This window comes from Beta vulgaris, chromosome 2 (assembly GCF_026745355.1).
Source record: "Beta vulgaris subsp. vulgaris cultivar EL10 chromosome 2, EL10.2, whole genome shotgun sequence".
Lineage (NCBI taxonomy): Eukaryota > Viridiplantae > Streptophyta > Magnoliopsida > Caryophyllales > Amaranthaceae > Beta > Beta vulgaris.
This window is the reverse complement of record NC_079203.1, coordinates 14,231,872-14,292,674: the sequence shown is the minus strand read 5'-3', so window position 1 is coordinate 14,292,674 and position 60,803 is coordinate 14,231,872. Positions and strand designations below refer to the sequence as shown.

Sequence of the window (60,803 nt, the reverse complement as noted above, 5' to 3'; positions counted from 1 at the left end):
GGTGTCTGATTAAGCTAACACCATAGGATTCCAGGGAAGAAGAAAGGAATTCTCGAAGTAATTTAGCTCTTATATTGTATTAACAGACAGGAGGATTAAGGAGAGTCTAGAGAGAAGGAGAGATTTTCATTCATTTCATGTATCCCTTAAATGAGATATCAGTGCACTATATATAGACTTCTTTACATTCCATGGAAATGTAGATAATGAAAAATAAAGATTTAACTAATTACTAGTGGAAAATAACAGATGGTTAGTTATGCCAGAAGAATAAGACAAAAACGTTGCCACCTCACTAGTTAGTTATTCATACAGGTGCACTGTATTCAGTCTCTCTCTCTTTAGCCGTTATTCCCTCCTCCTGGGCACATTCCAGCTCATTCACTCCACTTATTAAGGCCAGGCCCGTATCAATGCCCTTCCCATGAGAAGATCCTTGACCCCAAGGATCAAACGAAGGATAAACCTTCTCAATTTCAGCGGCCACTTCCCAAGTAGCATCTTCTTCAGCAGTGTTCTCCCAATGGATAAGCCATTGAACCTGTGCCTGGTTATGTACCTTGACCTGACGTTTGTTCAAGACAGTAAGTGGAAATTTTTGTGGTGGAGGGGAATGAAAGAGGTCAAGGGTTAAAGGTGGGGTAGTGGGTAGAGAAGTGAAAGGGGGGCCATGGTATTTTTTGAGGAGTGAGACATGGAAGGTGGGGTGAATCTTGGAATGTGGTGGTAATTATAGGGTATAGGCAACTTTGCTTACCTTTTTAAGAACTTCATAGGGACCAAAATACCTAGATGACAACTTATGATTGTTCCTGGCAGCTAAGGATTGCTGTCTGTAAGCTTGCAGCTTGAGATAAACCAAGTCGCCTACTGTAAATTCCCTTTCACTCCTGTGCTTGTTGGCCATTTGAGTCATTCTGTTCTGAGCCTTAGCCAGTTTTTCCTTTAAAAAGCTTAAGGTAGCCTCCCTCTGTTGCAAACTCCTATCCACAGCCTCCACTATACAAGAACCAGGGAGGTAGGGTCTGCTCATAGGGGTGGTTGGCCATATAATACTTCATAGGGAGTTGTGTGAGTAGATGAATGGAATGAAGTGTGTTGTATAATATGAGCATTATAAGAGGGGGGGTGAATTATAGTGAGAGAATGAGCTCTACTTTTTGCGGAATTAAAAGTAAACTTGGGAACAAACAATGGGAACACGAGAGATTTTACGAGGAAAAACTTCCTAGGCCTAGTAGGAAGAAACAACCTCGACCACAAGGGATTTTAAACAACTTTCCACTATAATAGGCCAAAACAACTCTGATTACAACCTATTACTTTTCTCTCGATTCTCAACTTAAGTCACTCAACACAAGTTCCCAACGACAGTTCCCAACAATTGACGTTTTCTCTCAAACTTCACTCGAAGTTCCTTTCTCTTTCTCTTTCTCTTTCTCTTTCTCTTTCTCTTGCTTCACTCAAAGCTTTCTCACACTTACAAGAGTTCACTCAAACCCTTTTTCTCAAAAATACACTTTATAAAATAATGGAAGAGTAATAAACTCGATTAATGTAAGTATGAATTCTCTTAAGGAAAAGGCACCGACACTTTAGATAACTTAGGACAAATTAACTAAGTCAGACACAATTTTGCTCAAATGAATTAGGCGCCTATTTATAGACAATTAAGACAAGACATGTTGATATGGAAATAGTAATAATTATATGGAATTCTAGTTCTGTTAGGATTCTATGTAATTTAGGGTTTTAAATTTCTGGTTATTTTAATTAAGTGTTTAAAATGATAAAGGAATCCTATTATATTTAGGAGTCTAATTCCTTATCATTGAGTCAAAGTATTTCCTAATTATATTCTATTTAGGCGTGTGAAATAGGTTAGCTAAAGATAGGATAATTATTTATCTTGATCCTTAAGATAAAGATAAATAAGTTTAGTTGTTTTTCTAATTCAATTAGGTTTAGGAAAATCTTGTATTATATAAAGGATTTTCGAGCATAATAATAATTTAGAGTTGTTTGAGTTTTTTGAGTTTCAGGAGAGAATCCAAAAACCCTTGTTTTACAAGTGAATCAAAACCCCTAGTTGAACCGTGAGCTGAAATACACCTGGGTTCATCATATCTTATTACTAAATACATAAAAACTACAAAAAAATACAAACTTGCTTTCGATCAAATCCACTAAACTACCTAAACGAGCCTAGCTAAGTGAAATCTTCAACAAGATTCACATCAATTGGTGTGGCTGCTGCTTTCCACCCCCTCTCCGTCACTGCTCGTCCTACGCACACCTCACCTCGCCTACTGCTTCGCCCAAGCCTTTCCCCAACATCACGCCTACCCTTCGCCCAGCCTCGCATTGTTCCCCGCTCAGCGCGCCTCATTAGCGCACAGCCTCGCCCACCCTCGCCCACCCTCGACTACGACTACGGTCTCGCCTAATATGCCGGACGACTCAGCATCCTTGCACGCTACCGTTCAGGCTACTAGTGAACAAGTGCAACTACTTGTGGCCCAGATGTCTGCCATGGCCACGCGACTCCAAGACGTTGAACGCGACAATAATTTTGCTCGACCCCCACCCCATCAGCCTCGACGTGAAGATGAGTTACGTTTGGCTGACCTCCCAAGCTTTGATGGTGACCTTGATCCCGAGGCATACTTGGAGTTGGAAAATAGATTAGATCGATTCTTTGATCATAAAAATTTGAGTGATGGATCTAGATTTTCTTATGCTATCCTCAAGCTCACTAAATATGCTTCCTTGTGGTATGAATCTACCCGCACACGACGTGCTCGTGAAGAGAAACCCCCTCTTGATTGTTGGTCATCTCTAAAGGTCAAGATGCGAAAACGATTCGTGCCCCGCACATACCGGCAAGAGCTCTTTGTGCGCCTCAATTCCTTGCGCCAAGCTAACCTCACTGTCGAGCAATATATTAAGGAGTATGAGAGACTGCATATGGCGTGTGATATAAAGGAGGAGGATGAACAAAAAATTGCGCGCTTTCTACTTGGTTTACATCGTTCAATCGCAAATATGGTGGAACTACAAACCTATGTCACGTTTGATGACGTGTGTATTCTGGCATCCAAAGTAGAACGCCAACAAACCAAGCGCCCACCTTGGTTTGCGCCCCCTATTCCCTCGTCGGATGCCACGCCCAGCCCTTCTTCGCATGTATCGGCATCCACTGACTCGTCGAATCCTCAAGCCAAACCTGCTGCACCATCCTCGGCCGTATCTCCCTCAAGTGCTAAGGATGATCCCCCTCCGATTCGAGCCAAGAAACCTCAGTGCTTTCGTTGCTAAGGCCTCGGCCACATTGCCCGCAATTGCCCTAACACCACCCTAACCACCCGCGAGGAGCTCATCCTTTATTTGGCTGAAGAACCACAACCTCCGTCTCCTTCCATGGATGATGATGACTTTTGGACGAATCAACCTATCTGTGCCCCGGAACAAGAGCATCCTTCCTTGCTAATTCGTCGCTCTTTATTATCTTCTCACGATGATGATTCTGTGGATGCGCAACGTAACAATTTATTCCATTCAAACTGCATAATCAAGGGTAAAGTTTGTTCTTTTATCATTGATAGTGGTTCATGTACTAATGTTTGTGATTCGTCTATGGCTGAAACTTTAAATCTGCAAATGCGCAAGCATCCACATCCTTATAAACTAAGTTGGTTGAATGATGATGGCATTTGGGTACGTAAACAAGCTTTAGTTGGTTTTCGTGTTGGTGAATACATGGATCAACTTTGGTGTGATGCTTTACCTATGACTGCATGTTCATTATTACTTGGAAGACCATGGCAAAGTGATAGACATGTGATGCATAATGGTAAAACTAATGCTTATTCAGTTTTAATGGGGGATAAAAGAATGGTTTTGCAATCATTACCACCTAATAGGCGCCCCAAGGAGAAGAAAAGGAAAGCCCAGACCAAGCTCATGTATGCATAAGTTCATGTCATCATGAAGTTTTAAAAACTGCACAAAACAAAAAGGAAGGGAGACAACAACTTCTACAAATGCGCCAAGGTTCTAAGATGGATTTAGGAGACAAAGTATGGTTGTCACTTTCTGCTCAAAAGCTTCATGTGAATCATAAAGATGGAGAACCTATGGATGAAGGACCATTTGAGATTGTGGAAAAAGTTGGCTATGAGACATTCAAAGTGCTCATAGGAAATGGAATATGTGCAACATTTCCATCTTGTGATTTGGTTCCATGCTTCCCAGACTAAAACTTGTGGACAAGTTTTTTTCTAGAGGGGGAGTTTGATATGGAAATAGTAATAATTATATGGAATTCTAGTTCTGTTAGGATTCTATGTAATTTAGGGTTTTAAATTTCTGTTATTTTAATTAAGTGTTTAAAATGATAAAGGAATCCTATTATATTTAGGAGTCTAATTCCTTATCATTGAGTCAAAGTATTTCCTAATTATATTCTATTTAGGCGTGTGAAATAGGTTAGCTAAAGATAGGATAATTATTTATCTTGATCCTTAAGATAAAGATAAATAAGTTTAGTTGTTTTTCTAATTCAATTAGGTTTAGGAAAATCTTGTATTATATAAAGGATTTTCGAGCATAATAATAATTTAGAGTTGTTTGAGTTATTTTGAGTTTCAGGAGAGAATCCAAAAACCCTTGTTTTACAAGTGAATCAAAACCCCTAGTTGAACCGTGAGCTGAAATACACCTGGGTTCATCATATCTTGTTACTAAATACATAAAAACTACAAAAAAATACAAACTTGCTTTCGATCAAATCCACTAAACTACCTAAACGAGCCTAGCTAAGTGAAATCTTCAACAAGATTCACATCACATGTTCTCCACTAATTTAGACCATTATCACATGTTCTCCATGATGTTTAATTAATTAATCGAATTAAATTAATTATTCCATGTCATGTAAAGCATCCACTAATCCACTACTTCACTTCATAGAAGCAGTAACATATTACGTGGTTTTTGCAAAACTTGGAGAATAATTAAACTTATTTAATTTTAATTAAATACTTGGAGGATAATTAACTCAAGCCACTAAATCCACTAACTACATAAAACATGTAGCAGTAAACCTTAGGCGTGAAATCTAGATTTTAGGAAATAAATAAATAAAATACTTCAGCTAGTTTTTAGGAAAAATATCTTTTTCAAAATCTTCTATAAAACCGGAAAACAGTTTTTATAATTCAAAAATCCGAAACATTTTGAAAACCGGAAATAAAATTTTTTTCGAAAACTAAATCTTTTAAATAAAATATAAAAGATAAAATATATATTTTAAAAAGATAATATTTGAAAATCAGTTAATTTAAAATCAGAAAATCTTTTTGAAAACTTTTCCTAACAAACTTAAACTAACTTCCTAAAATAATGGATCTTAGTCAAATTATCCCTAAAAACTCTAACAACTATATTGGACACACAATTATCTTAGGCGCACAATATTAGTCACTTAGAAGTTCCTAAATTAGTTTTAAGTCTTGTTCCCTAATTATTAAGTCTTGTTCCTTAGCCTTGTTCCTATAGTGCCAGGTCTGTTCCTTTCATGGGAACAGAACCAAGTTCCTTTGAGAATTCACCACGAACTTAATAAAGCTTTTACTCTACCTTAACAAGAAGATTAATAAATACCCTAATGTATTCTAATCTTCATTCCATGCTTGATTCTTCATCTCTCGAACATCTTTACTTCGATCTTGATTAATTCTCCGCTTTAATCTTCAATCAAGTATTCTCTTAACTCGAGCATGAATTACCTTGCAACACCATAAATAAAATACACTATGTCTTTTGTGGTTAGGTCATCTTCAAAACTCAAGGGTCAACAATTTCCCCCTTTTTGAAGATGGCAACAAAAGGCATATACTAAAAATAATATGAGCACTATAAGAGGGGGGGTGAATTATAGTAAGAGAATAAGCTCTACTTTTTGCGGAATTAAAAGTAAACTTGGGAACAAACAATGGGAACACGAGATATTTTACGAGGAAAAACTTCCTAGGCCTAGTAGGAAGAAACAACCTCGACCACAAGGGATTTTAAACAACTTTCCACTATAATAGGCCAAAACAACTCTGATTACAACCTATTACTTTTCTCTCGATTCTCAACTTAAGTCACTCAACTCAAGTTCCCAACGACAGTTCCCAACAACTGACGTTTTCTCTCAAACTTCACTCGAAGTTCCTTTCTCTTTCTCTTTCTCTTTCTTCACTCAAAGCTTTCTCACACTTACAAGAGTTCACTCAAACCCTTTTTCTCAAAAATACACTTTATAAAATAATGGAAGAGTAATAAAATCGATTAATGTAAGTATGAATTCTCTTAAGGAAAAGGCACTGACACTTTAGATAACTTAGACAAATTAACTAAGTCAGACACAATTTTCTCAATGAATTAGGCGCCTATTTATAGACAATTAAGACAAGACATGTTCTCCACTAATTACACCATTATCACATGTTCTCCATGATGTTTAATTAATTAATTAAATTAAATTAATTATTCCATGTCATGTAAAGCATCCACTAATCCACTACTTCACTTCATAGAAGCAGTAACAATATTACGTGGTTTTTGCAAAACTTGGAGAATAATTAAACTTATTTAATTTAATTAAATACTTGGAGGATAATTATCTTAAGCCACTAAATCCACTAACTACCTAAATTATGTAGCAGTAAACCTTAGGCGTGTAAACTAGATTTTAGGAAATAAATAATAAAACTTTAGCTAGTTTTTAGGAAAAATATCTTTTTCAAAATCTTATAAAACGGAAAACAGTTTTTATATTCAAAAATCCGAAACATTTTGAAAACCGGATAAAATTTTTTCGAAAACTAAATCTTTTAAATAAAATATAAAAGATAAAAATATATTTTAAAAAGATAATATTTGAAAACAGTTAATTTAAAATCAGAAAATCTTTTAAAATCTTTTCCTAACAAACTTAAACTAACTTCCTAAAATATGGATCTTAGTCAAATTATCCCTAAAAACTCTAACAACTATATTGGGCACACAATTATCTTAGGCGCACAATATTAGTCACTTAGAAGTTCCTAAATTAGTTTTAAGTCTTGTTCCCTAATTATTAAGTCTTGTTCCTTAGCCTTGTTCCTATAGTGCCAGGTCTGTTCCTTTCATGGGAACAGAACCAAGTTCCTTTGAGAATTCACCACGAACTTAATAAAGCTTTTAAACCTCTAACAAGAAGATTAATAAATACCCTAATGTATTCTAATCTTCATTCCATGCTTGATTCTTCATCTCTCGAACATCTTTACTTCGATCTTGATTAATTCTCCGCTTTAATCTTCAATCAAGTATTCTCTTAGCTCGAGCATGAATTACCTCGCAACACCATAAATAAAATACACTATGTCTTTTGTGGTTTGGTCATCTTCAAAACTCAAGGGTCAACAATGTGTTATACCAATATTCAGCAAAAGGAATCCACTTAGCCCAGTTAGTTAGCTTTGCAGAGCTCATACACCTTAGGTAGGTTTCAAGGCATCTATTTAGGACTTCAGATTGACCATCAGTCTGAGGGTGATATGAAGTGGATAGGTAGTGTTGCACACCCAGTACTTCCATGAGAGCTTTCCAAAAACTGCTGAGAAAGACTTTATCTCTGTCAAAGATAATGCTCTTAGGTAAACCATGTAATTTATACACATGGTCCATATAAGCTTAAGCTACCTGTAAGGCAGTCTAGGGGTGTGACAAGGTAAGGAAGTGGGCATATTTACTGAGTCTGTCAATAATAAACATTATGACATCTTTGCCTTGAGATTTGGGAAGGCCTTCCACAAAATCCATAGTAACCTCTTCCCACACAGCTGTAGGGATCGGTAGTGGTTGTAAGATACCTGGGTAAGCTGCATTGTCATACTTGCAAGTTTGACATATACTGCATTGTTTGATAAAATCTGTAACATCAGTCTTAAGACCAGACCAGAAAAATAGGGTCTTGACTCGTTGTATGGTAGTCTCAATTCCTGAATGCCCCCCCTTGAGGTGTGGAATGCATCCATGCCAAGATTTTCTGCCTGACATTGCTGTTGTTTCCAATGACCAGCTTCCCTTTCCTTCTCAATTGATTATTTTGCCAGGAGTAGAGAGGGTGGGACTGGGGATTGTGAACTAAGTCAGTTATCAACTTCTGCATATTATGATCTTGTTCCCAAGTCAATTGTATTTCCTCAAATAAGATAGAATGGACAGCAGACACAACCATGAGAGAAAGACCAACATGATCAATCCTAGAAAGAGCATCAGCTGCCTTGTTTTCTTTTCCCTGCTTGTACTCCACTGTATAATCATAACCAGCCAACTTAGACAACCATTTTTGCTGAAATGGTGTTGACAACTTGTGAGAAAGATGATATTTCAAGCTTTGTTGGTCAGTTTTAATGATGAAAGGCCTCATCATTAAATATTGTTGCCACTTTTGTACTACAAGGACAATAGCTAACAGTTCTCTTTCATAGGCAGAAAGAAGTAGATTCTTCCCAGAAAGAGGCTTGCTAATGTATGAGATAGGATGATTGTCCTGCATTAGCAGAACACCCAGTCCATCTCCTGATGCATCAGTTTCTATCACAAAGGTTTTTGTGAAATCAGGTAAAGCCAGTACTGGAGGTGAGGTCATGATTGCTTTGAGGGCATTGAAGGCCCATTGAGCTTCAGGGCCCCATCTGAAAGCATCTTTCTGCAAGAGTTGGGTTAGAGGTCTGCAAATCTTGCCATAGTTCTGTATGAACCTTCTGTAGTAGCCAGTCAGGCCCAAAAATCCTCTTAGTTGTTTGAGGTTCTTGGGTGGTGGCAATTGCATGATTGCCTGGATTTTTTCAGGTTCAGTGGCTACTCCTTCCTGGGATATGATATGGCCCAAGTAACTGATTTGAGTGTGAGCAAAAGAGCATTTTTTTAAGTTAGCTACTAGAGCATTATCTTTCATAACCTGCAAGACACACTCTAAGTGAGTAAGGTGACTATGCCAACTGGGGCTATAAATCAGCATGTCATCAAAAAATACTAAAATGAACTTCCTGAGGAAGGGTTTGAATATGTGGTTCATCAAAGCCTGGAAGGTGGCAGGGGCATTAGTTAGCCCAAAGGGCATCACTAGGTACTCAAAATGCCCTAGGTGAGTTTTAAAAGCTGTTTTTGCCACATCAGCCTTGCTCATCCTGATTTGATGGTATCCTGATTTCAGGTCTATCTTTGAAAAGAACCTGGTGCCTCCTAGCTTATACAATAACTCCTCAATCAATGGTATGGAAAATTTATCCTTAATGGTGGCCTGGTTCAGCTTCCTGTAATCTACACACATGCGCCACCGGCCATCTTTTTTTTGACAAGGACAACAGGTGATGCAAATGGGTTGTTGCTGTTTTGAATAACTCCCTGCTCCAGTAATTCTTCTGTCAGCTCTTCTATGGCATCCTTCTGAGACAGAGGATACCTGTATGGCCTTAAATTAATTGCATCTGTGCCTTCCTTCAGTGGAATTCTGTGATCAAACCCTGCTCTCTCAGGTGGAAGTGTAATAGGTTCTGCAAACACTTCCTGGAATTTTGACAAGATCTGTGCAATCTCAGGTTGCAACACTATCTTACCTTCTACTTCAGACTCATTGAACTCAGGAAGGACTGGCACTACTTGGAGCATAAATAACTCCCCTTCAGTGCTAATCATCTTGTTCAAACTACTTCCAGGGATCATTTTCAGCTTCTTGGGAGTAGCTCCCCTCAACCTAATTTTTCTTCCTTGGTACTTAAACTCCATGGACATATCATTAAAGTTCCATAGGATAGGTCCAAGTTTGGAAAACCACTACACTCCTAGTACCATGTCACTACCACTCAAGGGTAGTAACATCACATCAGCCATGAATTCTGCCCCATGCATCCTCCAAGGAAATGATCGAATCATTGAATCACATTTGATCCTTCCTCCATCTGCTACCTTAACCCATATGGGTGAGATTTGCTCCACCTGACATTTCAGTTTGAGAGCTTTGTGAAGATCTAAGAAATTATGGGTACTTCCACTATCTAAAAGTATGTGTAGGCCCCTCTTGTTATGTTGTCCTACTACTCTCATAGTCTGGAACCTGACTATTCCTTCCATAGCTTGCAATGAAATATGTGCAAACTGTGATTCCTCCTCCTCAGCTTCTATTTCCCTAGTTTCTTCCTCACTTCCTTCCTCCACTTCCACATGATACAGTTGTGGCCTCCTTCCCTTACACCTGTGTCCCAACTCAAACTTCTCATCACACCAAAAACATAGCCCCTTGGCTCTTTTGTCATTGAATTCTGCTGTAGTTAAGGTCATGCGGTTTGGATTAGAGTTTGTGATAGGCTTTGAGTAGGTGTTGGTTGTGTTTGGCTTCTAGTATGAGGGTTTGTTTTGGTAGGTTAAAAGTTTAGTGGTGTTGGGGGTGGGTAACAGGGGGTTTTTTGTGTTTGGTTTTGGGTTTTTTTTGCCTTGGTAGGTGCTTCTTGCAACTTGGCAAGACTGAAAGCCTGCTGTATGGTAGCAGATGAGAAAATCCTGACTGCCATCTGAATTTCATCTCCAACCCTCCTAAATAGCAGCTCAGCAAATGTTTCTCAGCCAGATTCAGCCTGCTGGATAATGCATCAAAGGTGTCATGGTACTCCTGTACCCCTGCTGCCTGCTTTAAAGCCTTCAGATCAGCCATGGGATCATCAAAGAGATCCCCAAATCTAGCAGTAATATCAAGTACATACTGATTCCAAGTAGGCATCACGTTTTCCCTGCTATTCATGTAATTTTGATGCCACAACAAAGCCTTACCCTCCAAATGAAGTGCAACGAACCTCACCTTATTTTCATCAGTGATTTTATCTAGATCAAAAAATTGCTACATCTATACAACCATGGTTTCAGTTCATCTCCATTAAACTGAGGGAATGTAATTTTTGTTAATCTAGATGAAAAATAATGGTGTGATTGTCTCCCAATCTCACCTTCCTCAGAGGGATTTCCAGAAATACTCAAGTGTAAGTTATCTGAACCACCCATATTGGTGTTCTTAGTTTGATTATCAGAGACTATTTTAGTCAATTGCAATGATAATCCTAGCATCAAATCATTCAGTTCAGCTATAGATTTAGCATTTTTATCAATGTTTAGACTATTATAATAACAAGCATCAGTCACCTTCTTGTTCTGTTATTCTATGGCAGATTTCAACCTAGTTTCCAACTTCTGAAGTTCTGCTACCAATGCTTCATTTTCACCACCCTCTTTACCAGAAGTCCTGATATTTGATACCAATGATACAACCTGGTTTATGCCAGGTGATATTTGATCAGACAGATTCATAACAATTTAGGAATGGTGTCTGATTAAGCTAACACCAGAGGATTCCAGGGAAGAAGAAAGGAATTCTCGAAGTAATTTAGCTCTTATATTGTATAAACAGACAGGAGGATTAAGGAGAGTCTAGAGAGAAGGAGAGATTTTCATTCATTTCATGTATCCCTTAAATGAGATATCAGTGCACTATATATAGACTTCTTTACATCCCATGGAAATGTAGATAATGAAAAATAAAGATTTAACTAATTACTAGTGGAAAATAACAGATGGTTAGTTATGCCAGAAGAATAAGAAAAAAACGTTGCCACTTCACTAGTTAGTTATTCCTACAGGTGCACTGTATACAGTCTCTCTCTCTTTAGCCGTTATTCCCTCCTCCTGGGCACATTCCAGCTCATTCACTCCACTGATTAAGGCCAGGCCCGTATCACTACTGTTTTGGCTTTTTTTTCGATGATTTTATCGGTTTTTAGACCTTGGATACTTAATGAAAGTTGTAGATCTTGAGGATTTAATGAATTTATGCTCAAGAATTACATGATTCGGAGTTGTATACTAGAAGTTATGCTTGCTGCAAGTTCATGCTGTTTTGGTGGTCTTGTATGTGGGTACCCTGTTGGTGTAGAATGTAATGGAGGTGGATGTATAGTTATAAGTAAATAAAAAAGAGTAGGCATGGGGCAAGTGTGGAGAATGTTACACATTCTTTTGGCAATGCATCCTTACTGAGACTATATTGAAAATCTTTCATTATACAATTTACTGTTTTGCCATAAATTATAGGTATAAAAATCTTCTTAACTATGGATCTTGTTATGATACGGTTTAAAATGTTGCGTAGCTGCGAATTTTCATTTTTGAAGCGAGTCTTGGAGGTATTGAATTGAATACACTCTAATTTGAGGATATATGTGTCATTCACCGTACCAATTGTACTGAAAAGATGTGTTTGGATGACCACTTTGTCATCAAGGAGGAAATGTGCCATTAGTTGCATTGTGAAGATGATAGTAGAAAAAAGATATATTTACATGGTTAAGTGCGGTTATGTAATATTGTTAATACTCTTATATTTGTATTTATGGTTGTGTTATTTTGACTTGGTTGACTCGTCTAAGAAAAAAAATCAATTAAAGCTCTTTCACTAGGTAATACCATTTATTGGTGAATTATGTGAAGTATAGTCAAGTGACTTATACTATATTATTATATTGTAAATTGCGGGTTCGTAGAGGAACCTTTTTGACTTGAGATTGAGGTACATTGACTGTGTTTGCTACTAAGGTAAGATTTCTTATTGTGCTTGTACAGATGAGTTGAGAAACTGTTTTATAATGTTTGGAAATTTATTTTTACAATGAGATTGTTTTATGAAGTTTATACGTTGAGATTTAAATGTTTCTCGATATTTATGTTGAAAGAGTTTATGAGATTATTTATGAGACTTATATTAAAAGGGAGGAAGTTCCTCTATGTTACCAAGTTGAGATTTTGAAAGGAGGAAGTTCCTCACCCTTACGAGGGTTTATAGAGTTTTGTTGTGGAGTTGCCGGTAAGCGGTATTCTCCGAGTTTGGAAGTATGTGAGTTAACAATGTCTCAACAATATATTTTAGTAGTTGGGAGTATGTTGATCAATACTATTGCCATTAATCTTCCTTCTTGATACGTTATCAAGTTAGGGGTATGCATACTAGGGACTTTGGTGTTTACCTTGTCTAGTGAGCCTAGCTAGCTCATTGGATTTTTATATACTTCCTACTCACAGATTACGAAAGATTATATTTGAAAGTTTTACAGAATAGTTCAGAAAGAAAGAAAGATCGTATTTGAGGTTATTAGAAAGTTAATTTTATATCTATAATCTGTACTCCTTTTAAATGAATTTGTAAGATATTCCTATATATCTTACCTGCACATTGAATAGTTTTGTTTTATTTCAGTATTAAATCTTGCTCAGCCTTTGGCTGATATTACAGTGTTTAATGTGCAGGGACTTGAAGATAGTTAGCTCCAGTTGGGTTAAAGAGTGCGTTGGATCCCTTTTGATTTAATAGGACTTTAAAAAGACTTCCGCTGTTATTTATTTATAAGATTTATGTTCTGGTTTGTAATAATTAGTTTACATTCTATTTAGTTGGTCTGTAATAATTAGTTAAAACTTATTGGTTATTGTTTTAGTTAGAAGCATTAGCCTTGCGGTTATTATTAAATTATCGCGGCGTAGCACCTTTGGATTTCCGAGTTTATTTATATTAAGTTGATTTTAGAAGTATTGGAAATTCAGGGTTGTTACAGTTGTTACTCGCTCGTTGACTTGAACTGTGTTGCTACCTAGACTGCTGGCAAACCAGAGCCCTATGGCTCCCTTAGACAGCCTTTGGTCATGACTCATGAGTTAGCCTTTCATTGTGCGTTTTATGTTGGTCGTGACACATATCATCAACCAATCATCTAACTTCCTTGTATTAGTTTATTGTCTTATTTCTTTTCGTTTACTTATTTTTACGTTAGATGATGGGAATATATAAATACTGAAAGGGATTAGTTATTTTCCTTTATGTCTTATTTTTCTTTAGAATAGTTAAACACTCTCTCCTCTTTTCCTCTATGAACCCTAATTTACAGTTCTCTATCAATGAAATCCTTGAAGGTATTTTTTTTTTCTCTCTTTTATTAATTCATATATTTTAAGAAAATTTTGTCAAAAACAACCTTTTATAAGTCACTTTTGTCAAAAACAACCTTTTAATTTTTTTTTGAAGACAAACCTTAAACCAAATTTTTTTTCTCACATTCACTAGTGGAAAAATGCCCATCTGATGCAGTCGAAATCGGGCTTACTAATGCGATTTTGGTCCGCATCAGATTGGCTCGCAGCAGATTAAGAAAATTAACTGACGCGGTCCATGACCGCATAAGACTCTCACTACCTGATGCAGTTTTGCAAGACCGCATCAGATTTTGGGGTCAAGGACTTTTAAAAAAAAATTTGCTTTGCACTGCAGGTCTGCAACAACAAAGCAGGAAGAAAATCCAAACAATTATACAGCAGGTCTAAGTAATGAAACTTCAAAAAAAATTGGATCTAATAACAAATATTATACAAATTAAAAATGAATTTAATTATACAAAAAATATACAAACTAAAAATGAATTTAATTATACAAATATTATACAAAAATTCAGATGAATATAACCAAATAAAAATCGAAAACTTATACAAAAATATAACCAAAAAAATGAACAAAATACGAAAATTAAGAAATAAACATAAACTAAAACCCAGATCTAGAAAAAAAACTTAAAATAACAATGAAAATAAAAATTCAGAAATGAAATTATAAACTTAAAACTAAGCTAATTACAAACTAAAGTGAGAGAGTGCAACAAAAATGAAAATTAAAAACGAAAAATATAAACCCAGATCTGGAAAAAAAACGATGATGATGAAACGAAACAAAATTCGCTACATTCTTCCCTTCGATTGTCGTTGCGGTTCGTGCTTGATGATGATGAAGAGAATGAACGATTCGTGGTTGATGATGATGAAGAAAATGAACGGTTCGTGGTTGTTCGTTCGTGGAAATCTCAAATATTTGAAAGAAAGTTGCAAAGGTTAAAAATGAAAAAGAAAAAGTCGAGAAATTTGCAAGTGTAATTCGTTGAGGAGGGATGATCAATGCTTGAAAACTAAGTCAAGGGTCTTTTTCCGGCCAAAGGTTTAATGTGACAAAAACATTTTGGTTTAAGGTTTGTCGTGACAAAAAAATTTAAAAGGTTGAATCTGACAAAACTGGCTTATAAAAAGTTGTTTTTGACAAATTTTCCATATTTTAATTGTGTTTTCGTTCTTAGATTTAGTTTTCATTATTTCATTCATGTTTGAGTAGTTTATTTTCTAGGGTTTCGGAAATCTAGCTCTAGTTAATCTCTCTTATGGTGTTCCCATCTGCTTCCTGTTTATACTTTGAAGTTATTAATAATGTCTATTGATAATTTACTTGGTCATTCATATCTCTAATTGATGATTATGTTTCTATTGTTAATCTTGCAACCTGATCAATTATTTGATTATATATTGCTAATCAGGGTTAGAATTGAAAGATCAACTTTTTAGAGGCTTCCCTACATTTAGCAATTATGATTATGTTAGCAACCATGTTGCATAGGTTGAATTGAGAGCGTCAAGACCCGATCGTAGGCTGAGCAAGGTTTAATGTTGTAATAAAAACAAAACTATTCAATGAGCAGGCAAGACATATAGGAATATCTTGCAAATTCATTTAAAAGCTATACAAATTTTATGTATAATATATTAACTCTCAAACAACCTCAAATTCAATCTTTCTTTCTTTCTATCCAAACCATTATGTAAATACTTCAAATATAACTCCTTGGTAATATGTGAGTAGGAAGTAATAAAAATCCAATGAGCTAGCTAGGCTCACTTGATAAGGTAAACACCAAAGTCCCTAGTATGCCTACCTCTAACTTGATAACATACGAAGAACGAAGACAAAGGACAAGAGTATTGATCAATATACTCCTAATTACTAAAATAAATTGTTGAGACACTGTTAACTCAACATACTTCCATACTCGAGGAATTCCGCTTACCGACAACCCCACAATTTAATTAAAACTTGATAACAATGAAGAACTTCCTCCTTTGGAATATAAATCTCATAAATAATCTCAACTCTTTCACTATAAAATATCGAGAAACAAAATCTGAGTTTCAATATATAGCGTTATAAAAACAATCTCATTTTCAAAATGTATTTCCAAAATAATATAAATAGTTTTTGAACTCATCTGTACAAGCACAGTAAGAAATCTTACCTTACTGACAATCACAGTTAATGAATCTCAATCTTTAGTAAAAAAACGTTCTTCTACGAACACGTAATCTACAATATGATGATATAGTATAAGTCACTTGACTATATACTTCACTTCGTGCACCTATAAATAGCGTTACCTAGTTAATGAACTTGTACCGATTTTGCAAACGACTCAACTTAACCATATATTTCTCCTCTTTTGGCCCTTTAAACTTCCAATGCAACTTCACATTTGAACCCAATAAAATCAAGGACTTTTCACACAAAAACAAAAACTATCAATATGCTCTACTAACCATAACTTACACCATAATCATAAGAAAATTGCTTTATCTTGTAAATTCAACTCCAAAATGCAAGCGACACTTACTGTTAGTATATATTTTGCTTGCAAGTGTAATGGTAAAACTTATACACTTGTTGATTGGTATTTGTCCAGTTGACTCTACTAGAAATGCTATAACTACTACAACAACACATCAACAATCAACAACAAAACTATAATCTAAGACACCGTACTTGATTATCTCCATGCTATATCAACCTCATACCAATTACTAATAAATTTTGTTGAAGAGATAACTATAATATTATACTAAAATTTGGCAATCACAACCAATACATAACAATTTTTGGAGCAAAACTTGAAACTAATAATTAGCAGATTAAATTCAAAATATGAAACTATTAATTTATCATCATTTACTTAGTGGTTGATTTATGTTCCTTTTTTTAGCCAAAGAATGTCGCTAAGAGCCTATTCCTAATATGAATTTGAGGTGACAAGTATCTACCAATTGCAAATACAATGTCTCGACATTTGACAACTTCTAAATGTCAAAAACCAATTTTAAAGCTAACTACAAAATCTCTTGCTAAATGAAACAAGGGCTTATAATATAAGGAGGTATGTAATAATTCTAAATCATATTAACCATCTAACATGAAACTAACTCTCTACAGGAACCATGTTATGATAATGACTTTGAAATTGGATTAACTCGATCTGAAGAGTCAATCAACCTTGATGAGGAACTAACTCCTGCAGGTACTGATAGAAAGCATATTCCTGAAAATGAAATGATTGTTTATGATCCTGATCCTCAGGAGGAACAAGGTCTGGCATCTTAAAACCAAGCCTAAAAACCAAAAGGTAATTGCGCTGAATTGGGTCTTCAGGAACAAATTAGATGAACATGGAACAGTCATAAGGAACAAAGCCAAACTTGTGGCAACAGGGTATAATCAACAAGAAGGTATTGATAATTCGATGAAACCTTTGTTGATGTTGCTAGAACAAAAGCTATTAGAATTTTGATTGCATTTGCTGCATTTATGGGTTTTAGGTTGTACGAAATGGACGTCAAATGTGCTTTCTTAAATGGGTATTTAATGGAAGACGTCTATGTGAAACAACCTCCTGGATTTGAAAATCCCGATCTTCCAAACCAAGTCTATAAGCTAGATAAAGCTCTTTATGGGCTGAAATAAGCTCCTAGATCTTGGTATGAAAGTCTTTCAAAAATTCTTACTTTCACATGAGTTTATTAGAGATAAATTTGATATGACCCTGTTCCTTCGATCTAAAGGAACAAACATTCTAGTACAACAGATTTATGTTGATGATATAATCTTTGGTGCTACTAATGAATCTCCATGTAAGGAATTTGCTGATCTAATCAGTAGTGAGTATGATGGGAGAATTGAATTGGATTCTCTAGTGGAAAAACCTTTATATGTCACTTAGTATCAAATGCAGTTTTTATAAAATCGCATCCGAAAATCAACCCAAAATTGGTGGAAAATTTGACAAAGAAAATCGGATGCGGTCCAAAAAAACCGCATCAGATTTAACATCGGATGCGGTTTTTCTAAAACCTGATGCGGTTCAGGGGATCGCATTCGAAAATCAAGTAAATGAAAGCCTTCCCTCCCAACAAAAATCTCGCGTCTAAACAAAAATTCCTTCGACCCTAAAAAAACTCACTACATGCATACTAGCGCCACTACCACTGCGACTGCCCCAGCTCCATACCAATGCCCACGCCGGCAACTTGCACACCATCACCAACGCCCGCGACTACCCCAGCTCCACACCTCAGTCTTGCGCACCACCACCAACGCCGGTGACTTGTGCACCTAAAGATTCGCCACCACGAGGTGGGCTTTCATCACTGCTGCCCTAGTTTCGCGCCAGCACTTGTGCTACCTAGCTTCGTTCCTCCTCCTCTCCTCCCTAAACAACTACATTACCACCTTTTTCTTGCTAGGTAACTAAAATTTCGTAACTTTTATTGTAATTCATTGTAATTTTATGAATAATTGTTAGTGAAATTAGGTTGTATAATAGTTTAAGGTTTAAATTTTATTCATTTGAGTTAATTTAATTTTAATTGGAGTAGTTAGTTTGATTCAGAGGTTAAAAAAACTAGGTCTTTGTGGTAGGATGAGTATGATTGTTATTTCTGTAGTTTAGTTTAGTTTAGTTTAGTTTAGTTTAGTCTAGTTTAGTTTAGTTTAGTTTAGTTTAGTTTAGTTTGGTAATTTATATTAATTTGAACTTTAAACTTTGTTGTTGATTATTGAAGCTAGCTAGCGACAGAGTGCTAGTGACGGAGTGTTGAGTTCCATTTCCCTATTTACAACCTTGATATTGGTACGTTATCGCTTATACTTAACTTTCTATTATTTCATATTAGCAAATTGGTTTATATGTGTAAATTGGTTTATATGTGCAAATATGTATCATTAAATTAAGATTAGATGTAAAATGCTTTGTTGTTCAAAAACCTATGTATATATGCATCACCATATCATATGCCTATATACCCATTCGAGACTTACTCATTAGGAGTAAGTCTTGAATAGTCCCCGATTTGGGACTATTCTTAGATGTTTAATCTCACTTAGGTGGTGAATGTATGTCTTTATTTTGATTCTATAGAGGAAAATCTTGGCTCGTCGTTTCCCTACTTTTGTTCTCTGGGTACATATGTAGATATAAGTAACTATATATCTACATCGTGTACTTGGAAAACTGCAGGAAAATGCTGCCGGATTTTCCGTAGAATCGAAAAGAAGACATACATTCACTAGTGAGATTAGAAATCTAAGGATGGGTTAGGTTGGAGTGATAAGGACCCTTGGAAAGCATGCCTAATTTCATTGAATGTATATCGTTCATATATAAACTCTAATCATGTAATGAAGTTCGTTATTGACATGAGGTACTTGTTACTTGTGTGTAATTAGAGGTCTGATTGAAATGAATCGTGCATGGATGTAAGGTAGTTGTGACACGAGTGAATTCGTGGATGGGGTATTTGAATTTTGTGATGCTGCATTAAGTCATCAGCCTGGAACGTGAACTGAGGGGTTTTGTTCTCCTTGTGTTGATTGTGGCAATGTAGGCATAGTTAGTAACATTGGGTCGCTGAGGGAGCATATCTTTCGGCGTGGGTTTAGGCAAGACTACCATGTATGTGTTTGTCACGGTGAGGAGGGTATATATGATGGTGGGAATGCAGTTGTTAACGTTGTGCATGAAAGAGGTGAGTTTGATGTCATTGAGAATGACGAGAACCTCGAGGACGAATATGAGAATATTGAGGATGATGATGATGATAGGGACCATGTCAAGGAGATGATGGAGGGGGTGGATGATCATGCTGGGAAAAAGCCTCCTATTTTTGAGTGCATGGCCGAGGCGTCTCGGAAATCGTTGTATCCCGGTTGTACGAGGTACACCAAGCTGACGATCGTGATAACACTCTTTAACATCAAGACGAAAGCCGTTATAAGTGACTCAGCTTTCACTTGTTGCAAGCATTTATTTGGTGATATGTTGCTGGACGACCATGAACTGCCCAAGTCGAACTACTATACAAAGAAACCGATGTGTCCTTTCAGTTTGGAGTACCAGAGGATACATGCTTGTCCAAACGATTGTGTGCTATATCAAAATGAATATGCGAATATGGATGAGTGTCCTCGATGTGGGAAGTCGCGTTATAGGCGTGTAGGGGTTGGTGATAAGAAAGGGCCTCCAACAAAGGTGATGTGGTATCTTCCGATTATACCACGATTCAAGCGCATGTTTTCAATCAAGAAAGATGCTAAGAACTTGAGGTGGCATGCAGAACGAAGGAAAGAGGACGATTTTCTCAAACATCCGGCTGATGCTCCTAAGTGGAAAGGTATCAATCGGCTGCATAAGACCTTTGATGCCGAGGATAGAAATTTGAGGCTTGGCCTATGTACGGATGGGATGAACCCATTTGGCACTCTTAGTTCTCAACATAGTACATGACTGGTTCTTCTAGTTATATACAACTTGTCTCCTTGGTTGTGTATGAAATGCAAGTACATCATGTTGTCGATTCTTGTTTTAGGGCCGAAACAGCTTGGAAACGACATAAATGTCTACCTCCAACCACTTGTTGATGATTTGAGAAAAATGTGGGATGAAGGAGTTTTTGTGTATGATGCACATGCTGATGAAGTATTTACATTGCGTGACATGCTTTTATACACTCTTAATTACTTTCCAGCTTATGGGAACTTATCCGAGTACAAGAAAAAAAGCATGTCCGATTTGCATCGACGACACAGAATCTAAATACATTTCTACTTGTCACAAAGAAGTTTATATGCGGACCCGAAGGTTCCTTCGACGCGACCATCCTTATCATAATAAGAAGGCATTCGATGGAATAGTTGAGGAAAGGGTTACTCGTAGTCCATTGACTGGTATTGAGGTTTTTGATTAGGTCAAGGGTATTGAAATGATATTCGACAAAGGAGCGAGTGATGGTGGTAAGAGACTTTGGAAAAAGGAGTCTATTCTGTGGAAACTTCCATATTGGAAGAATCTAGAGGTTAGACATTGTCTCGACGTCATGCACATAGAGAAAAATGTATGTGACGCATTCTGGGGACACTTATGAATATTCCACATAAGACAAAGGATAGCAAAGGAGTGCGACTGTACCTGGAAAGTAAGGGACTTCGACCAGAGCTACGGGTTCAGAAGAGAGACACTAAGAAAATAAATAAAGAGAGAAAGTGTTTGGCAAAGGAAAAGGAAAGGGAAAAAAAGAGGAAAATCAAGAAGGGTCGGCTGCAAGAATAGAAGGGAAAGGAAAGAAAAAGGTGATAGCTGATGATAGGAACTATTTGCCTCCGGCTTGCTACACTCTATCTAGAGCTGAGAAACGACTTTTTTGCGAGTCTTTGTACAACATTAAGGCTCCATCAGGGTACTCATCTAACATACGATTTGTTACCTTAGACGGTGAGTTGAAGCTATAGAGTATGAAGTCTCACGATTGTCATGTAATGATGCAAGTATTCTTACCGATTGCAATTCGAGGGATATTGTCGAAACACGTGAGACATACCATAACAGAGTTGTGTTCTTTTTTCAATACTTTATGTAGCAAAATGTTACAACCGTCGAAGCTTGATGCTCTCTAGGCTGGCGTGATAGGGACTTTGTGCAAGTTTGAGATGTATTTCCCACCTGCTTTCTTCGACATTATGGTCCATTTGGTTGTACATCTAGTTCGAGAGATTAAGCTATGTGGTGCGGGGTTTTTGAGGTGGTGCTATCCTTTTGAGAGACATATGGGCTCTTTGAAAGATAAAGTAAGGAATCCAGCGCAACCAAAAGGAAGTATTATTCAGGGGATTGTGAGTGAAGAGGTCGGTAATTTTGTGGTCAAGTTCTTAAGTAATGTTGATCCTATTGGACTTCCTACATCTCGACACGAGGGCAGACTCGACGATAAAGGCACACTTGGATCCAAAATGATTGTACCTCCTGTTGAAATGCGGATACAAGCACACTTATTTTTATTGCACCATATGGTACAGGTCCATCCCTACTTAGATGAGCATATGGAGGAGTTGCGTGATCAGAATCCAGGAAAAGAGACTAGAGCATTGATGCAGTTGCATAATAAGACATTTATTGATTGGTTCATAACTGGTTAATGCGTAAAGTAGATTCCACAGTTTCAGAAACTCTTAAGTGGCTAGCATTTGGTCCTCGAGAAGCTGTGCACTCCTATGAGGGTTATGATGTTAATGGATATACGTTTTGGACAGATCGTCAAGATGAAAAATCGAGATCATTGCAAAATAGTGGCGTTTTAGTAGAGGCATCATCTACACAGTATGCAAGTGCCAAAGACAAGTCTCCTATTGATGCTACATTGATAAACTATGGGCGGATTCAAGATATTTGGGAGCTTGACTACTTCGGTTTCATGGTCTGCTTATTTCGATGCAAGTGGGTTGATTATAAACGGCGCTACATAAGAAAAGATCACCCTTGTGGATTTACTCTTGTAGACTTGGGTCGGTTGCGTGAAAGTGAAGAGCCATTCGTGCTTGAATCACAAGTTAAGCAAGTATTTTATGTAACTGACCCTTCTAATAACAAGTGGTTAATTGTTATGTCGGGAAAAAAAAGTATTGATAAGTGGTTTTTAGTGTGTCGTTAAGGCACTAAGAACCGCTTTCCAAACAATATTTATAAGTCCTAAAAAGCAATTACTAAGAGAATAGTAAGGGCAAGTCAAGGGTCGATCCACAGGGAAAATGGGATTGATTAAAGTTTATCAAGTCCAGATTACCTAATTGAAAGGTATTTGGGGGTTTGAAAGATGTTTGTTAACAATTAAGACTAACTATCAACTAGAACAAGCAAATATCAACAGTTTAAATATCAAATGAAAGACACTAGAGTTAAGGTTACTAGTATGAATAAGAATAGCCAATGAATGCTAATGCGATTGTGATGTACGGAGATGATCATGCAAGGTTTAGTTTCCCTCTAAATTACTTGAGTCCTCTCTCGAATGGTCCTTAAGAGTAATCACTTAATCAATCAACTAAATCCTCTCTCGAATGGTCTTTAGTTAATTGACTAAGAGATTCATTAAGTTTGGAAAACCCCTAATGAAGGATCCCCTTAATTTCCATCCAATATCTTGGCATAGAAATTAAATTGATTCTTGGGGATGATAAAAGAGTTCAAAATTTGATAGGAACTTTTGAAATCAAAATACCAAAGTATAAATGTGATCAATATCTATCCTAAGGTTTCAAAACACCAAGATCAATGCATAAACTTCTCTAAACAATCACAATCACATCAACAACATATTTAAAACCCTAATTCATACTTTCACCCTAACCCTAGATTATGAAACTACTCACTAATCATGGAGTTAAAGCAATTAAACAATGAATCTATGACTATCTAAGGCTAAACATGATTAAGTAATGATTAAACTAATCTAAATCGCAATTATTAAACTAAGAGAATGAAAATCCAAAATAATCTAAGAACATAAACAAACAACAAGAGAATGAATTAAAAACTGAAACTTTGAATTGAATTGAATGAAAAGTACCTTGAATGTCAATCGAATCACAAAATATGATCACTAATCTCAATTATCAATGGAAACTAAAGTGTTTTCTCTCCAATACAAAACCCTAAAATATTCTGCGAAAACTAGAATGAAAGCGTAAGTCTAAAACTAAAAAAGAAAAAGGGTTCAATGATTGAATTTTTCACTCCGGAACGCATGGTGCGGGCGCACCAAAATGAGGTGCGGGCGCACCATGCTCAGGTGCGGGCGCACTAGACCTCAGGTGCGGGAGCACCAAATCTTCTGTCTTTTTGTAAAAATCTCCCGTCAGATGGTGCGGGCGCACAATGAATAGGTGCGGGCGCACCAGATATAGGTGCGGGCGCACCACATGTCAGGTGCGGGCGCACCTATGTCTTCTGCCTGGGTCTAGGTTCCTCCGTCAAAATGTGCGGGCACACATGTAGCTGGTGCGGGCGCACTAGACACAGGTGCAGGCGCACCATGTGCTGGGTGCGGGCGCACCTGTGCGTTCTGTCATTTTCTCCCAATTCGGCTATGGTGCGGGCGCACCTCATTGTCTCTCATCCTCTAGGTCGTTCCCTTGTGCCATGTTTCGTATTACTCGGCCCCGAAAAAGGGTCACACCAAACACAAGAGGGAAGATGATTAGGAAGCACAAGAGTGACTCTAAGGTCTCAATCCACCGATCAACCGAGTCTTTTTGAAAGAAAGCTTTCCAAGAATGATTTTTCACTCTTCTCCACTTCCAAGACCCAAGTTTGACTCCTCCCTAGGGATGCTCAACCATAATTGCTCGCCTCTACCATGTTTTGATGACCCTCATATGACTTGCACAAAATCTCACCCGCCACTACTAAATAGATCAAGTCCAATCTAGAAGTCAAAAGGGACTTTGTTAAGGTTGTAACGGGGCTAGGTTAGGGGTATGTGGATTATATTCTAGGAATTTGGTGCAAAAAGGGTAAGTGGAGTACAAACTAGGGGTAAGTACTCCCCCAAGCTAGTCCTAACACTATTCTCAATTAAAGAAATCTCACACATAACCTTGAATCACAACAAGAATCCGTGCTTTTAGCGTCTGAATTTACCGTCTGACTCCATCGGACGCTAATTAGCGTCCGTTTTTGTAAAATTAGCGTCCGTCTTTAGGCGGACACTAATTAGCATCCGTTTTTCTGAAATTAGCATCCGTCTTTGGAGCGGACGCTAATTAGCGTCCGTTTTACAAGTTTACCGTCTAACATGACGGACGGTATTCAATGGTCATAAGAAAAAAAATACGACCCACCTTATTCTCTCACCTCACATCAGAACCCACCTTATTCTCTCACCTCACATCACAACCGTCGTCTTTCTTCATCTTCTTTCTCGCTCTTATTTTCTTCTTCCTTTCTATTTGTTTCTCTCTCACCGTCGACGGTATTCTGCCCGCTACCACACTTGCTCTGATTTCAAGGGAGGTTCGATCGATTTCTGAGCCAATCATCATCGCAGGTTTTCGTTTTAGGGTTAGTGATTATTTTGGGTTTTTTTTTGTGGGTTGTTTCAGATCTAGTTTTTTTTTGTTAATTTCTCAATTCTCCTTCAAAACCCCATATTTATCCTCTCTTTTTTTCGATTTTTATTTTCGAATCCTTTTTTCGTATGTTTTTTTTCGTTTTCTCGATTTTTATTAATCCTCTCTTTTTCGATTTTTGTTTCAGATCTGATTTTTTCTTGATTTTTTTCGTCGGATTTTTGTCCTAATTATTTCGAGGTTTTTTCTTCTTCTCATCAGATTTGGGGTTTTTTGGGGATTATATATGATTTTGTGTTGATTTTGGGTATGTATTTATTTCGTTTAGTTGGGTTGCTTAGGATTTTGTTTTTTATTTTATTTCAAAGTAATGACTTTTTGTTATCAATTGGAATAATTAGCATTTTTAGTTTCTTAGCTGAAAATTAATCCGACTTCTTATTTTCAGGTACAACTAACTTTACAAAGATTTTTCAGAGACACTGATCAAGAATTATACCTGCTTCAAGTTGATTCGAACAAGGTAAAAGATGACTACTTTTGATTTTTTTTTGCTTTCAATTTCTGAGCTTTGATGTTCTGTGCATCAATTTAATAACAAAGAATGATTCAAATTCTACTCAAATCTTCTAACTCCAATAAGTTTTAATCTCTTATGTCAAGTTTTAACCAATGTGCTATTGGAGCTGCTAATATGGTTTAATCTAATGTTTTATAAAAGGTTCACCAAGTCTTGAAATGGGAAAGCAATAACTTTACTGTTGGTATTGCTGTTTTAATGCATTTGTTTTTGGAGTTGAATTTTTTTGCTGCTCCTTCCCGTTCTTTACTGTTTTTGAGACGGGGAAGATGATGTAGTTGTGAGCGAGTGTGAACTTAAATGGGTCCAATAAGTGTGGCATGGTAGAGTAAAAAGGGAAATTAAGATATAAAGCAAAAGAAGGGAAGAACTTTAATGCAGCGAATTAGTACAAATTGAGGGAAGAATATTAAAAGTTGTGGTTTTAGTTGTGTTGAATGTCAAACCTCCCCTGCTAGCTTAGATAGGCTTAAGTATCTTCATTGGATACGAGCATTGGTACTGGACATTTGCGATAACTTCTATTGCGCAGACAGCTAAGAAAATTAGTTAGAGCTCCTATCATATTTCCTTGTTACATGACTACTTATTTTGATGTGTTAGTTTTCTCACATAAGAATTCATTCCTTGTGATGTGCAAGGCTTGTGGAGGTTGTTATTACTTCTGTCGCTTTTGAGATGGTTTAATTATGCTTGAGTTCTGTATGAGTAGACTGTATTTCTTCTTGACCTTCTTGCTTATGGGTGACTTGACTCAGTGATTTAAATAGGTAGGGACTTGTATCTAGTAGGCAAGCTGCCATTTACAAGTAGAAACACCCCCGACATGTAGGCTCATAAGTAACTGTCTAAAACTTTTAAGTCACGTACCCAAATCAAGCAGGAAAGTTTTTTTTCAGACTTCTCTAAATAGAATTTTCCACTCTCTGCTTTGGTATACACTGCTTGATTTGGTATTATTTTGGTTGTGTATCCCTTTTTATACTCTGTCTAAAACTTTTAAGTCAGGTACCCAAATCAAGTAGTGTCTTTGGTCAACTTGAAAGCTACTAAAATTCGAACAGATTCCTGATCTACATCTTCCAAATAATGAAGCAGAAGTCGTGTGAGTTGTGACTCCATTTTGTAGATTGCTTTAGGTCTAAGTAAAGATGTATTTTATGGGTAACCTAATGTGCATCATATAACAGTGAGAGAAATAATATTTTCCTAACTAATTTACCTTAAAGTGTGATGTCAAGCAAATATTGAAGAGGAAAGTGGATGAACAAAGTGGGAAATGGTCTTGTTTGTTATCATTGCTGCCAACAGTCAGTATTTGTGGAAGAGGATTCAGATAACTAGTATGGATTGAGATTTGAAAGAGCACTGCATGATTGTGAATGATCATTTTAAAACCAAATTAAGGGTTTGTATGCTGATGAGTGCATGCAATACAGTTCCCTGAAAAAAAAGGTTTTGAAGAAAAAAGTAGGAATATTGCCATGTTACTGGATGACTTAAAGTAAGCAGCAAAAAGCCAATCAGCTAAACTAGTTCTAAATAACCATCAGGCTTTTATCCTTTCTCTAAAATGCTTCATCTGCCAGATTCTTTTCTGTCCTCCCAATATTGTTTGTGATGCTTTGTTCAACCTTGCAGGTCAGTTCTTGATACACAGTATACATAAAGCTTCGAGCTGGCATAATGACCATTATTTATCAGAAGGTGACTTCCTGAAGCTACGTTGTTTACTTGTTTTGATTGAGAAATTCGAAATGAAGTCATCACAATATTAGGTAGCAGGTTTTGTAAATGGTAAGTATAATTAATGCATTTAATCTTCTTAGGAGGATCTTTAGAATAAAGGAAATAGAGAAAGTTGATTGGTTTAATATTTACTTCCTAACATTTTCCATTTATGGAAGTTTCTATTATTTGCAATGTCTATATTTTTGCATTATATTCTTTCTTTCTCTTTTCTAGCATATGTTTATTTTAAGCTCTCTATATCATTCTCCTGTGCTTGGTCCTTGTGCATATTTCCACGTTGCGAGTATTCAAAAACGGAGTAAGTACTTATCTACTAGTAGAGGATTATTGAATGGGACGAACTAAAACAGAAAGGAAGGCAATCAGTTTATGTCACAGTGATTATAATCTGTGTTTTTGCAATTTCTTAAGAACCCTGAATTTTTTAAACAATGTAGATGATAGCAGCCTGGTTGTATCTTAGTAAAAATGTATGTATACCAAAGACTGTTTCTTAAAGGCTCCATGCATGTAGTTATGGTGATGAAGGTGACTAGTGTCAAAAAAAAGCCAACAGTACTATGGAGCTGTAAAAAAAAAAAAAAGGAAACTTACGAGTTATATGTAGACAGAAAGTCAAGATCTTGTTATTCATTTAATTCTTGTTAATAATTGTTTTTTCTGGTTAATTGCATTAATTTCTTTGTTTTTGTTGATTTTTGCAGAGTTTCGAGATTTGCGTTTGAGTTCCAGATTTGAAGTTGGTTTCGATCCAGATACCAGATTTGAAGTCGTTTTGGTTCCAGATTTTTTTTTTGTGGAGTTTAAAGTGTAGATTGTAATTATATGAGATTTGTATTAGATTTTGTTCCAAGTATACTAGAATTTAGTTCTAGATTTTTTTCCACTTGTATCTACATTTATTATCAATAATAATTGAATTGATTAATTTGTTTGCCTTAATAAAAGAAGTATGGTATTAGCATCATTTTATATCTTATTACATTTAATATCAATTAAAAGCTATTAGATTTAATACTTGTTAACCAAAAGCAAAAAAAAAAGAAGTGCAAATGCGGACCAATCATTTACCAACCGTTTCAAAGAATAGCGACTGCCAAAACGGTCGCTAATTAGCGACTGCCAAGGAAACGGTCGCTAATTAGCGACCGCCTAGGCGGTCGCTAATTAGCGTCTGAGACTGGCGGTCGCTAATTAGCGACCGTTTTGCGCGGTCGCTAAAGTTAAAAAGCAGACGCTAAATATTTAGCGTCCGATATGCGGACGCTATTTGGTGAATTAGCGACCAAGGGTTTTGCGTCAGGCTTTCAGCGTCCGTTGGCGGACGCTAATATATTTAGCGTCCGATTCCGCGTTTTTAGCGTCTGATTTTTGCGGACGCTAAAGACTGATATTCTTGTTGTGAATTTCACTTTTTTTTTTTTCACTTTGTGAACTTTTTCATTTTTCTCATCAATTTGATCTTTCTTTCTTTTCATTTTCAATAATAAACCAAATCAAACAATAAGAACTTTCTTTCTTCTATTTCTTTTGTCTTTCTTTTTCACAAAATTTTTTCAACTTTTGCTATCATACAAGCACATTAACTCTCTTTCAACCAAGACTTAATATCAAAACAACTTAACTCAACAAAATACACATGTACTCCACTTTGGGGAAAGTTTGGCCATGACTCATTATGTGGGTTAAGCAAAAATAGGATAGAAAGGCTCAGATGGGTTGAGAAGCGAATATTATGCATATTCAAGCTTTTGGTTTTGTAGCTCCTATTACTAGCAAAAAAACGCCCTAAATCATTCTCCTAGAGGCTCGTTCTTATGTAATCTTGGGGAGCTAAAATGCAAGTCACAAGTTAGGCGATCAATGGTGAGGGTTGTGAGTGAGTCTTACGAGGTTCTTGGCCCTCCTTCGGGATTCATCGCACAAGGGGCAAGGCAATCCATTCATCCAACTCGCCTAATTTCAAAGAGACTCTACCAAAAGTTATCGCTTTCAAGAGACGCTTAAAGTCACAACAGGGCTTCCAAAATCATCAAGTCTAATATAAGGAAGGTCTTCCAATCAAGTCATGAACTCTTTAGCCACAAATCATGCATGCAACCAAGCTATCCTAAATGCAAAAAAAAGAAGAAAAAGAATAAAAGAGGAATTTTTTTTTATTTTTTTTTTTTAAAAAATATGCAAAGCAAAACAAAACTACCAAAAAAAACTACCAAAGCAAAGCTGTACAGGTGAAGAGAAGTCAGCAGGGGTGGGGGAGTCAAAACCACAGACAGGAACAATCACCAACTGCTACCGAAAACCAATGAGATCCCTAACTTCTAACCATCGATGACCCCAAAACTCCCAAAGATATAGACATACATGCAAGTCCCCCAAGCTTAAGCAAAACTCGCGCTCGGAGTTGCAAAAGGAGGGAGAGGGAGGGGGGTCATGAAAAGCTCCTAATAATTCCCACCATTACCCCCATCGGGAGGGGGGTAAGGAGGGAAAGACCCACCAGAGTACCCAGGATAGTAGGATGGGTAGTGGGGATAAGGGCGGAAAGAAGGCTCCTCAAACGGCCCTTCTCGAGGGTCGAAAGAAGGAGGATAGTGGGGGTGGTTAGGGAAGGGGGGCTCATGTCCGGAGTGGACATTGGCGAGGTGAGTGCGCCAAGCCACCCTAGACACATGGTCAAGGTTGGTGCGGATACCGGCAAGAGTAGCCGTAACCGCGCGGTGATTCGCCTCCTGAGAAGCCTGCATCTGGGCTATGGCTGCCATGACGGAGCCCATTTCGAAGGATTGAGAGGATGAAGCTTCGGCCACCTCACTCTTAGGAATGCGGTGGTCGGGCCTCGGACCTCTCGGAACGCGTGGAATGCGCTCCGTAGGGATGGGCTCAGGGAAGCCCGTGGGATGTCAGGGAAGGGGGAATCCGCTAACGGTTTTCACCGTTAGCGGGGAGGTCCCAGTTGAAGTCGGGCCATATAAAACAATAAGGTTTCCCCCCCACAAGCCAGGTGCAGTTTTCCTTCTGGTAACCGCAAACTGGCACCATCCAATCTGTTGGACTGACCAACAGTAGGTACGCTTCCTTCGAAGCGAGCCAGGTCATCGTGCAAATCAAGGTAGGACGCTAGTCGGGTGACCATGCCACCACAAAGGATCTCCCCATCACCGTAGTGCCCCCCCCGAATCTCCTGCAGTCGGTTAAGGAGGAGCGCAGCAAAGTTAATACGGGTTCGATGGTGGGCCCCGTCAGTGGCCAACCAAAGAACCAGCAGCTCATCCTTTCTCAACTGCCCGACTTCCTGTTTAGGAAAGATGGTGTAAACCAACATCCTATGGAAGTAACGGAGAGCAAGATGGACAATCTCCGACGCTTTGGACGAGTTCGTCCGAAACGGAGTCGTGCCGTTGGTGATCTTTGTCCACCATTCTTGCTCATTGTATCCCTGCCAGATGGTGCCCAGAGGGGCATCGCAGGGAGCTCGAGGATCCATCCCAAATGCCTCACAAAATTTGTCAAAAGACAGTGCTTTAGCTTGATTAAACATACGAAACTGAATAGTTATAGCACCTGTCACCTTACTTATGTTCAACGTCTCAAGAATTCGAGAGTGAGTTGATCATAGTAGGTTCATGAATATCAAGGAAGTTCAATAACCCGACATTAGTTGCCACCTCCCTTATCATCGAGTTGATTCCAAGGTAGAAGCAGGTAGTGTAGTCATAGAACTTCGTTGGACGAAGTGTGCGCTCAGAAAGTTGTTGAAAAATTTGTTTATGAGCGGCATTGGGAAACTTTAGAGCATAGAGGGGAGGGGGATGTGAGCTAGACGAGGGTCCTTGTGAAGAAGGACCCGGTCTTTGCTCGCTTAGACCTAGATGAGCCTTCACCACTACTTCTTCCCATGGTGGTAAAGATTGTTGGTTTGCAAAAAGGGGAAGGAGAAGTGATGATCTGCTGCAATGACACACTACAAAGCGGACTTTCCACCCAAAGAAACACACAAAAAGAAAAATCAAACCACACAAAAAAGAAAACACACAAAAAGAAAAATGAAAAACTAATCCTAAGATCTACCAGCTAGCCAATCCACAATTAGTAGCAACCAAGTTGCTAACAATCAAGAGTATCACCACTCAAAGAGAATTTCAAGCCAATTTCACCAAACCAACCACAATTATGCACAAGAATCAACAACACCTAGAAGTTCATGCAATGTAGTTCACAAAAATTCAGAGAATCATGAAAAATACCACAACAACATGAAAACACTTGTCATCACCACATCCAAACACAAATAAGCAAAGTTCATGAATAATCAAAAAATTAGGAAAACAAGCATGCAATCTAAAAGAAAACACACTAGAATCCAATTAACTAGATTATTGATGAAAAAAACAAGGGTAGAAGAGAGTTACCAACATGGAGATGAAAATCCCCAATTTTGAAACCCTAGAAATCAAATCCTTCCAAAACCCCAATTTTTGTGCTCTTGAATGTTGTAGAGAAGATGGTGAGGAAGATTCCGGTGATAAAAGTCGTCGGAAGTCGCCGGAAAACTGTCGTGGTGGCCGGATCTAGAGAGGAGGAAGAGAGAGAAAGTGAGTGAGTGTGAGGTTTTTCGAAAATTATGAGGTGAAGAGGAGAATGAGGGCCGAAAAGATGTGTTAAAGGCGTGCGTTTTTTTTTCGCCCAGCTGGGTTGGTGCGGGCGCACCAATCGCGAAAAAGTTTTCAGAAAATGTTTGGTGCGGGCGCACCAAGAAGAGGTGCGGGCGCACCAAACCCTTCTGTTTTTTCTCAAAAAATTTGAAGGATTTGGTGCGGGCGCACCTAAGTTTTTTTTTCGAAAATTTTCTACAGGTGCGGGCGCAACTTGAGAAGGTGCGGGAGCACCAAACCTTCGGTTTTTTTGAAAAAAAAAAACGAATTAGAGCAAGGTGCAGGCGCACCTATAAGATGTGCGGGCGCTGGTTTACGTTCGGGCGCACCTCTATAAGGTGCGGGAGCACCAAACCTTCTGTTTTTTTCTGAAAAACGTTTTAGAGAAAGGTGCGGGCACACCTACGGGATGTGCGGGCGCACCAAACTAAATTTTCGAAAAAAATTTAGGATGGTGCGGACGCAGTTCCACGCGGTGCGGGAGCACCTAACCTTCTGTTTTCTCACTCTTTCTTTTTCGAATAACTCATTTCACTTAACTTTTCACAATAACTTAGAAGTCCCAATGTATCTCTCATGGCTAACTGATAAATCAAAATTCTAACTAACAAACAAAAGAAAAATAAACTAAAATAAAAAAAAGGAAAAAAGAATCGGGTTGCCTCCCGTATAGCGCTTGTTTTAAGTCTTTAGCTAGACTAAAAAGGATACTTCCATCATAAGAGTCGCTCAGGTGAGCGAAGAATCAAGCAACCAATTGAACCAATGGCATGAGAATCATGATAGAACTTCAACCTTTGACCGTTTACCCAAAATGGACCATTCTCACCCATACCTTCATAAGCTCCGTATGGAGTAGTCTTCAACACAGAGAAAGGACCCGACCACTTGGACTTCAACTTTCCGGGGAAAAGCTTTAGTCTTGAGTTGAACAACAAGACCTTGTCCCCAACCCGGAAGTCTCATTGTTGAATCCGGTGATCACGCCATATCTTCGTTTGCTCTTTGTATATTCTCGAACTCTCATAAGCATCAAAAGGAAGTTCTTCAAGCTCTACTAACCTTTCCTTTCGAGCTTCTCCCGCCAAGTGAAGATCCATGTTAAGCTCCTTAATTGCCCACCAAGCCTTGTGCTCTAGTTCAACCGGCAAATGACATGCTTTGCCATATACAAGGCGGTAGGGAGTAGTGCCTATTGGTGTTTTAAAGCCGTGCGAAGAGCCCAAAGGGCATCATCAAGCTTCAAAGACCAATCCTTCCGTGTCCTATTGACCACTCTCTCAAGGATGTTCTTGACCTCTCGATTCGAGACCTCAACTTGGCCTTGGGTTTGGGGTGATAAGGAAGACCTACTTTGTGATTCACCCCGTATTTCTTCAATAGAGCTTCTAATTGCTTTTTGGCGAAGTGTGAACCGCCATCACTGATCAATACACGGGGCACCCCAAATCGAGGGAAGATGATCTTCTTCAAAAGCTTGGTGACTACCTTATGGCCATTGGTAGGAGAGGCAATGGCTTCAACCCATTTTTTCACGTAGTCGACCGCAACAAGAATGTATACATTCCCACAGGAAGGAACGAATGGCCCATAAAGTCGACTCCCCAGACATCAAACGGCTCAACCTCAAGAATGTTCTGTTGAGGCATCTCGTGTCGCTTTGTGATGCCACCACTCCTTGACATCTATCACAAGCCACCACAAATTTCGGGCATCCTTTTGCAATGTTGGCCAGAACATACCACATTGGAGCACCTAGCAACAGTTTTGCTTGCTCCACCGTGCCTCCACATGCCAAAGTATGGCAATGAGCAAAACAAGGCATCTCATGATTAGGACACACCCCTAAACACTCCATCAGCACACTTCTTAAAAAGGAGCGGGTCATCCCAGTAGAACCTCGAAACTTCTTTAAAGAACCGCTTCCTTTGTTGGGAATAAAACCATGAGGTTCAATCCCACAAGCCAAATAATTGCATAATCACGAACCATGGAACCTCATTGTTCAAATGGCGAACAATGCTTCTTCTCTCAAATCTTCCTCGATAGGAATCTCCTCCAGATTGTCAAGAGGGAGGCGGAAAATGGTCAGCTACCACATTCTCCGTCCCCTTCTTCTCTTTCATCTCAAAATCAAACTCCTGAAGAAGCAACACCCACCTAATGAGCCTAGGCTTGGCATCCTTCTTACTCATCAAATACCGGACCGCAGAATGATCCGTATACACCACCGCCTTATTACATGTCAAGTAGGAACGGAACTTGTCAAAAGCAAAGACCACGGCCAACATTTCCTTCTCCGTAGTTGCATAGTTCCGTTGAGCATCATCCAGAGTCCTACTTGCATAGGCTATCACATGACCTCCCTTCCTTTCGTAGCCCAAGAACAACTCCCACTGCAAAATCATTAGCATCGAACATTAGTTCAAAAGGCAAGCACCAATCTGGAGCTTGCACTATGGGGGCAGAAGTAAGGGCTTTTTAAGAGTTTCAAAAGCCTTATTAGTACAAGACTCATCAAACTCAAAATCAACATCTTTTGAAGTAGATTCGTCAATGGTTTGGCTATTTGAGAGAAATCCTTGATGAAACGCCGGTAAAAACCAGCATGTCCAAGGAAAGCACGAACTCCCGTCACCGAGTTCGGTGGCGGAAGCTTCTCAATAACCGAAACCTTTGCCGGATCTACTTCAATACCCTTTTTCGACACTTTATGCCCAAGTACAATGCCTTCCTCGACCATAAAGTGACACTTCTCCCAATTCAGACAAGGTTCGTCTCTTGACACCTTTTTAACACACATTCAAGATTAACCAGACATGTGTCAAAAGACGAACCACACACACTAAAGTCGTCCATAAACACTTCAATGGAATCTTCTAGCATGTCAGAGAAGATTGCTGTCATACACCTTTGAAAAGTGGATGGGGCATTACACAAACCAAAGGGCATCCTTCGATATGCAAATGTCCCATACGGACAAGTAAAGGTGGTTTTCTCTTGGTCATCCGGATGAATGGGGATTTGAAAGAATCCGGAATAACCATCGAGAAAACAGAAGTGTGAATGACGAGCAAGCCTCTCCAACATTTGTCAATGAAGGGAAGGGGGAAATGATCTTTGCGGATGGATTTGTTCAGTTTCCTGTAATCAATACAGACTCTCCACCCGTGACAGTCCTAGTTGAGATTGTTTCTCCTTTCTCATTCTCAACTATAGTCATGCCTCCTTTTTTGGAACCACGTGAATCGGGCTCACCCACTTGCTATCTGAGATAGCATAGATGATTCCCGGTCCACGTAGTTTCAAGATCTCCTTTTTCACAACCTCTTTGAGGTTGGGATTGAGCCTTCTCTGATGCTCGATGGAGGAGGCATTACTATCGATGAGATGGATACGATGCATAGCAAGAGAAGGGCTTATCCCCTTAAGGTCATCAATCGAATACCCAATGACATCTTTATATTTTTGCAAAATTCCAATCAGTTTTGATATAGAAATGTCATCAAGACTCGAATTGACAATAACAGGATAAGTACATGCATCATCAAGAAAAACATATCTAAGAGAGGAGGGAAGGGGTTTGAACTCTACCTTGGGAGGAGGCTTAGAACACTCCTCTTTATCGTGGATGATGAGCTAGAACCTCAAACGCCTCATCTTGCGTTTCCTCTTCCATGTCCAAGCTAAGGGGTCGGTAAAGTAGCATACAATCGTCCCAGAATTATCCACACTCATGGGTCCTCTACCTCATCTTCCACTAGGCTTACCCGGCAAATTTCTCCATCATAGGTCTCTTCATGTCTTAGAGAACTCAAACACCACCCGCTCATTAGCTACCTCAACCGTGATTGTGTCGTTTTTGCAGTTTATCACGGCACCCAAAGTCTTTAGAGCTTCTCTTCCCAGAATAAGAGGAGTCTCAGGATCTTCCTCCATATCCATCACCACAAAGTCGCATGGTACAAACACATGCCCAACTTTCGGTATATCCTCCAACTCACCACAAGGGACTCTCACAGTGCGGTCCGCCAATTGAATCGTTTTGCGCGTAGGATGAAGAGGAAATTTGGTGCTTTGCAATAGAAAGGGGCATCAAATTGACACTGCTCCCAGATCGGCCAGTGCACCCTTAGGCTTAAGTCACCTATCTTCACCGGCAAGGTGAAACTCCCGGGATCTCTTTGCTTCTTGGGCATAGTTCGTTGCACAAGAGCACTCACTTGGTAAGGTAGGGAGATAAGCTCATCTTCAAGTTTTCGCTTATTGGAGAGGATCTCTTTCAAGAATTTAGCATAAGCTGGCATTTGAGACATAGCCTCAAGGAATGGGATGTTGATTTGCAGGCTCTTCATCATCTAGAAATTTAGTGAACTTGTCACTCAACTTTCTCTCTACCAACCTATGAGGATAGGGAACCGGAGGCACATAGATTTGGTTGGTGGAGGTGATGGCAATGGTTTTTGTCACCAACTTGAACATGTGACTCATCTTTTCCTCAACTTCCTCTTTCTCAGTTTCCTCAGCTCCATCCTCCTTCTCAACAACCTCAGCTTCTTCATCCTTCTCTAACTCCCCATTCGGCATCTTAGGACCCGCATAACTTGTTCCCGACCTCAAATGAATGGCTTTGGCTTGATGGAGGTTGGGTTAGGAATGGTTTGCCCGAAAGTTGATTTGTGGGGTGAGGGATTTTCTCAGCTACTTGGGCAATTTGGGTTTCAAGCATTTTGTTGTGGGCTTGTAGCTCTTGAAACCTTTGCTCATGGTTTTGGAGAATTTGGTTCATGGATTGGAGTTGTTGGAGAATTTGGAGAGAGGTTGGATCGGAGATGTGTAGGTTCGGGATTTTGTTTGGGGATGAAGATTGGAGGGAGGTTTTGGTTGTTGTTGGTCCTTTGATGTGGAGCTTGGTAGTGTTGGACCCTTGTGAGGAGGAACCACCTTGGTTATAGTTTTGGTTTTGGTTATACCCTTGCGCAAACCCTTGGTTGTGAGCTTGGTTGTACCCTTGTTGAGGTTGATTCCATCCTTGTTGAGGTTGGTTGAATCCTTGGGTGTAGTTTTGTTGAGGTTGTCTCCAACCTCCTTGTTGATTGTTCCTATACCCTTGGTTTCCTTGATATCCATCTCCTCTTGAATTAATTGCCGCCACATGCTCCGAATGGGTACCTCCACAATAAGAAGTATCATGGTTAGTACCACCACAAATATCACAAGAAAAAGAGTTTACCTGTGAAGGAGTAGACGATGCAAGATTGATCTTGGAGAGCTTCTTGTCGAGTTGGTCCATCTTGCTTGAATTTGATCCATGGGGTCAATTTCAAACTTTCCGCTCTTCTTAGGTTGAGCACCTCTTCGTCTTCCACCCCATGAGTAGTTCTTGATCACTTCCTCAATTGTGGACTCAAGTTGTTCTTGCGGGATCTTAGATAGTTGACCTCCCGCTCCAGCATCAAGGTTGGCCCGTGAAATCGGATCAAGACCATCATAGAAAAATCGCATGAGTAGATTCTTGTTGAACTCATGGTGTGGGCATGAACGGATCATCTCCTTGAACCGCTCCCAAGCTTCGGCAAGTGTCTCATCGTTCTCTTGCTCAAATGAGGAGATCTTCCTCCTTATGTCCGCAGTCTTCCACTCCGGGAAGTATTTCTTCAAGAAGGCCATTGTGACTTCTTCCCATGTAGTGAGGGAATTAGCAGGCAAGCTCTTGAGCCATGACTTTGCTTTTCCGGTAAGAGAGGACCGGAACAAGTGCATCTTGATGTAGTCAGGAGAGACATCATTAGTTGTTATCATGGCACAGATCTCAAGAAACCTGTCGAGATGGTCTAGAGGATCTTCATCTGACCCCCACAAAACTGCTCTGCTTTCACCATCCGAGTATACTGAGGGTGAATGCTGAAATTTGTAGTGGTGGTAGGGAGTCGAATTCCACCTTGAAGAACATAGGAACCCGGATTTCCGAAATCCCTAAACAGTTGTGGATTTGCTTCACCCATTTCTGATTCAACTTCACTTGATGTACTTGAGATTGGTGAAGAAGGCTCGGAACCCAAAGTCAAATTTTCCAAATTCTTCCGAAGCTTTCGCAATGTACGGTCGATTTCAGGATCTAGAGGCAATGTGGGTGAACCGTGAGTTCTTCTTCTCATGTAACACAACAAAGCTAAGCAGAGGATTAGCAAATAACAACCACAGTCAAAAAGAAAATAAGAGAAATCAATAAGCAAACTAAACTAAAATATACTTCAATCAATAGCACAATGTTCCCCGGCAACGGCGCCATTTTGATAAGAGGTTTTTGTGTGTCGTTAAGGCACTAAGAACCGCTTTCCAAACAATATTTATAAGTCCTAACAAGCAATTACTAAGAGAATAGTAAGGGCAAGTCAAGGGTCGATCCACAGGGAAAATGGGATTGATTAAAGTCTATCAAGTCAGACTACCTAATTGAAAGGTATTTGGGGGTTTGAAAGATGTTTGGTAACAATTAAGACTAATATCAACTAGAACAAGCAAATATCAACAGTTTAAATATCAAATAAAGACACTAGAGTTAAGGTTACTAGTATGAATAAGAATGATGATTGTTAATGCGATTGGATGTAACGAGATGATCATGCAAGGTTTAGTTTCCCTCTAAATTACTTGAGTCCTCTCTCGAATGGTCCTCAAGAGTAATCACTTAATCAATCAACTAAATCCTCTCTCGAATGGTCTTTAGTTAATTGACTAAGAGATTCAATAAGTTTGGAAAACCCCTAATGAAGGATCCCCTTAATTTCCATCCAATATCTTGGATAGAAATTAAGTTGATTCTTGGGGATGATAAAAGAGTTCAAAATTTGATAGAACTTTGAAATCAAAATACCAAAGTATAAATGTGATCAATATCTATCCTAAGGTCTCAAAACACCAAGATCAATGCATAAACTTATTAACAATCACAATCACATCAACAACATATTTAAAACCCTAATTCATACTTTCACCCTAACCCTAGATTATGAAACTACTCACTAATCATGGAGTTAAAGCAATTAAACAATGAATCTATGACTAATCTAAGGCTAAAAATGATTAAGTAATGATTAAACTAATTAAATCGCAATTATTAAACTAAGAGAATGAAATCTAAATAACTAAGAACATAAACAAACACCAAGAGAATGAATAAAAATGAAACTTTGAATTGAATTGAATGAATTAAAAGTACCTTGAATGTCAATCGAATCACAAAATATGATCACTAATCTCAATTATCAATAGAAACTAAAGTGTTTTCTCTTTAATACAAAACCCTAAAATATTCTGTGAAAACTAGAATGAAAGTGTAAGTCTAAAATTAAAAAGAAAAAGGGTTTAATGATTGAATTTTTCACTCCGGAACGCATGGTGCGGGCGCACCATGCTCAGGTGCGGGCGCACCAGACCTCAGGTGCGAGAGCACCAAATCTTCTGTCTTTTTGTAAAAATCTCCCTTCAGATCGTGCGGGCGCACCAGATATAGGTGCAGGCGCACCACATGTCAGGTGCGGGCGCACCTATGTCTTCTGCCTCAGTCTAGGTTCCTCCGTCAACATGTGCGGGCGCACATGTAGCTGGTGCCGGCGCACCAGACACAGGTGCGGGCGCACCATGTGCTGGGTGCGGGTGCACCTGTGCGTTCTGTCTTTTTCTCCCAATTCGGCGGCGCACCAGTGATATGTGCGGGCGCACCTTATGGTCTCTCATCCTCTAGCTCGTTCCCTTGTGCCATGTTTCGCATTACTCGGCCCCGAAAAAGGGTCACACCTGCAATAAAAACACGAGCAAACATGGTGAAAGCATATATGCTAGAAATTCGATCAAAATAGATCGAAAATCTAGCAAAATGTCACTATGATCAAGTATGATCAAGTGAATGAAATAGAAGGGAAAAGTGAGGAGAAAGAGGGAAGAAAAGGAGAAAAAGGGAGCTAAAACAAGCCAAAAGAAAGTCATAAAGTGCGTTAGACACGCACTTATCAAGTATACTTGGAGTTGGTGATGTTGAGGATGAGGAGGAGTTTGATGCTTTTGAAGACACCCTGCCTTTCACCATTCCCAACGTCGATGTCACTGATGTGGAGTTAGCGACAAATTACATGCGTGCACATCATGGGGAACTGATAATGGTTGAAACTTCATAGGAAGGTGGCAAAAGGCTCGACTTTTCAATTTCAAATTCCGAATTTTGGCTTTACAAGGTTACTTGACTTAATTTCTCACTTTTAGTTTCATGTAATGTCATGTTTAGTTCTTATTAGTATCTCTATATGTATTGCAATCAACTAAACTAGCTTCACATGTATTGAAACCCACTTTGGGTAAGTGGATGTCATTTTGGCCGATTTTGGCTTTTCAAGCTAAAATTCTTTAATTTATCACTTTTAGCCGCATGTAATTTCATGTAAAGTTCTTATTAGTATCTATATATGTATTGCAATCAACTAAACTAGGTTCACATGTATTGAAACCCACTTTGGGTAAGTGGATATCATTTTGGGCCGATTTCGGCTTTTCAAGTTAAAATTCTTTAATTTATCGCTTTTAGCCGCATGTAATGTCATGTAAAGTTCTTATTAGTATATACATATGTATTGCAATCAACTAAACTAGCTTCACATGTATTGAAACCCACTTTGGGTAAGTGGATATCATTTTGGCCGATTTCGGCTTTTCAAGCTAAAATTCTTTAATTTATCACTTTTAGCCGCATGTAATGTCATGTAAAGTTCTTATTAGTATCTACATATGTATTGCAATCAACTAAACTATCTTCACATGTATTGAAACCCACTTTGGGTAAGTGGATGTCATTTTGGGCCGATTTCGGCTTTTCAAGCTAAAATTCTTTAATTTATCGCTTTTAGCCGCATGTAATATCATGTAAAGTTCTTATTAGTATCTATATATGTATTGCGATCAACTAAACTAGCTTCACATGTATAGAAACCCACTTTGGGTAAGTGGATGTCATTTTGCGCCGATTTCGGCTTTTTAAGCTAAAATTCTTTAATTTATCGCTTTTAGCCGCAAGTAATGTCATGTAAAGTTCTTATTAGTATCAATATATGTATTGCAATCAACTAAACTAGCTTCACATGTATTGAAACCCACTTTGGGTAAGTGGATGTCATTTTGGGCCGATTTTGGCTTTTCAAGCTCAAATTCGTTAACTTATCGCTTTTAGCCGCATGTAATGTCATGTAAAGTTCTTATTAGTATCTATATATGTATTGCAATCAACTAAACTAGCTTCACATGTATTGAAACCCACTTTGGGTAAGTGGATGTCATTTTGGGCCGATTTTGGCTTTTTAAGCTCAAATTCGTTAACTTATCGCTTTTAGCCGCATGTAATGTCATGTAAAGTTCTTATTAGTATCTATATATGTATTGTAATCAACTAAACTAGCTTCACATGTATTGAAACTCACTTTGGGTGGAGGCACTATGTAATATCCCGAAAATTTAAACTCGCCTAAATTAAATAATAATAATTAGTGGTTAAAATTTTCCTTTAATCATAAGTTATTATTGAAATTTTGTTAATCTATAACCACATAATGATAATTAAATCGTTAAAGTTACAAATAATATTAAAGTTTTGTTAGATTAAACAATAACAATAAATTAATTGGTTACTATACAAATTAGTAGTATTAAGAATAAAAAGGAAAAGAAAAATAGAAAAGAAAAAGAAAAGGAAAAAGAAAAAAGAAAAAGAAAAAAAAGGGGGGAAATCAAAAGAAAACAGAAAAACTACTGTTTCATTACATTTCAATCCATCCCATTTTTCCTTCCCAAACAACCCGACAAGGGATTTTGACCCATGACAGAATTTTTTTCACATAAACAAACTCAATTGCAATTAAAAACTTCAATTCAATTCAAATCCATCTAGAAATCTGATTTTTATACTCAAACCCACCCATGAACTCTAACTCTAAAATGGATTATCCTTGCTCAATCAAACTCATATTCATAGAAAATTCATTTCTCAACCAAAATCACCCAATAACCCATTTTTGATAATTCAATTCCATCAATTCATTTGGGCAGAAATTGAAACTCAACTATGGCTATAAATAGCCATGTTCATCTCCTCAAACCATTCACTCAAACCACTTGAGTCTTCGCCGGAAACCCACTAAACCTCGCCGGAAAAAGCCACCCAAAACTCCCCCAAAGCTTCTGTTTTTTTTACTTGCTCCTCTGTTTCGGGTCAGCCACCGCAGCCCCACCGCGGCGCCGCCGTATTCCTGCGCCTTTTGTGCGCCACCACCACACCTAACCACCGTCTCCTTCTCTCTCCTCTCGCCCGTACCTTCTTTCTCTTTCTTCTCTCTCGCGCCCCATCTCTCTCTCTCGTGTTTCGCTCTCTCTCCTCGTGCGCCGGCGGAGCCACGCCAGAACCGCCGGAATCCCGCGCCCCAGCCACGCTGCCGTGCCGTTGCTGCCGGAGCTTCAGTCCACCGCCCACCTCTCTTCCTCCCCTGTTTTCGTGACTGCTCAGTTGAGCAGGAGGTATGAAAATACCTCTTTCAACTTGTTTTCATTTTATTCTCTTGTTTAAAGAATTAAGCCCAAATATATTACATCATGGTACTCCCTCACTTTAATGGGCCAACAAACTGATTTTATTTCAACTAAAAACTAATCTACAATACTCATCAATTTATTAGGCTTAATGAACTAATTAGTTAGGTTACATGTTTATTTAATTTTTCTAATCAAGTAATAAAAAGAATTAAACTAATTGAGTTAATTATCACTAATGATTCACCTTATTTTTTTTGTAATATGAAATTGTTAGACTTACTTAAGTTAGTAGATTAAATTATAAATTTACGACAACTATTTATGATAATAAACGTATAATATTACGAATTGACGAGAAAACTTAGCAATAACATCACTTAGTAATTATCCATTTACTCCTGTAATCTGAAAATATAAATATGAATATTAGTAATTTATAATTAGTTGGGCTACGATAACTTAAATTATTATAAAACTTGTTGAAGCTAATTTACGTATTAAATTGAATAAGACACCTATAGTGTAATTATATAGCAAGTAAATGCTATTAATCAAAGCAACGTAGGAAAAATTAATCATAAAAGCTTAATAATGAATAATGTAGCATCACCAATGATACTCCATAATAAAAGTAAAAATAATAACCAAAGGACAATTGTTAAAAGAAATCGAATATTTACATTTTGTTGCGTCATTTCATGGTTAGATTAAACGGAAAGGATATTACAGCCTCCCCCGGCTCTCAAGTTATTACGCAGGAACCGAGGTAACATCTATTGCTAACACCCACGATCCCCTTCGAAATGTGTTTATGAAATGATGTTTATAATTATGTTAAGGATTTTGCGATGTGATTCTTATATGGATTGTGGGATTAAATTGTTTTCGAATGAGTTTCGTAAATGATGATCTTATGAGTTATTGATGCTCAAGTATGATTGAAAGATTTATGGCTTATGCCGATGAATGCTAAACGAACGAAACATGATAAATAAAAGTGAAAGAGGTTCTGGCAGTATAATGTTACGCTTATCTACTTTATGGTCGTGCACGTACCTTCGCACCCGCCGTACACCCGAAAAGGGAGCTGGGCTCCTTGAGGGGTACCGCATGCTATTTTGGTGCGAGCGGTGTATCCAAAAAGGGAGCGGGGCTCCTTGAGGATCATCGCATGGTGATGTATCCAAAAAGGGAGCTGGGCTCCTTGAGGATCATCACATGGTGGTGTACCCAAAAAGGGAGCTGGGCTCCTTGAGGGTCATCACATGTCTATACTCGCCAGTTACCAAGCTAAAAGATGAAAAGATAATGGGAACTTATGAAGTATCACGATGCTATGTATAATTGTTCACTTTGCTATTATTTCATTACGAATTTGAAATACGTTTTACTATATTCTCTTCTCCCTGTTTGCAAATAAAATGAATTGAAATGAATTTACGTTGTTGGGTAGTATGTTACTGAGCTTCGGCTCACGGTGTTGCTTTTGGTTTTAGGTACTGATGAAGATGACGGGATGGCGTAGAAGTGAGGATGGCCAACTACTTTACATTATGAAAACTATATTGGTTATGTAATCTAAATCTATGATCACTAGAACATGAACTTAGTTTAACTATAACTACGTAATCATCTATGCTTATATATTTATATTAATATGATTAAGATGCTTATTTCAATAATTATAATATGTTTAGCGTCATATATGAACGAATGTTTGCCTTGTATTTTCTCGAACGGAAAATACGGCAGTAGCGCACCGACCATCTAAGTTCCGCTGCCAATAATTGATTAATTAACTTAAAAATGATGTTTAGAGGTCGGGGCGTTACAGAGTGGTATCAGAGCCGAAGGTTTCTGAAACCTTAAGTAGAACCGCAATGGTTTTACATAAATTAATTTTAATATTAAAATGGTTTAGATGAAATGGGATAATAAATAATAACGATAGTAATATTATTAATCATAGGATAAAAAAGTTGAGCTACATAAAATAATTAGGGAAAAATAAATAAAAAATTAAGTTCCATAAGTTGATAGAAATTAAAAGCCATGAGTGTGAGTGATAGGAACGGGAATGGGATAACTTTTCTTTGCTTTTGAATGCTCTATGCCTTAATTACGGTAAAATTAATATGAATGTGAAACGTTCAATGTGATAGAAAATGACAACAAGTGAGAGTGATCACGCTGAAGGAGGAAATGGAAATCACGTGTCGGATGTGTCACTGGAAGAAATGAGGTTAAGGCTGGATGCTTTGAGAAGTGACCCCATTTTCGGAGAAGCCACCGGCGACGTTGCTAACGATAACAGAACCGACTTATTAAGACTTGTAATGATGGAACTCTTGCAAGGAAATCGACAAAAGCCCAAATCAGAGCAAGAAGAATGCTCTAACATGTTTAAGCGATTTTCTACTCACAAACCACCGACCTATGATGGCAAGCCGGATCCTACGGAGTTCGAAGAATGGATTAATCATATGGAGAAACTATTTGACGTCACTCAATGCCCTGAAAAATGGAAGGTGAATTTCGCGGTATTCTATCTCAAAGGGCAAGCAGACCTTTGGTGGAAGACTGCAAAGGAAATGCAAGGCCAACCCGGTTTTGGATGGGAAAATCTGAAGGGAGCAATGAGAAATCAGTTTTACCCTCAAAGCCTGCAACTCAAAATGGAATCCGAGTTCATCCATCTCAAACAAAGGAGTATGTCTGTGTTAGAGTATGCTGTAAAATTCAACGAGCTTGCTCGATTTGCTCCTGACCTAGTGTCGACGGATCGACAGAGGATGAACCGCTTTGAAGAAGGCCTTAATCTTGACCTTCAGGAGAAACTCGCAGCGCACATGAGTACATCATTCCAAGAGCTCTATGATAGGGCTATCAATGTTGAAAGAAAAAGCAAGCTTCGAAAAGAGATCTTTGAGAACGGGAAAAGAAAGAAGAATTTTCAAAACCAACCCAGCAATGGGTCATTCAAGAGGCAAGAAACTGGAAATCGAGGTGGAAATTTCGGAAATCAAAATCAAACTCGAAAATGCTCTAAGTGTGGAAAGTGGAACCATACTGAGAAGGAATGTCGATTTGGTACAAGGGAATGCTACAAGTGCGGTAGTAAGGATCATATGGTCCGAGATTGCCCTCAATGGCGTCAAGGACAAGCCAATGGGAGAAATGAACCAGCTGGTCAGAACACTACAAACCGTAATCCTCCACGTGGACCTCCCCAAGCTGCACGAGTATTCATGATGCAACGAGAAGAAGCAGAAGCCGATGATACCGTCATAACTGGTACTTTTCCTGTCAATTCTATACCTGCTTATGTTCTTTTTGACTCTGGAGCTTCACATTCATTTGTCTCCGCATCATTTGCTAAAAGTTTGAAAGTCAAACCATGTTCCCAATTCTCTGCTATGTCTGTTGCTCTTCCAAACGGTGAATCAATTTCATGCGATGTCCTATATAAGAATTGTTCAATCCTCATCAACAAATGTGAATTTCTCGTTGACCTAGTCCAGTTTGACTTAACCGACTTTGATGTTATATTAGGTATGAATTGGTTATCCAAACACAAAGCCGACATAAATTGTCTTAACCACGAAATAACCCTTAGGAAACCAGACGGAAGTAAGGTATCTTTTCGAAGAATAAAAACCAAACCCAAAATCGTCTCAACCTTAAAAGCCTTCAAACTTCTCATGACTGGTTGTCAGGGATACCTTTGCAACATGGTAGACCTAACGACCCCTGAACCTTCTTTGTCTGAAATTCCCATAGCTTGTGAATATCCTGACGTATTCCCAGAAGAGATACCTGGCATGCCCCCACAAAGAGAAATAGATTTTAGCATTGACCTGATTCCAGGATCCGCTCCCATATCCAAGGCACCTTACAGAATGGCACCAGCAGAGTTGCAAGAATTAAAGAAGCAACTAGATGAGTTACTTGAGAAAGGGTATATTCGACCTAGCGTCTCACCTTGGGGTGCACCGGTGTTATTCGTGAAAAAGAAAGATGGAAGCTTGCGATTATGCATTGATTATCGTGAGTTAAACAAGATCACCATCAAGAATAAATATCCACTACCTCGCATTGATGACCTTTTCGATCAGCTACGAGGTGCCAGCACTTTCTCGAAGATTGATTTGAGATCAGGATACCACCAACTCCGAATCAAGCCCGAAGATATCTCGAAGACTGCCTTCAGAACTCGCTATGGTCATTATGAGTTCACAGTAATGCCATTCGGGCTGACCAATGCTCCTGCTGTTTTTATGGATCTGATGAACCGAGTTTTCAAACCCTACCTCGACAAGTTCGTAGTAGTGTTCATTGACGACATATTGGTGTTTTCAAGAAGTTCGAGTGAACACGAAGAGCACCTGAGAAAAGTATTGGAGGTATTAAGGGAGAACAAGTTATATGCAAAGTTGAAGAAATGTGAATTCTGGTTAAAAGAAGTTGCCTTCTTAGGGCACATTATTTCAGAGAACGGAATCTCTGTTGACCCACAAAAGATAAAGGCTATAATGGAATGGCCTAGACCCACTAATGTCACAGAAATCCGAAGTTTTATGGGTTTAGCTGGATACTATCGAAGATTTGTCCAAGACTTCTCCAAAATTGCTTTACCCATAACCCGATTAGTGAAGAAGTCTGTCAAATTTGAATGGAGCAATGAAAGTGAAGCAGCTTTTCAGGAGTTGAAGAAGCGTCTTACCTCCGCCCCTGTTCTCACCCTCCCATCTGATAAGGAAGGCTTTGTGGTGTATAGCGATGCTTCCAAGCATGGATTAGGGTGCGTCTTAATGCAAAACGATAAAGTTATTGCCTATGCTTCCCGACAACTAAAACCACACGAACAAAACTACCCAACCCATGATCTTGAATTAGCAGCTGTGGTGTTTGCTCTCAAAATATGGCGACACTATCTCTATGGTGTTCCATGCAAAATCTTCACCGACCACAAAAGTCTCAAATATATTTTCACACAAAAAGAGCTCAACTTGAGACAACGTAGATGGCTAGAACTCCTCAAGGATTACGATCTCGACATTCAATATCACCCTGGAAAGGCTAATGTTGTGGCCGATGCCCTAAGCCGAAAACCCCGCTTAAACACCATCCTAACCCTACCCAAAGCTATCCAAAGGGATCTATGGAAGATGGAAGTTGAGATCATTCAAGGGAAGAGAAATGCACGTTTGAATGCATTGGAGTTAAGGCCGACGTTGTTGGAAGAAATAAAGGAGGCACAAGGCGAAGATATGGAGTTAGAGAAAACAAAAGAGGATGTGAAGAAAGGGAAATCACCAGGATTTGTGATTCAAGAAGATGGTACTTTGAGATTCCAAGGAAGGCTATGTGTTCCCAATAATGAGTCGCTAAAAAGAAAAATTCTAGAAGAGGCTCATAATAGTCCTTTCTCGGTACACCCGGGAGGAAACAAGTTGTATAAAGATTTGAAGCAAACATTCTGGTGGAGTAATATGAAGCAAGAAGTTGCAGAATTCGTTTCAAGGTGCTTGACTTGTCAAAGAATAAAAATCGAGCATCAGAGGCCTGCAGGATTGCTACAACCATTAGATGTTCCCACTTGGAAATGGGATTCGATTTCAATGGATTTTATTATGGGATTACCACCATCAGCTAGAGGCATGAATTCTATTTGGGTGATTGTAGATAGATTGACAAAGTCCGCGCATTTCTTGGCTATAAGGAATAATTGGAGTTTGGATAAACTAGCGGAGTTGTATATGAACACAATTGTCAGACTACATGGAGTTCCGAGTTCAATTGTGTCTGATCGAGACTCGCGATTTCAGGCGAAGTTTTGGAAGGAACTGCAAAAAGCTCTTGGCACCAGACTTGACTTCAGTACTGCTTTTCACCCAGCAACCGATGGTCAAACAGAACGAACAATTCAGACTCTCGAAGACATGTTGAGAGCGTGTACGTTAGATTTTCAAGGAAGCTGGGAGAAATATTTGCCACTGGTGGAATTTTCTTATAACAATAGCTATCAAGCTAGCATCGGGATGGCACCCTACGAAGCACTATATGGAAGACGGTGTAGAACACCCCTCTGTTGGAGTGATATAGATGAAGCTAGAATGATTGGGCCTGACTTGATACAAGAAACAACTGAAAAAGTGCGATTGATTCAAGCAAGGATCAAGGCTGCTCAGAGTCGACAAAAGAACTATGCAGATCGGCGAAGGAGACCACTAGAATTCATGGTGGGCGATCATGTCTTTCTGAAAATCTCACCTACTAAAGGTGTCATGAGATTTGGACAGTCTGGAAAACTAAGTCCGAGGTATATCGGCCCATACGAGATTTTGGAGCGAGTCAACGAAGTGGCTTATCGTTTAGCGTTGCCAACAGATTTGGATAAGGTTCACAATGTCTTTCATGTATCAATGCTGAGAAAGTACATACCAGATCCTAATCATGTAATTAGACACGAGCCCCTAGAGCTTAGAAATGATCTAACTTACGAAGAGAGACCAATCGAAATTCTCGATCGACGAGAAAAGCAACTTAGGAATAAAGTAATCCCTATGGTAAAAGTCTTATGGGCTAACCATTCGTCGTCAGAAGCCACTTGGGAAGTAGAAGATCAGATGAAAATGAAATACCCCCACCTATTTGCTTAAATGATAATTTTATAAGGTTATTCATAATATGCATGTGAATATGTGACTTGAAAATTATGTGCTTGTATGTATATATGAGTTAATGAAAATATGATTATTGGCTATCATTACTAAGTTTCGAGGACGAAACTTTTTCTAAGGGGGAGAGGATGTAATATCCCGAAAATTTAAACTCGCCTAAATTAAATAATAATAATTAGTGGTTAAAATTTTCCTTTAATCATAAGTTATTATTGAAATTTTGTTAATCTATAACCACATAATGATAATTAAATCGTTAAAGTTACAAATAATATTAAAGTTTGTTAGATTAAACAATAACAATAAATTAATTGGTTACTATACAAATTAGTAGTATTAAGAATAAAAAGGAAAAGAAAATAGAAAAGAAAAAGAAAAGAAAAGAAAAAGAAAAAGAAAAAAAAGGGGAAATCAAAAGAAAACAGAAAAACTACTGTTTCATTACATTTCAATCCATCCCATTTTTCCTTCCCAAACAACCCGACAAGGGATTTTGACCCATGACAGAATTTTTTTCACATAAACAAACTCAATTGCAATTAAAAACTTCAATTCAATTCAAATCCATCTAGAAATCTGATTTTTATACTCAAACCCACCCATGAACTCTAACTCTAAAATGGATTATCCTTGCTCAATCAAACTCATATTCATAGAAAATTCATTCTCAACCAAAATCACCCAATAACCCATTTTTGATAATTCAATTCCATCAATTTACATTTGGGGAAATTGAAACTCAACTATGGCTATAAATAGCCATGTTCATCTCCTCAAACCATTCACTCAAACCACTTGAGTCTTCGCCGGAACCCACTAAACCTCGCCGGAAAAAGCCACCCAAAACTTCCCCAAAGCTTCTGTTTTTTTTTTACTTGCTCCTCTGTTTCGGGTCAGCCACCGCAGCCCCACCGCGGCGCCGCCGCATTCCTGCGCCTTTTGTGCGCCACCACCACACCTAACCACCGTCTCCTTCTCTCTCCTCTCGCACGTACCTTCTTTCTCTTTCTTCTCTCTCGCGCCCCATCTTCTCTCTCGTGTTTCGCTCTCTCTCCTCGTGCGCCGGCGGAGCCACGCCAGAACCGCCGGAATCCCGCGCCCCAGCCACGCTGCCGTGCCGTTGCTGCCGGAGCTTCAGTCCACCGCCCCACCTCTCTTCCTCCCCTGTTTTCGTGACTGCTCAGTTGAGCAGGAGGTATGAAAATACCTCTTTCAACTTGTTTTCATTTTATTCTCTTGTTTAAATGAATTAAGCCCAAATATATTACATCATGGTACTCCCTCACTTTAATGGGCCAACAAACTGATTTTATTTCAACTAAAAACTAATCTACAATACTCATCAATTTATTAGGCTTAATGAACTAATTAGTTAGGTTACATGTTTATTTAATTTTTCTAATCAATAATAAAAAGAATTAAACTAATTGAGTTAATTATCACTAATGATTCACCTTATTTTTTTGTAATATGAAATTGTTAGACTTACTTAAGTTAGTAGATTATAATTATAAATTTACGACAACTATTTATGATAATAAACGTATAATATTACGAATTGACGAGAAAACTTAGCAATAACATCACTTAGTAATTACCATTTACTCCTGTAATCTGAAAATTATAAATGAATATTAGTAATTTATAATTAGTTGGGCTACGATAACTTAAATTATTATAAAACTTGTTGAAGCTAATTTACGTATTAAATTGAATAAGACACCTATAGTGTAATTATATAGCAAGTAAATGCTATTAATCAAAGCAACGTAGGAAAAATTAATCATAAAAGCTTAATAATGAATAATGTAGCATCACCAATGATACTCCATAATAAAAGTAAAAATAATAACCAAAGGACAATTGTTAAAAGAATCGAATATTTACATTTTGTTGCGTCATTTCATGGTTAGATTAAACGGAAAGGATATTACAGCCTCCCCCGGCTCTCAAGTTATTACGCAGGAACCGAGGTAACATCTATTGCTAACACCCACGATCCCCTTCGAAATGTGTTTATGAAATGATGTTTATAATTATGTTAAGGATTTTGCGATGTGATTCTTATATGGATTGTGGGATTAAATTGTTTTCGAATGAGTTTCGTAAATGATGATCTTATGAGTTATTGATGCTCAAGTATGATTGAAAGATTTATGGCTTATGCCGATGAATGCTAAACGAACGAAACATGATAAATAAAAGTGAAAGAGGTTCTGGCAGTATAATGTTACGCTTATCTACTTTATGGTCGTGCACGTACCTTCGCACCCGCCGTACACCCGAAAAGGGAGCTGGGCTCCTTGAGGGGTACCGCATGCTATTTTGGTGCGAGCGGTGTATCCAAAAAGGGAGCGGGGCTCCTTGAGGATCATCGCATGGTGATGTATCCAAAAAGGGAGCTGGGCTCCTTGAGGATCATCACATGGTGGTGTACCCAAAAAGGGAGCTGGGCTCCTTGAGGGTCATCACATGTCTATACTCGCCAGTTACCAAGCTAAAAGATGAAAAGATAATTGGAACTTATGAAGTATCACGATGCTATGTATAATTGTTCACTTTGCTATTATTTCATTACGAATTTGAAATACGTTTTACTATATTCTCTTCTCCCTGTTTGCAAATAAAATGAATTGAAATGAATTTACGTTGTTAGGGTAGTATGTTACTGAGCTTCGGCTCACGGTGTTGCTTTTGGTTTTAGGTACTGATGAAGATGACGGGATGGCGTAGAAGTGAGGATGGCCAACTACTTTACATTATGAAAACTATATTGGTTATGTAATCTAAATCTATGATCACTAGAACATGAACTTAGTTTAACTATAACTACGTAATCATCTATGCTTATATTTTATATTAATATGATTAAGATGCTTATTTCAATAATTATAATATGTTTAGCGTCATATATGAACGAATGTTTGCCTTGTATTTTCTCGAACGGAAAATACGGCAGTAGCGCACCGACCATCTAAGTTCCGCTGCCAATAATTGATTAATTAACTTAAAAATGATGTTTAGAGGTCGGGGCGTTACACACTATGCAGGGCGGGGGGGGGGGTGTGTGTGCATGGGGGTGGGGGACTGTGCAAGGTGGGGGGACCGTGCAAGGGGGTTGGGATAGTGTAACAACCCTGAATTTCCACTTTCTTTAGAAAACATATTAGAGTACAAAGCATGGAAAATTCAAGAGCTGTTATGCCGCGGTTATTAAACATATAATAACAGCAAGGCGAAAGGTACTACTACTAATACACAAATTAATTATTAACTATTACAACTAAAAAAAATGTAATTAATTACTACACTCCTATAAAAAACCATAATTCTAAACTATTGCAGCCGAAGTCTTAACTTTAATAAATCTACATCTAGGTGAAGTCAACGGTCTCACCCCAATATAAGCTAGTCACCATCGAGCCCTGCACATTGAGGACATGTAATATCAGCCAAAAGGCTGAGCAAGATATCATACTAATAACAAATTTGAACTATCCAATGTGCAAGTAGAATACATATATAGTATTCCACAAAAATTATTTCACTTGAGCAACATTCAACTTGAATATAATAGACAACCTTCAATAATTCAAATCCACTTTATTTACTTTCTTTCTAAACCATTCTGTAAAACTTTCAAATATAACTCCTTTGAAATATGTGAGTAGGAAGTAATAAAAATTCAATGAGCTAGCTAGGCTCACTAGATAAGGTAAACACCAAAGTCCCTAGTATGCATACCTCTAACTTGATAGCATACCAAGAAGGAAGACGAATGGCAAGAGTATTAATCAATATACTCCCAACTACTAAAATATATTGTTGAGACATTGGTAACTCAACATACTTCCATACTCGAGGAATACCGCTTACCGACAATCCCACAATTTAGTTAAACTTGGTAACCATGAGGAACTTCCTCCTTTTTAATATAAATCTCATAAATAATCTCATAAACTCTTTCAATATAAATATCGAGAAACATTTAAATCTCAACGTATAAACTTCATAAAACAGTCTCATTCTAAAAATAAATTTTCAAACCGTGTAAAACAATTTCTGAACTCATCTATATAAGCACAGTAAGAAATCTTACCTTATTAGCAAACCACTGTCAACTAATCTCAATTACAAGTCAAAAGGGTTCTTCTACGAACCAGCGATCTATAATATAATATAATATGGTATAAATCACTTGACTATACTTTATATAGTTTACACATAAACGACATAACCTAGTTAATGAGCCTTGACTACCTTTAAAAATAACTCGGTTTAAATTTAATCCAAAAAGAATACACCAAAGTCAACAAAAGTCAAACTGGTCAACAAAAGTCAAACTATAAATACTACTAACTACATGAAAATAACATGCATTAGATTTAAGTTCAGATAAAACTCAAAATAGGGATAACTTTCTCCTATAAAGTCCAAATGAAACGTTTCTTGAGCCTATCTTGGGTGCAATTTTACGAACAACTTTTGTGAAATAGTATTTTGGCTAAAAACGCCCATAAACTGACGAAAAACACAAATTATGAATCTGACCTGTAATTCCTACGAGTTACAGTTCTTGTTGATAAACTTATTATTAATAAGAAAAATTCCTTTCAATCAAGCTACTCCCAACACTCATAATCAAAAACCCCCAACTCAATTTAACTCAAGAGCTCTAACTAACAAAACTCCAATTCAAAATTAATCCAAAACTGAAATTAAAACATGACAAGGAATCTTATTTGATTAGGGGAAGTAATGAGAGCAAAATTACACTATAAGAGAACCCGAAAATCTCCACTTCGATCCGATTTATGACCCGAAAACCGCAAGTATAAAACCCAATTCTCTCTCTTCAAAATACCCACAAAAACTGAGAAAATATTGGATAAAGATGAACAACAATTGAAGTGATGATGGGTGATAAAGATATTAGTAGTTTTAATGGAGTTGAAGGGTTGAAGAAAAAGAAATAAAGGAAGATGGAGTATAGAGGGAAAATAAAAAGGACCGTGGTTTCTTCTGCAGTTCGACTCCCCTCTTCTAACTTTCTTCTTTTTTTTTGTTTTCTTTCTTTTGCTTTCTTTTCTATTTCCAATTTTATTTCTCCCTATAACACTAATATGATAGGTTTTGGGTTCTAACTTAACCTAGGAAATTTAGGGATTAGCTTTTGACTATTTTAAGATAAGGTTAATAAGTGGAAAATAAAATATATTAAATAAAATAACATTTTAAATATTTTTTATAAACTAAAATAATATAACTAATTACTAAACAGGTACAAAAATACGGGGTGTTACAATCTACCACCCTTAAAATAAGTTTCTTCCCGAAACTTAAAGTACTACTCAAATGATCAAACTTATACTCTTCTTTTTAAAAACAAGTCATTAACTCTATAAGTTAGCGAACTACAATCACTCTAGATAACACCTCCAACAATCAAATGATTTCGGAGAACATCTCCGACAACTAATTCACTTTCTTATAGATCAATTCAATTGACCACCTTTATAACCAAAATAATTTCAACTAATATATTCATACCATAACAAGTAGAACCAACATTTCATAGATCAATTGATTTGATCAGCCTACAACCACTTCAACTAAAAATGTTCATACTATAAGAAGTAAAACATGCAACATATTACAAGGTTTACCATAAAACTTCTAATCATACATGAATTAGGTATACATCACATATGAAATCATACCTTTTAGCACCAAACATACAATTGGCACGAAATCTACCCCCCTAAAAAGGAAGTTACGCCCTCGTAACTAATAATAACATGATGAACAAGAGATGGGGACACATAAAACACATGACATCCTTGGTCTTACAAGTAGTTCCTTGGTATTATGGTGTGACCACAAAACATTTACTATCAATTTGCCAATGCTACGGGTCTTACGGATCTATTGGTCTATAGTCTCAACTAGAACTCCAACTATCACCATGTGAAGAGTTACTAATACGATGTTGTAACTAAAAAAAACATGGAATACGTTACAAATACAATCAATTATCCTTTCAAGGATCACATATGGACCGATAAACTTGGGAATCAACTCCCTTACTAAGGATTAGACACGACGGGAAATAATATAAGTCGAGCTAAACTTAACCACTACCGTCACACTCGCTGGACTATGTCGTAGAGTGTGGAATTCAATTCATAACTACACTATGGTGCGAAGCGCTTTAAATAATAACATAGGATTTTCTCAAAAATCCGGCAGAGTTTCCTTTGTAAAATAGACAACTCGAAATGAGAAAAGGTGTTCTAAACCTGTTACAATCACAATACATAAAAGCATTTTCAAATCCAATACTCAACGCTTTCGCGGAGCAACAAATAATCCGAATCAAGAGTATTATTTCTCTTCTAAAAATAATAGAAGTAAAGACTCATACAATATAAACTCACCATTACATGGTTGGGCGTACTCGCCTAAAAAAAACATAAAACAATTCACAAGTCGACAACTAGAACTTCAACTTGAAGTTATTATAACACTCACAATCACCAAGGCATACCACAAATGGCAAAACAAAATACTTTGATGGTCACATCAATATTGGGCAGAGTCTTAACCCATAAATATTCATAGCACATGTTTTGGAGTTTGTGACTATCACGTAATCAATGACACCACAAAAATCACATCAAAGCACACTAAGCATTTACATCCAAAGAGTACTTAAATAACCTTACGCATGAATATGGGCACAACCAATTTTTTTTTCTTTCAAAACGATTCTTTATTAGAAATCCAATAAGAAATGACCTTCTTATAGAATTTTCTTTTTGCAAAAACTTTAAAGCAATTTCTTAACAGGGATCTAATCAATCCAAATAATAAGGCATATATTTCCAATACTAGGGTATTGAGGCTTGGAAGCTCTGACAATGGTGTTGAACATAATCCTGACAACAAAGGAGGAGTTTAAAATCTCCGGCATAAGTTTGACTCATAGTCATGACAGTGGGGCGTTGAGGCTTGAAACCTCCACCATGGGGCCGGCCATCTAACTATCCACTTTACTTGAGTCGAAACTCAGACAAGTTTAAAGCACATAACATGATTTCCAATATTCTTTACTAGACACCAAGTCTCCTATTACTTGGTAACACTCAAAACACATTAAAGAGCGGTATAAAGCTTTATTGAAGACCTTTAAGGCTCAAAATATGTGGGAGACTTGCCCTCTTTCAAAACTTTTTCAAAAACGTGTTCTTAACTTTTCCAAAATTCACTCAAATCGTTGTAGAAAAATTATTTCTAGATCGATTCAAGAATGAATCCACAGTCTTAATTAAAACGTTTTTAAATCACTTTCACATGCTACACAAACAAATCAAGCAGTCTCACATAGTCTTTGGTAGGGTAACTTACTCGTTGACCAAACAGGACCAAATCGAGCTACTAAGATACTACAGAAAATGATATGCTCTATATACATGAAACTAAATCTTACTTTATACAAAACTCCTTTTTAGGCCATGTCTCAAAACTAACACACATTCATAACACATCATAAACCGTTCACACACTATAGTTTCATGAAATAAAAGTTCAAGTCATGCAAGTATACGTGTATCACATAAACTAATGACTCTATCAACAATAATAGTTCTATTACCCTTGCATACCGATACTCAACACTAGCTTGGCCTTGAAGTATCTGAATCTCTGGGCAACCGCGGATAGAAACACATTCTTCTTGGCTTCATCATTTTCAATATTGAATTGATTCTACAAAAAACGCATTTCACAAATTAGTAAATATTACATAGTATATTTAACTAAAGTGATAAGATTCTAAACGTTATTGTACGCGAAGCTTACCATAGTATCTTCCCAAATCATCTTTTTCAAAGACTCGGGCACCTCTTTCCATGAGTGGAGAATGGAGAGCTTATGCATGAAAATCCCAACTTGCATGGCATACTTTTTACGCCATTTTCCACAAGGTTGCCCCAAATGATCGTACTCCAAAGTCATTAAGTGGGTTTCCCTAGTGACTTTGTAGGCCCCCTTCCTTTTCTCTTTTTTCGTCTCCAAGCTCTTACTTGACCTTTGTGCATCTTTTTCTTTACGGCGAGCCTTAACCAATTTATGCCGCACCTTTTCGTAATCGAAACACTCATCCTCAGTAGTGTGTTCCGCACTCGTATCCGTATGCACCTCCGCCATGTCCCTGAAATTGTACAAACATACACATTAATAAAAAAAATATTCACCTTTAGGGCGGGAGGGGGCTGTGCAGTGGAGAGGGGGCAGCAGTGGGGAGGGAGGCAGCAGGGGGTGTGCAGCAGGGGGAGGGGGCAGCAGTGGGGAGGGGCAGTGGGGAGGGGGCAGCAGGGGGTGTGTAGCAGGTGGGAGGGGGCTGTAGGGGATGGGGGTGTGCAGTAGGGGGACGGGGGTATGCAGGGGAGGGGGATGGGCAGCAGGGGGTGTGCATGGGGAGGGTGCAGGGGCGGGGGGTGTGCAGGGGGGTATGCATGGGGAGGGTGCTGGGGTGTGCAGGGGGAGGGTGTAGGGGTCGAGGGGGCAGCAGGGGGTGTGCAACAGGGGAGGGGGGTGGGCAGCAAGGGGGTGTGTAGGGGGGAGGGGGCAGCAGGGGGAGGGGTGCAACAGGGGAGGGGGCAGTGGGAGGGGGGCATCAGGGGAGGGGGCAGCAGGGGATGGGGGCAGCAGGGGAGGGGGGCAGTGGGAGGGTGGGGGAGGGGGTGCAATGGGAGCGAAAAGGCCAAAATAGGCTGGAAATGGCCTTTTCGTTTCCGAAATGCAACCAACAAGAAATAAAGCCTAAGAATCTACACACTAGTTATATTATGCCTCATATAATCATGTTCAAAGAGATTTTGGGGTTAAATCATGTTGAACCCTAGTTTTGATAAAGACAAAGAAACAAAGGAACAAACTAAGTAGTGAACTAATGAATTATTTAAGTGTATGGTGTTTAAGGTATCAATGCAAGGAACTGGGAGAATACGAAGTCGATGAAGAAGTCAAGAGAGGATTTCAAAGGCTAAGTAAAGAAGTATCTATGTTGATACTGGAGCAAGCATTGGATCAAGAATAATAGAAGCTAGGCGTTTTATTTTCTAGTTCCAATGTAAAGGAACAAAGAAAGAATGGTAAGGAACTGTGGCAGTATATTTGAGAATGAGCATTTGTTTCTTTGTAAGGAACAAACTAAGTGGCACTTAGCAAATATATTAAAGGAACTGAATTAATAAAAGGAACTAGACTTAGGCGTGAAATTAGTGTAACGGTTAAAATGATAATGGAGTAAGTCATATCATGCCTATATAATAGGAAATTAGTTATTTCTAATTTCAAATGATAAAATCAGTTTTAAAAAAGAAAATCTGTTTTGGAAAAAGATTTTATTTTTCGGAAAAATAAGAAAATAAATATCCGGTTGTTAGAAAGATTTTAATTCAAAGATATTATTTTCTTAAAGATTAAAAATTCAGTTTTAAAGATAAAAAGAGTTTTATAAAAACTGATTTTCGGATAATGCTCAAGGAACTCCTATTACTTAGGAGTAATGGCTGCATTTTATCCACGTTCATTTATAGTTCATGGGATCATGGGACATGATGTAAAACGTGTTCCTTAGGGGAAGGAACATCATGGGTAAATGGACTAAAACGTGTACTCTAACATTAATCCCACGTTCTTCATGATTAACACTATAAATATAGAAGTCTAGATAAGTTCCAAAGTGTGTCTGACTAAGTAATTAAGTGAGTTTAACTTATTAAGTGTCAGTGCCTTCATTCTCTCATAATAGCCATTTGTTCTTTGCCTTCTTACTCTAATTCCACTAAGCTTATTTCGATCAATTGTATTTTGGTTTTTGGGGTAAGGGAACTTTGAGTGAAGTTCTGTAAGAGAAAGGCTTTGAGTGAAGCTTGTATGTGTGAGAAAACTTCGAGTGAAGTTGAGAGGAACTGCTGTTAAGGGAACAGTGGCTCAGGAACTTGAGTTTAGGAACTCAAGGTGTGGCTCGAGTTAGAATTAGGTTGTAACAGAGTTGTTTGGCCTAATTAGTGAAAGTGTTGAGTTTAAAATCCCTAGTGGTCGAGGTTGTTTCTTCTTGTTGGGCCCAAGAAGTTTTTCCTCGTAAAAATCCCTTGTGTTCCTTTAGCTTGTTTATTCGTTTAAGTTTTAATTTTCGCAAAAAGTTACGTTTATTTCTACACCTACAATTCACCCCCCCCCCCTCTTGTAGTGTTCCTAGGGAAATAACAATTGGTATCAGAGCTAGAACTCACGTAAGATAGGAAACCCTATTGAGAAAAAGATCCAAGGAACAATGAATACCACCGAGAAACTTGAAGAAGGTTATTCCACTCAAAGGCCTCCTATGTTCAATGGGAAGTACTACAACTATTGGAAGAACCGCATGGAGATATTCATCAAGGCTGAAAACTATCAGGTATGGAGAGTCATTGAAGTTGGCGATTTCGAAGTCACAACTACAAATGACAAAAATGAGTTTATTTCATCTGAGGAACAGGTTCGAAAGGTTCTTAGGAGTCTTCCTCAGGACAGATGGATGGCTAAAGTCACTGCTCTTCAAGAAACAAAAGACTTCACTAAGTTCAACTTAGAACAGCTGGCAGGGTCACTTATGACTCATGAGCTTCACCTTGATACTGAATATGGTGAAAGCTCGAAATCAAAATCAATTGCTCTCAAAGTAGATGATGAAGATGATTCAGACTCTGAAGAAGAAGAAGCAGCCCTCATGGTTCGAAAATTTTGAAAGATGTACAGGAACATGAAGAATGGAAACTTCAAAAGTAAAACTAAGAAATTTTCTAACAAAGCTGCTTGTCATAAATGTGGAAGTACAGATCACTTCATCAAGGAATGTCCTCTTTGGGAAAATGACCAAACCAAAGAAAGGAACAAGGAACGCTTTGCTGAAAAGAACAAAGAATCAAAAGCACCTTTCTCTAAGGCAAACGTGCGCAAAGCTATGATAGCTGCTTGGGGAGATTCAGAGACGGAAGAAGAAGAGGAACAACCAACTGAAAAAACAGCAAACCTTTGCCTCATGGCAAACACAGATGAAAAAGAAGATGAAGAAAAAATTGAGGTAAGTCAACATGGACTTGAATCAGAACTAGATGGTAAAACTAGGACTGAAATATATGATCTTCTTTATGATTCAATTCTTGAATGTAGAGATGAACGTGAAAAACGTGAACAAACGGAACAAGCCTTAAAAGTTTGCAAGGAACATATAGAATGGCTTAAGAAAATGAGAACAGATGTTGAAACAAGATTCTTTGATTTATTTGATAAAAATCTGAAAATCAAAGAATATTATGAAAGTTTGAAAAATGAAAATTATCTAATTAATTTAG

General features: G+C 38.0%; 2 protein-coding genes, 4 long non-coding RNA genes and 1 other non-coding gene across 7 annotated transcripts; 6 read left to right on the top strand and 1 right to left on the bottom strand.

Moving 5' to 3' along the window:
* Window positions 1-9,873: 9,873 nt before the first annotated feature.
* On the bottom strand, window positions 9,874-11,394 carry LOC104906343 (uncharacterized). Its single transcript, XM_010695082.1, has 4 exons — window positions 11,264-11,394; window positions 11,037-11,203; window positions 10,530-10,914; window positions 9,874-10,291 (listed from the first exon to the last, which is right to left on the bottom strand). The coding sequence occupies exons 1-4, from the start codon at window positions 11,392-11,394 to the stop codon at window positions 9,874-9,876; spliced, it is 1,101 nt and encodes a 366-aa protein (XP_010693384.1).
* A 1,212-nt stretch (window positions 11,395-12,606) lies between these two features.
* Window positions 12,607-13,570, top strand: LOC130590574 (uncharacterized). Its single transcript, XR_008968424.1, has 2 exons — window positions 12,607-12,675; window positions 13,384-13,570. It is a non-coding gene; the product is annotated as an uncharacterized LOC130590574 (long non-coding RNA).
* Window positions 13,571-14,028: 458 nt separating this feature from the next.
* LOC125494708 (uncharacterized) lies at window positions 14,029-22,231 on the top strand. The gene is made up of 6 exons (XM_048638426.1): window positions 14,029-14,043; window positions 17,201-17,354; window positions 19,648-20,538; window positions 20,629-20,738; window positions 21,007-21,114; window positions 22,112-22,231. The coding sequence occupies exons 1-6, from the start codon at window positions 14,029-14,031 to the stop codon at window positions 22,229-22,231; spliced, it is 1,398 nt and encodes a 465-aa protein (XP_048494383.1).
* Window positions 22,232-27,473: 5,242 nt separating this feature from the next.
* LOC130590334 (uncharacterized) lies at window positions 27,474-28,419 on the top strand. Its single transcript, XR_008967951.1, has 2 exons — window positions 27,474-27,536; window positions 28,196-28,419. It is a non-coding gene; the product is annotated as an uncharacterized LOC130590334 (long non-coding RNA).
* Window positions 28,420-37,667: 9,248 nt separating this feature from the next.
* Window positions 37,668-37,774, top strand: LOC125495412 (small nucleolar RNA R71). Its single transcript, XR_007272049.2, has one exon. It is a non-coding gene; the product is annotated as a small nucleolar RNA R71 (small nucleolar RNA).
* Window positions 37,775-41,899: 4,125 nt separating this feature from the next.
* LOC130590333 (uncharacterized) lies at window positions 41,900-44,383 on the top strand. Its single transcript, XR_008967950.1, has 3 exons — window positions 41,900-42,703; window positions 43,425-43,484; window positions 44,215-44,383. It is a non-coding gene; the product is annotated as an uncharacterized LOC130590333 (long non-coding RNA).
* A 5,703-nt stretch (window positions 44,384-50,086) lies between these two features.
* On the top strand, window positions 50,087-52,242 carry LOC130590573 (uncharacterized). The gene is made up of 3 exons (XR_008968423.1): window positions 50,087-50,596; window positions 51,315-51,374; window positions 52,106-52,242. It is a non-coding gene; the product is annotated as an uncharacterized LOC130590573 (long non-coding RNA).
* The last annotated feature ends 8,561 nt before the right edge of the window (window positions 52,243-60,803 follow it).

What these genes read in the sequence shown, in the direction of transcription:
- LOC104906343 (XM_010695082.1), bottom strand. Translation starts at nt 11,394, where the DNA reads ATGAATCTGTCTGATCAAATATCACCTGGCATAAACCAGGTTGTATCA. An exon ending in CTTCAGAAGTTGGAAACTAG is followed by an intron (nt 11,204 to 11,263) that starts GTTGAAATCTGC and finishes TTATTATAATAG; the next exon opens with TCTAAACATTGATAAAAATG. An exon ending in TGCAAGAAGCACCTACCAAG is followed by an intron (nt 10,292 to 10,529) that starts GCAAAAAAAACC and finishes GTTGGGACACAG; the next exon opens with GTGTAAGGGAAGGAGGCCAC.
- LOC125494708 (XM_048638426.1), top strand. An exon ending in TGATCCTCAGGAGGAACAAG is followed by an intron (nt 17,355 to 19,647) that starts GTCTGGCATCTT and finishes GTGGCAATGTAG; the next exon opens with GCATAGTTAGTAACATTGGG. An exon ending in ATGATGCACATGCTGATGAA is followed by an intron (nt 20,739 to 21,006) that starts GTATTTACATTG and finishes GTTTTTGATTAG; the next exon opens with GTCAAGGGTATTGAAATGAT.